Consider the following 61714-nt stretch of genomic DNA (forward strand, 5'->3'; position numbering starts at 1 on the left):
TTTCTCTCCATATCACTGTGAGTGACAGCACTTTGACCTCACGGGTTGTCAGGGGAGGCTGTTGCACAGACGGCCTGAATAGAAGAATCTTTCCCTGGATACAAGTGTGCTGAAGACTGGAAGAATAGGAGGTCCAGCAGCCACCCATTCTACCAGGCACATAAAGTAGAATATGAATGCCACTGGGTAGCTTCAGTTGCATAATTATCAACTCCAAAAGCAATAAACTGATTATTTGAGCTTGAACCTTTTTTTTTCTTTTAACTAACAGGCTAGCATGCAAAGAGTCAAGTGCACAGAGTAGACAGAATAGCAGTGGTAAAAGGAGAAATGAGCTGTCAGATGCTGAGAGGAAGTCAAATTAAAAGAGAAGGATTATAAATTTAAACCACTTTAGCAATAATCCCTGACTGTGCAGAAACAAAATGTAAGCACAAGTACAACAAAAAAATGCCCTTGTTTAACTGCTATTCAGGGAAAATATCTAATTAGCCAATCATATGGTTGCAACTAAATGCATTTAGGCATGTAGAGATGGTCAAGACAACCCCATGAAGTTCAAACTGAGCATGAAAGCATGGATCCATTCTGCCTTGTGTTAACGGTTGAGGTTGTGGATGTAATGATGGGGATTCTTGGCACACTTTGTGATAAATGCGCCATTTCTCAAAGCTCAGGTCATCTAAAACTTGATGACCTTGACAGTCTGTTAACTGCACCCAAATGGCATCCTCAACTCTGGGATGTGCGTCACAGATTTGCAGCCAATAAATCTGCAGCAACTATGTGATGATGTCATGTAAGAGTGGACCAAAATCTCTGAGGAATGTTTCCAGCACCTTGTATCTTCTGTTGTGAAAGCAGAAGGAAGTGGCAAGGTGTAACTAATCAAGTGGCTGATGAGTGCATGTCTAAGTTAAGCTCGAGAGCAGGTCTGACCATCCTGTTTTCCAGGATGGTTTTATTTATGGTTATAAAATCCATTTCTCTTACGATCATGGATTTTAAAATCATAAATGTTTAATATTTTTAAAACCTAGATGCTGCAATTTATCATTTCTTCAGTGTCACTGACTGTCTGATTATCCACGACTGGTTGAGTTAGCTGGCTCACAGAGGGAACATGTGCAATGAGTTGAACAACAGAAGCTACTCAGACACCAAACAGCATTTACATTGGAATGACTGAGTATGGAAGGTACAGTTTTGTAATGTGATGGACAGTTTAGGAAATGTTTTGGTCATTTCCTCCATTTATCTAGCCTGCAGGTTTATTTAAAACCTTTCTGATTGTCTGACCGCTCAAGTGTCTCAGTCTTTTGGCTTTGGGGGAGTTTAGTTTCCAGATCTCAGCAATATTATTACCAGTAAGAGGGCATGTCAAAACCACTCATCCTAACACTTCTTTGACCATCTCTGTTCGCAGCCTGCGATGTTCATCATCACATTGTGGCTTTACTTTATTGGGAAACTCCTCAGTAATCATCTCAGCTTGGTGTGCAATATTCCGCAATGCACTGGGGAAAAGACTTAACCCTCCGACATAAACTGGGCCAGAGACGATCGGCGTTGCCAGTTTTGTTTCAGGAGAGAGCGTAAAAGCTATTTTATAGCGTGTCTGTGTGTGAGAGAGAGACAGAGGGACAGAAAGAGGATAGATTGGGAATAAATCGAATCCTTTCTAACTGAGAATCTATTGTCTGCTCATCACCTCTAAAACACACACAAACACAAACACACCTGCCTCACAGATGCTGCGAGGGAGAAACAGGTGTTAAGCACGACAGGGAAATTGATTCCACCCTTTTACTCAAAACACACCACGAACCTTCTCCTCCTCTACTCTGTCCTTCCTCCCTTATCTTTAAGCCACCACCCTCTTCTCGCTCCCCTTCTAGTCCCTTTCTTCATCCTCCAGATTCTCCTTTGCAGACTTTTCTTCTGATATTTCTTCCCTCTAGCGGTGTCACAGCTCTTAAAGGGCACTCGTTGTTACACTAAAGGCTTCAAAATGTGTGTTTGCCTCAGTACCTTACAACAAATATCAATGAATGTCAGACTCCTCTCTGTTGCTGCAGACTGGTTGCATTTACAGGACTCTCAGGCAGATGCATCATGTGAACTCTGCTCTGTTGCTTCTCACACCCACACAGATTTATTGTGTTTTTTGTTGTTTTTTCTGTGTGAGCAAAAAAAACAAAAAACAAAACAAAAAAAGACCATTTTATGGTTGATAATATTTTTTTCTGTAATCTCTCTCTTTCTCTAATGTGTCTTTTATTGCACCAGTACACAACAAAGCCCTCAGGCGCTGCACATACACACTCTCTGCCGCCTCTCTGTACCTCACACACACACACACACACACACACACACACACACACACACACACACACACACACACACACACAACAGGACACATAGTAATGTACGTTTGGCTTAATGGTAACAGATTACACAATATGTAGGACACACACACACACACATACAGTCTTAAACATACACCTACTTGTGTGCATAAGTAGTCTTTACACAGCTGATGCCATGATGTAAGTGTCAGTAAAGCAATAATTCTGTGTCGTTTGTCAGTTTGCTGACAGTCGCTCACACAGAACAATCACTGTTTGTGTCTTTTTAACTGGTTTTATGAGCGAGTAGCTGTATTTTACTGTAAGTCCTCGGCTACAGAGTGGGCAGACATACAAAAGAGAAACAGAGACAGAAAGTGGAGGAGACAGACAAACCAGACATTGCAAATAAGGGGAGAGAAAATGGCTCTGTGTATATGTGTGTGCGTGGATGTGTGTGTACCCTGTTGCCAGTGCTATTAAAGTTGTATTGCACAGAGCTTTTAGAGCATCAGCCATCAGCCGAGTAACTTTAGCTAATAATTTTTTCAAAACCTCTGTGCTTTGTGCATGTCAGGGCTTCCCAACGTGTGTGTGTATGTGTGTGTGTGTGTGTATCCATGTTAGTGTGTGTTTGGGTGGTTTGGATCGTCAGTATGTACTTGCGCGAGTCTTTCGTTACATCGTGTAAGGGCACGTGCATGCATACGAGCCTTTTTAGACAGTTATTGCAAACTGTAGATGCTAGACCACATGTGAATACTGTAAAAAAATTTGGCACTGTTCCCAGCAACTGTGTTCATACTGGGTGATTTTACGCTGCGCAATTTATATCCAGTGCCGGCATCCGGTGCTAATGGAGGAAGCGGCGAGAGCTTCATGGAGAGAGGTTAAAAGTAAAGCTAACACCATGGCCTCAAAGTAGCAGGCCCTCTCTGTGAAGCCTGAGGCACATGGGCAAGTTTAATGTTGAGAACCTAATTTACATAATCAGCTATTTCCCCCTGTTGTCACTACAGTGGTACATGATGAAGTAGTTAATTTCCCAAGCAATGTGTTTTATGAAATGTTGTTCTCATTAAGTCCAAGAAGCTCATTAAAGTTACTTCACTATATGTTACACTAATTGGGGAAGTTGCTGACCACTGTGTTGGCCCACATCAGTTTTAAGTACTATTACATGCAGTAGTTGAGTAAATCAATCCAGAGTGATGGAAATTATTGAAGAGTCAGTCTTCTTTAAGCACACACAACTTGGACCTTAACTTGTGTCCCAGACCTGAAAGAAGACAGCGAAGCAAATAAAAACATGAATAAAACAAAGTAAAATAGATTAAAATACAGCATTTTAGCACTCCTTCCTCTCTGTTCTGAGTCCCTGCTAACAGGAGAGCAGAAGCATACGCATTTACGTCACACAGGCTAAAGATAAATCAGCACAGTCAGACCTTGCTCTCCCAGATGAAAGTCCTCTGCTTGCACCATTCCTGTGCAAAAGTCTAGAGCCACCCTGATTTCTTTATACAATGCAGTTTTTCCAGTTTTTGTCTGCTTTTTCATTTTCAGTCAGTTGAGGCTGTTTGTTTTTTTGCTGTTTGTTTGTTAAGCCACTCAACATTGTGGCATGTAAAGGGATGAACCAGTTTTGTGACGATGAACAACAGATAGCTTAGCAAGGAGCCCATTTTGAACAGTTTCTTTAGAAATGTTGTTAATAACAGTCAGTTGCAAAGAATTTCTGCTGATGCCTCAGAAATCGTGTCAGTAGAAGGGCTGCAAAGAAGCCATTCTTAAGGAAGAGAAATGGAAACAACAGGGAGTGCCTACAGTCATCTGTAAAACACAGTTGAGGCTCTTTCATAGTTTGAAGCTGCATATCAGCCAGTGGCATTGGATCTTGAAGGAAAGATGCATTCATGTATTTTCTTGTGTTTATCCAATGCAGGGTTGCGCTTTGACTGGAGCTGATGCAAGCCCTCACAGGGCGAGAGGCAGGGTACACCCTGCACAGGTCACCAGTGTAGGTCACAGTATAGGTCACAGACTGGTAGTTTATCACCCACGATGGCGGTCCACGGCCTGCAATAGACTAACAAATATTGACCTTCAATCTAATTAGAATTGTAAAGCCTCTGTTTTTCCATGTATGTTTGCAGAGATAAAATTGTATGTTTGCTGCTCCTATTTCTCATTTTATAAGCAGAATATAAATAAATGAGATGTGGCTGAAAGAACTTTTGCACACTATTGCACTTCCTGCATTTTTGCCCTCCATACTGATCTGAAAAAACAGGCAAGCTCCTCTTCGCAGGTTTCTAACACCTCACAACATGGACTGGAACATACTTAGGAGTTTAGCTTTAATGTTTGCCTGTTATTAACCAAAGTCTATACTAGTAGCTTTACTCCTAACATACCCTAATCTTCACTTATTCCCAATATGACCACAGCACTAACATAGAAAATGACAGCACATAATATAACCCAACTCTTAAGGTATTCTTCCAGTATCTGTGGTTGGGATTTGCCTGTGAAGCCCATCAGTGTGGATACTCCTAAGTCATGGTCAGACCACAAAGACATCTCCACTGCATCCCCTTGCTGTGGCCTTAAGTGTTGAGATGTTTTCAGTGATAAATGCAGCATGGAGCAGATGTAGGGCTCAGTGTACAGTACAAGTGCTTCGCTCATGAATAAACTCACAGAGTGTGAAAATCAGTCACTAAACAACAGCAACCAAAAAGTAAAACTTTAACAAATAATGTTCTGCACTGAAACAACTCACTACACCTTCATTTCAGTCATTTCATGGTCTAAGTGTATGAAAAGGAACAACGATACACCCCTCTCCCAGCCTAAAATGTATCACTCTATGTATCAGTATTTATGAATAATTGGACGTGACCTTTATGTACACACAGTGTATATATATAAATTCCTATGCAGATGCACTCGAATGCACACAAAGCTCTGTTTGCCTCAAGGTGACTCTGACCAAAAACGAGCAACCAGTGCTTTGTCTGTGAGATAAAGAAGAAGACAAAAAGAGAGAAAGTGCAGAGGAGGGAAAGAGAAGAAGAGAGAGATTAAGAGAGAGAGAAAGGGAGAGGCAGAGAGAGGGGAGTGCATGCGGCAAAACAGAGGACGGACTGAAGTCATTCAAGCTTTTCTTCCCCCTGAATAATCCCAGTTTTGTCCAAATTTAGTTGGAGGAGATTGTGGAACATCCAGTCCTTGACATCAGCCAGAAAGTCATGTAAAAGCATCGACTTCTACTGAGACTGAATCGCTGCCTGACTTTTTTTTTTCTTGAGCATGTTTGCATTTTTCTCTGTTTCTCAGTCTCTCTAGTTTCAATTATCTCAAGATTTATTTAATCACAAAAAGTCTCACTGCCAAAGGAAATGGACAGATGGATGGATGGAAATGTCAGAGGGAATAAAGCACCCTTTTCCACGGCTCTGTCGGGGCTTTAAGTGCAGAAGGAGAACCATAGTGGCAAAAATAGTAAGTTCTTGTGATTGAAGTGTGTAGATCTGGAGGAAGATGAGCAATTCAATTCAATTTTATTTATATAGCGCCAAATCACAACAACAGTCACCTCAAGGCGCTTTATATTGTAAGGTAGACCCTACAATAATAGATACAGAGAAAAACCCAGCAATCATATGACCCCCTATGAGCAAGCACTTTGGCAACAGTGGGAAGGAAAAACTACCTTTTAACAGGAAGAAAACCTCTGGCAGAACCAGGCTCAGGGAGGGGCGGGGCCATCTGCTACGACCGGTTGGGGTGAGAGAAGGAAGACAGGATAAAAGACATGCTGTGGAAGAGAGACAGAGGTTAATAACAGATATGATTCAATGCAGAGAAGTCTATTAACACATACTGTGTGAAAAAGGTGACTGAAAAGGAAAAACTCAATGCATCATGGGAGTCCCCCAGCAGCCTATGCCTATTGCAGCATAACTAAGGGAGGATTCAGGGTCACCTGATCCAGCCCTAACTATGTGCTTTACCAAAAAGGAAAGTTTTAACTCTAATCTTAAAAGTAGAGATAGTGTCGGTCTCCTGAATCCAAACTGGAAGCTGGTTCCAGATAAGAGGTGCCTGAAAACTGAAGGCTCTCCCTCCCATTCTACTTTTTCATAGCAATGGCTATGAAAACAGGAATTGCAATGAGCAATGTGTGAGCTAGCATCGCAGTTTTGGTATAAACTTTAATGCACTATTTATTAAAGTTTACAGTGCCTCTAAGCATCACAAGTATATGCATCAATACGTGTAATGTTATCATAGACCAACACAGAGGTCACAGGAAGTCCTAAAATAAATAATATACAGGACTAATAGCAGGTTGTATGTGACAAGCCTGGTTTGATGCAGATGTAGAGCATTTAATGAAAACATCATCCTAAAATTAAAATTATAATGGAATGAGTTTGATTTAGAGTGTTTATAAAATGGAGCAGCAGGAACAATCCTGGGACAGGTTTGTCTGCTTGCAATAAGAAAAATGTAAGAAATGTTTACAGTAAATTGACAAATCAATCAATTCAGCATCAGAATAAAGATTACACCACCATGGATGGAGGATGTTCCTATGAACAGCTTTGCACATCACTGTCTACATATTGGTTTACCTCCATAAGGTGTTGTGTTACTGGTGTTACTTCATACTTCATGTTGTGCAGGTTGGGGGATCAGATGTCCCTCTATAAGGGGGACTGCACAGCATTTTTATGCTTTCCCCCCTCTCCCACATCTTGAACCAATGTCCCACATTTTACAGGCTCTGCAGGACATCCACCTTTCTAAACACTGGATTTTCCTCAGTACATATAAAGTTGGTGCTTTTATCATGAACAAATATATCATTCTGTGCAATATAGTGGAAAATACCACAAAGCAGATGACAGATATACTGAGAAATAGAGTTATTTTTCAGTTTCACATAAGAGAAAAAATGGTGTGAAGCGACACAGTATATTTGTGTGATATTTGGCTAAAGATTCATAAATTGTCAGCTAGTGCTCCAAAAAGACCTATGGATACATCCTTACTCAAACCTATAGACTGTTACCAGACAGAAGCGCAGCTGAAATAACAAGGGGGAGTGAAAACTTCCCTTTATTCTTATTGTGTTTACCTAGCAAGAGTTGAAAAGTCCGACATGCGGCTTATTGTGATCTAGTCACCCTGTGTGCATGTCTGGTATGGCTACTCAGCAGCCATACATTACAGGGAATGAAAAAATCTTTTCAATTTGTTATTGTTGCAATTGCATTCTCTTAATAAAACCCAGTATCTACAGTGCAGGCTCTCCTACTGAAGGTTTTTGAGATACCTACAAAAAATGTCCAGTTCACCAGCGGTTTAATGCTCTAAAGATTTATTTCAGTCCTTCATGTTGGAGACTCAGATGTTAACACATGGCAGTACAGCACTTTAAAGATGTTATGTGGACTCTGCTGACTCCATTGCTTCTTCTGGCACATTGGCAAGTGGCAGGAAGTCACGAGGAAAGGTGTACTCAGTCATGTTGCAAAGTCCGGACACCACACAGCAGCTCAAGGCGCTGCGGAAAATCTCCATGTCGCACGCCTCATACCACTCATTGGTTAAAGTGTCGTAGTACTCAACGTTCGAAGTGGTGGTGAAGCCGTTGAAACCCCCGACGACAAAGAGGCGATCGTCAATTACCTCAATGCCAAAGTTGCTGCGGGGGGTCAGCATAGAGGACACGAGGTTCCACGTATTGGAATGTGGGTTGTAAGCCTCAGCGGTGCGCAGACGGTTGTTTCCATCGAAGCCACCAACCTAAAAGTAAATACGTGGGTCAAATGATTGAATGTAAGTGTAACCAGCTTCACCGTACCCCTGTAAGAAAATGTACCTGCTATATGTCTTTAGCTGTTTTTGCACAGATACTCCAGAAAATGACTGAAGAATTAAGTTGCAATACTGTCCAAAGTTTCCCTTAATATGTAGCAGATACAAGGAGATTGTTTACCTTAGGTGTGATCTGACTACTTGAAATACTCTGATTGGTTTAGGGTTTTACCTGGATAAAGCGAACAGCTACCTGACATATTCTCATGCTGTTATATGGAGTTTACACATAAAAATTGTTTAAAAAAGGCCCATTAACGTCCCAGTATTTGCATCCTCACAGGCCCACATTTGTTGGGAATGTCTAGAAAAGATCAGGGTGCAGTGGTGTGTGAAAATGACTTCTGAATTAAAAGGAGAAAGTAAAATAAAGTAGAAGCCAGCTGTTGAGGAAGTCTGTATGAGACCTTTTTTCAGTCAAGCCTCAACTACAGCTATTAAAGCACTGTTGTCTATCACACCACGCTATTATCAACAAAGATGAATAGCCCTCGACAAAAAGTATTTGTGTTTTCAGTATAAATGTCTTCACAGCTCTTTTGCCTTTAGTCCAAAAAGGAACATTGAGTTCCAGTCCTTTCTTCCTATAACAGATTAAAGTAGCCCTGACAGGCCTTGGGGCCTAAAAGCCTGATCAAAGACCCTGAGGTCAGCACCAGGGTAAGGTCACTGCATTCTGCTGATAATAACTTTTCCTTTATTTGAATAGAGACTTAGTCTGAATAGAAAATAAATACTAAACGGTAGCTAGCTAAATAAAGAAGGGTGCCTCAGAAGGTGAGACTAAAATCTTTGCTTTTTACCAAAGGGTGCAGCTGCAAAACAACTAAATAAGTGGTTTTAAGGCAAATAGCAAGATAAAATTTACAGCTAAAATGCCTACCGTCCCCAGAGGATGAGTTCTAATCACTTGGCTTATTCCCTCATTTTTCTAAAGGTGTTGCAGGATGAGTTTGAAATTGTCTCTAACATATGTCCTCTATGGAACGATGAGGATGACAATGTTGGTTTTGAATAAGTATTTCTGTTGTACTGAGTGAAATGTGAAATCATCAGTGAAATCATTAAAGACACAACATTCTGGGAATGAGGCACATGAAAAAAAAAATGAGGCAGAAACATTAATCGGTTAAATTAATACATAGAATGAGTAAGAATGCCTTCTCTGAACCTGTGGTCAGGATAGGAATCTGATCATTGATAAATACAAAACAAAGTTAACAAAATTCTGTGTCAGCCAAATCTGTGTTAAGCCTTGCTGATCGAAGCACATTACAGATTTGATTTGTATGTTACGTGAGTGTCAGCACTACTTTGTGGTCTTACTGCAAAGACATGATCCGCATATGCAATGACACCTATCCCGCTGCGGCGGCTGTTCATGGGACTGATCATCGTCCACTGGTTGCTCTCTGGGTTGTAATATTCAGCTGTCTGTAGACACTCGTTGCCATTGAATCCACCACAAATGTAAATCTGAAAACAAAAAAGGGACATTAAATATCTTTACATTTCTTAGATTTCAGTTGGAAACAATGTTACCTGTAAGTGAAATGTTTCCACATCATTTGTGAAGTAAGACCGATACTCAGTACCCAAGTGTCCAACTGAAAAATACAAATGTGTAATAACAAATGTGTGTGTTTTACAATTACCTGTCATAAAAACATGTTTATGCACCCAAATTTTACCTGAGTATGTGGGACTTCTTTCAGTCAGAAACCCAGAAATGAATCAAACATAACATTCAATCAATAAGTCTAATTTTTCTGTTCAGGAATGCAAATAAATAATTGTAATCTGGGATCTTAATATAATAAAATATTGATGTGTTTTACTATTTTTTTAATATCTGTTATATTTTAGTTGACAAGTCAACTCAACTAAAGTACTGTACATAAATGCAAAGATGCACTTGTGATCAGTTAGAAACAAAATAGATATATATTAGTATATTTTTCAACTTTTTAAACTATACTTTTAAATTTGAAAACATGAACATAGAAACCAGTTTGTGACCTATCTTGCACCTCGCTTCACTGTAAAAATGTGTATTCCCTGACTGGTTGGCAAGTGTTTGCTGGAGGTTGATGGCTGTCACTACTGTGAAATTGTAACCAGGAAGGTGTTGCACCACAAGCCTCCCTGTGTTTCCTTTGGTCGTAAGCAGACTGTTGAGGTTTGCATGGAGTACTCTGACTTGTCTGCAAATACTCACAAACTAGTTGCTGTAGAAATCTGTAGAGTCTTTCATACAATCACTGCCTAACCAGCTGAGGAGTACACATTTTCCCCTAGCTACTGGTTGTTACCAAAGGTTGCTGACAGGTCTCTAGGCCTGTGTGCCTGAGACCCTACTCTATTTCTCTGCTACTCTTTTACTTCACCCACCCGGTTGTTAAGTGTTGTGCAGCTGGCGTCGCTCCTCTGTTCGTGCATCGGTGCAATAAGACTCCACTGGTTGATTTCAGGTTGATAGCGCTCTGCACTGCTGAGTCGTACATGCCCGTCGTAGCCTCCCAGGGCATAGATGAACCCGTTCAACACAGTCACACTCACATAGCAGCGGCGGAAGTGCATGGGCCCCAATTCATTACAGGCGCGAGTGGTCAGGTCAAACCTACGGACGCTGCTGAAATACTCCACCCTGTCGAAGCCACCAATGAAGTAGACGTACCCGTTGAGGAAGGCGGCTCCATGATAAGCACGAGGACACTCGAGGTTGTTCGTTACGTTTACCCAGCGGTTAGCCCGGCAATCGTAGGCCTCGATGCCGTTAGTTGGATCACCACCACTCCACCCCCCAATGGCCAGCAGGATGGAATGAGGCAGGCGGGGACGAGCAAGAGGGTGACACAAGCCAGACATGAAGGGTCTGCTTCCTAGACCATGTATGTCTAAGATGACATTACTTATCATGGACACGCACTCAGAATTGGCCCCCACCAGCTCACTAGACAGCAAATTGTCCTTTAGGTAGTCAGACGTCATCAATCCCAGTCGGACCTATAGAGAGATGACAGAAGAGAATATGACTATGAATTTCAACTACATCAGTTTTAGTAAACTCAAGCTTCTTTAGGATAATGCTCCTAATGTTGTTTAATTTTCTTATTGCTAGCAAGAGAGCGACCAAAGTCAGACACCATTAGTCTTTTCGTCAGCAGGGACAGTTTTTAGTCATAGCCCTAGCAACTATACTTAATAAATATAATTTATTCTATAGCATGTGTGTAGAGATCTGATACGGTTTTAATGCTCTTGAAGAGAATTTCTTAAATGTGGTTTGGCTACAGCTGAAAAGAGCAACATCTTGAGATATTAAAGCATCCTTATACCCAGATGGATCGACTCAATCTATGACTTAAATGCTGAAGATTTAAGTCCAAACTAAATGTAGTAATGAAAGTTTATAGACCTTGGGCAACAGAGCGGTGAGGTGTTGTTTCCGTTCTGCAGGTACATGGCTAATCCACTTTGTAAGCACTTCATACACAGTGGTCTCCAACTGCACATTGAGGTCGTCTCTATCAAGGATGTCAGCAAGTTCCTCCACAGTTAGCTGCAGGAACTCCTCCTCAAGAACAACCTGCTTAAAGTTATTGATGATGTAGTGGTAGGCCTTGGCGCGTAGTTCGGGTGATAAGCATACTTTTGTGAACTGCCAAATGCCAACGCAGTTCTCTGGGCACAGTTGCTCCCCGAGGAAGTCAGAGCAGAGTTTCACAATGTCCATTGCATTGAATTGATCAGCTGCCATGAGAAGTTCCACTACATTTTCCCCCGTTATGAAAACTGAGCCAGTGTATGCAAAGTCAATGATGAGTCCCATCATCTCAGGAGACACGCCAGGTATGTTGAAGACCTGTTTGTCTGGGTTGCTCCAGCGGCTGAAAAGAGCCCTGAGGGTAGAGATGGAGACAGAGTAGAGAATATTAAAAGGTGTGGAGGCAACAAGATAATAAACTATGTCATGCACAAGCAAGATAAATATATAAAATCTGTTGACAGGAATGGAAATGATTTCCTAATTACATGTGTTGCTATGTGATTACTGTGATAGTCTTGTAATGTCTAGTCCATATTGCCATAGAGTATATAACTCCAAAACAGAGTTTGTACATGTTTAGTGCGCTTGATTGTTGGGTTTTCAATGTCTTTATTACATTGGCACCATGTTTATGAAGCTTTTGCCAAACACAATGCAGTCCCACACCACGACAGAGCCTCCACCGTGTTTTAAAGTTAACTCTAGACACTCACTGTTGTACCTCTATGACAAATGTTGAAATCAACTCCATAAGGCCAGTTTGCTCTGATCTTTAGTCTAGTTATTGCATAATTTGGCATACCTCAGTCTGTTTCCTTTCCTTATGGAAGTTCCAGTGCATGTTGCTTAATTACAGTCTCTGTTTTCCTTCCACAACCATTTCTGATGAGGTTTCATGATAAGTAGATGGATTAAATGGTTTTGTGTCAGGAATTTGCTGGACTTCTTAAGGACATGACTTTCAGATACTGTTCATCTGCTGTAGATCATTACTTTTTTATGTGTGCTACTCCTTGTTTTGTCTTTAACGCTGGTTCTTCACTAAGTTGTGTGTTATGTGTAGAAACAATAATGGTTCATCCTTCGAGTTATGGTAGGTGTCCTTTTTATGCTTGAATGATTCATAGATCAGCATTAAATGGCTTAACAAACAAATAAACAAATGAACAAAAACTCATCTATAAACTTTTGCTCAGCGTATGACTTTATAACAGAGTTCAATCTTTTTAGTATCAGTAAGCCTGGTGTGTTTTATTGGGTTGATAAGAGTGCATCAAAATGTTGTAACTTAATAAAACACATAAATTAGACTTCAGTTCAACACAGTCTGAATTTAGTTCATATAATCACCAAGTGATTCACAGTGCTTTTTAAATGGCACATTTACTGAAGTGGAATCTCTGTGAAGGTAAAGATGAAATCTGCAAATGTTTGCATTATGTTTTGGGTGTATCTGTCAGTTGACCGTGACAAAGTCTTTCTATCACAAAAGTTTTATGATTCAACCCGTTCCTTTTTGTTGGCACTGTTTCACAGACTAAGTACATGAATTACATTTTTCACAGGTATAAACCAGTCAACTGTCCTTCACATTATCAGGTAAGCAACTCACCTGAAGTACGGCGTACAGTTACACAGGATGACCCTGTGGACCGGAAATTCAACATCCTCCACTTTGATGATTGCATCACAAAATTGTCCCTCCGAACGGAGTTCATTATACACTGAGCTCGACTTGTATGGCGGCTGGCCTTCTTCACTCATCTTGAGTTTTGTGACTGTTTTTCTTAGTTTTTTTGTCTGAAGTTTGTCTTGAAGTGTTCAGATCACAAAATCAAATCTAACTGTGGAATTTGGGGAATGGAGCCTATGACATCATCATGACTTGGCAACAGTTGCCCCATAGAATTGTTTTGAAATGCATGTTTACATTGTTTTAATGAACCTTTCATTGCATAAAAGCTTTGTTTTGATTTGATTTGGATTTAAGAAATTGCATATGAGCCTCACAGATAGCATACAGCATTTTGTATGTTTGCCTCACAGAGGTCAACTAGTAAAATAAGCACTTCAAAACACTTACGAATGGACTACAATATCATATTTAGCTCACATTTAACCTTAATAGGCCATTTTTTTAATAAAATGACTTTGTAATATCCGAACACAGATATTACAAAGTGTGATTCATGGCTAAGCTGTTTTCTTGGGTTGTATTAGACTTTTATCTAGTTGGAAAAATGGGCTCCTGCACTTTACTGATGTACAATAGTAGTAAGAAACAAACAAACAAACAAAACACATATATACACTGTATGTATAGTACAAGACTGATATAATGACGGTGCTTGACAGTATTACCTCAAACAGGTGCAAGCAGTCACCTGTCTGAGCACAGACTGCAGATCTGTTGTTGAGCAATTTCTTTCCATTCATAGATATATGCAGCATCCAGCTGCAATGGGTTCTGGTTGCCTCTAATGAACATGCCAGCCCAAAATTACCCAGGCATATTCAGTGGGAGAGATATCAACACTAAATGCTGGCCAAGGAAGTGTCTGGATATGCTAGTGATCTCTGGCAATGTGGAGGCGACACTCAAACTGCCACAGGCCGGGTTGTCGTACAGGTTAGAGAACTTCATCTCGATAGCTCTGTCAAGTCACTTCCACCAAGAACAGTCAGATGGTCATGCAAGGGATCACGTGCTCAGCCTGGCATCAGGATGCTTCAGTCAGATGCAGCAGGGTGGCAGTGATGACAGTATAAGGCATACACCTGCTTCTAATATTGAGACTCGTGCCTTGAGAATGCGGCACCCGTCTATGCATCCAGACAGGTTGCCAGTCTGTCACAGAGAGACAGAAAGGACATTCACACTCACACCTATGACTAATTAAGAATTGCCAGTTTAGCCTCATATGCGTTTTTGTTCGCTAATCACTGCACCACTGTGCCACATGTGTGCACGATGGCAGTGGCTTACAAGATACATCTGGTGGTCAATAAATTAGCAGGTCAGTGGCTTGATCACTGGCTTCTGCATTCTGAGGAGTCTGAATATGAGTGTGCGCGAATGGGAATGCATTAACTTGAACCTATTCTGAGCTGTACAAGTGAGTTTATTTGGGCTTGGCAAAGAAACCCCAACCCCGCCACTGACTAAAATCATTCAACTTGAACCAAAGACTGCTCGCAGAATATGTTTGGGTTCTCTACAATATTAAAATGATGTACTAAGAAACGCATTTAAAAGAAAGACTGACAATTTATTGCATTTGCAACATAAGCCTTGTTTTGTTTTTGTTTGTTTTTCTGACTGGTATAGCACTAAAGCGGAACTTGTTATAATTTACAAAGTTAAGCAGAAAATTAAGCCATTGTAGCTCCGTCAAGCTTTCACTGTATGACAGAAAACAGATCAGCCTTAAATGGCTTAACAAACAAATAAACAAATGAACAAAAACAAAACCATTCCTCGGGTACAAGCACTGGACTAAAAAGGGTGAAAAATGTCCAAACGAAACCTTTACAAGCCTTCAAAAAAAACACGTTGAGAACTATTGCTCAAGTGGACTTTTAAAAAATCATTTGTTTCAAAGCAAAATATAAAAAAATGAGAGGCAACTCAAAACTTTTGCTCAGCGTATAACTGTATAACAAAATTCAACATTTTTAGTATCAGGAAGTCTGGTGTGTCTTACTGTATCAAACAGTGGGGAAGATATTAATATAACTTAATAAAACACTTCAATTAGACTTCACACAATCACCAAGTGATTCACAGTGCTTTTTAAATGGCACAGTTACTGAAGTGGAATCTCTGTGAAGGTAAAGATGAAATCTGCAAATGTTTGCAGTATGTTTTGGGTGTATCTGTCAGTTGACCGTGACAAAGTCTTTCTATCACAAAAGTTTTATGATTCAACCCGTTCCTTTTTGTTGGCACTGTTTCACAGACTAAGTACATGAATTACATTTTTCACAGGTATAAACCAGTCAACTGTCCTTCACATTATCAGGTAAGCAACTCACCTGAAGTACGGCGTACAGTTACACAGGATGACCCTGTGGACCGGAAATTCAACATCCTCCACTTTGATGATTGCATCACAAAATTGTCCCTCCGAACGGAGTTCATTATACACTGAGCTCGACTTGTATGGCGGCTGGCCTTCTTCACTCATCTTGAGTTTTGTGACTGTTTTTCTTAGTTTTTTTGTCTGAAGTTTGTCTTGAAGTGTTCAGATCACAAAATCAAATCTAACTGTGGAATTTGGGGAATGGAGCCTATGACATCATCATGACTTGGCAACAGTTGCCCCATAGAATTGTTTTGAAATGTATATTTACATTGTTTTAATGAACCTTTCATTGCATAAAAGCTTTGTTTTGATTTGATTTGGATTTAAAAAATTGCATATGAGCCTCACAGATAGCATACAGCATTTTGTATGTTTGCCTCACAGAGGTCAACTAGTAAAATAAGCACTTCAAAACACTCTTACGAATGGACTACAATATCATATTTAGCTCATATTCAACGTTAATAGGACGTTTTTTTCAGATTTTTCTGCATTTTATGGTTTCGTGTGTTGGCTCTGTTATTACTGAGGTTCCAGTTGTTGGGGACGTGCTGTACTAGACTCCGTTATGTTGAAATAACAGTTCCCAACAAAAATGCAATCCAGTTTATCTCCCCAGGAAACTACAAACACACAAATAAACATTTGTAACCATCAGTTTTTACCCACATTTTAATACACAATGCTGTAACATGAACAGAGTCAAAGTATTGTGTATTAGTGATGGTCCTGTTTTTATGCATGCTAGGTCATTGGAAAAAATTCTTTGTGGACACTTCATTATACCCCCTGTACTTTCCTTACTACACAAGCCAAAATATTTGTTATTAAACATATGAGTCTAAAAATACATGACAGTGCCAAACACAGATATTACAAAGTGTGATTCATGGTTAAGCTGTTTTCTTGGGTTGTATTAGACTTTTATCTAGTTGGAAAAATGGGCTCCTGCACTTTACTGATGTACAATAGTAGTAAGAAACAAAAAAACAAACAAACAAAACACAGGTTTATGATCTAAATAGATTTTTATAGAGCCACAATATGATATACGCACTGCATGTATAGTGCAAGACTGTTATAATGACGGTGCTTGACAGTGTTACCACAGACAGGTGCAAGCAGTCACCTGTCTGAGCACAAACTGCACGCACGTCCAACTCTGTTGCTGAGCAATTGCTCAAAGATATAATATATACGACTAAAAGCAGGTTGTATATGACAAGCCTGGTTTGATGCAGATGTAGAGCATTTAATGAAAACATCATCCTAAAATTAAAATTATAATGGAATGAGTTTGATTTAGAGTGTTTATAAAATGGAGCAGCAGGAACAATCCTGGGACAGGTTTGTCTGCTTGCAATAAGAAAAATGTAAGAAATGTTTACAGTAAATTCATAAATCAATCAATTCAGCATCAGAATAAAGATTACACCACCATGGATGGAGGATGTTCCTATGAACAGCTTTGCACATCACTGTCTACACATTTACCTCCATAAGGTGTTGTGTTACTGGTGTTGCTTCAACCTTCATGTTGTGCAGGTTGGGGGATCAGATGTCCCTCTATAAGGGGGACTGCACAGCATTTTTATGCTTTCCCCCTCTCCCACATCTTGAACCAATGTCCCACATTTTACAGGCTCTGCAGGACATCCACCTTTCTAAACACTGGATTTTCCTCAGTACATATAAAGTTGGTGCTTTTATCATGAACAAATATATCATTCTGTGCAATATAGTGGAAAATACCACAAAGCAGATGACAGATATACTGAGAAATAGAGTTATTTTTCAGTTTCACATAAGAGAAAAAATGGTGTGAAGCGACACAGTATATTTGTGTGATATTTGGCTAAAGATTCATAAATTGTCAGCTAGTGCTCCAAAAAGACCTATGGATACATCCTTACTCAAACCTATAGACTGTTACCAGACAGAAGCGCAGCTGAAATAACAAGGGGGAGTGAAAACTTCCCTTTATTCTTATTGTGTTTACCTAGCAAGAGTTGAAAAGTCCGACATGCGGCTTATTGTGATCTAGTCACCCTGTGTGCATGTCTGGTATGGCTACTCAGCAGCCATACATTACAGGGAATGAAAAAATCTTTTCAATTTGTTATTGTTGCAATTGCATTCTCTTAATAAAACCCAGTATCTACAGTGCAGGCTCTCCTACTGAAGGTTTTTGAGATACCTACAAAAAATGTCCAGTTCACCAGCGGTTTAATGCTCTAAAGATTTATTTCAGTCCTTCATGTTGGCGTCTCAGATGTTAACACATGGCAGTACAGCACTTTAAAGATGTTACGTGGACTCTGCTGACTCCATTGCTTCTTCTGGCACATTGGTAAGTGGCAGGAAGTCACGAGGAAAGGTGTACTCAGTCATGTTGCAAAGTCCGGACACCACACAGCAGCTCAAGGCGCTGCGGAAAATCTCCATGTCGCACGCCTCATACCACTCATTGGTTAAAGTGTCGTAGTACTCAACGTTCGAAGTGGTGGTGAAGCCGTTGAAACCCCCGACGACAAAGAGGCGATCGTCAATTACCTCAATGCCAAAGTTGCTGCGGGGGGTCAGCATAGAGGACACGAGGTTCCACGTATTGGAATGTGGGTTGTAAGCCTCAGCGGTGCGCAGACGGTTGTTTCCATCGAAGCCACCAACCTAAAAGTAAATACGTGGGTCAAATGATTGAATGTAAGTGTAACCAGCTTCACCGTACCCCTGTAAGAAAATGTACCTGCTATATGTCTTTAGCTGTTTTTGCACAGATACTCCAGAAAATGACTGAAGAATTAAGTTGCAATACTGTCCAAAGTTTCCCTTAATATGTAGCCGATACAAGGAGATTGTTTACCTTAGGTGTGATCTGACTACTGGAAATACTCTGATTGGTTTAGGGTTTTACCTGGATAAAGCGAACACCTGACATATTCTCATGCTGTTATATGGAGTTTACACATAAAAATTGTTTAAAAAAGGCCCATTAATGTCCCAGTATTTGCATCCTCACAGGCCCACATTTGTTGGGAATGTCTAGAAAAGATCAGGGTGCAATGGTGTGTGAAAATGACTTCTGAATTAAAAGGAGAAAGTAAAATAAAGTAGAAGCCAGCTGTTGTGGAAGTCTGTGAGACCTTTTTTCACTCAAGCCTCAACTACAGCTATTAAAGCACTGTTGTCTATCACACCACGCTATTATCAACAAAGATGAATAGCCCTCGACAAAAAGTATTTGTGTTTTCAGTATAAATGTCTTCACAGCTCTTTTGCCTTTAGTCCAAAAAGGAACATTGAGTTCCAGTCCTTTCTTCCTATAACAGATTAAAGTAGCCCTGACAGGCCTTGGGGCCTAAAAGCCTGATCAAAGACCCTGAGGTCAGCACCAGGGTAAGGTCACTGCATTCTGCTGATAATAACTTTTCCTTTATTTGAATAGAGACTTAGTCTGAATAGAAAATAAATACTAAACGGTAGCTAGCTAAATAAAGAAGGGTGTCTCAGAAGGTGAGACTAAAATCTTTGCTTTTTACCAAAGGGTGCAGCTGCAAAACAACTAAATAAGTGGTTTTAAGGCAAATAGCAAGATAAAATTTATAGCTAAAATGCCTACCGTCCCCAGAGGATGAGTTCTAATCACTTGGCTTATTCCCTCATTTTTCTAAAGGTGTTGCAGGATGAGTTTGAAATTGTCTCTAACATATGTCCTCTATGGAACGATGAGGATGACAATGTTGGTTTTGAATAAGTATTTCTGTTGTACTGAGTGAAATGTGAAATCATCAGTGAAATCATTAAAGACACAACATTCTGGGAATGAGGCACATGAAAAAAAAAATGAGGCAGAAACATTAATCGGTTAAATTAATACATAGAATGAGTAAGAATGCCTTCTCTGAACCTGTGGTCAGGATAGGAGTCTGATCATTGATAAATACAAAACAAAGTTAACAAAATTCTGTGTCAGCCAAATCTGTGTTAAGCCTTGCTGATCAAAGCACATTACAGATTTGATTTGTATGTTACGTGAGTGTCAGCACTACTTTGTGGTCTTACTGCAAAGACATGATCCGCATATGCAATGACACCTATCCCGCTGCGGCGGCTGTTCATGGGACTGATCATCGTCCACTGGTTGCTCTCTGGGTTGTAATATTCAGCTGTCTGCAGACACTCGTTGCCATTGAATCCACCACAAATGTAAATCTGAAAACAAAAAAGGGACATTAAATATCTTTACATTTCTTAGATTTCAGTTGGAAACAATGTTACCTGTAAGTGAAATGTTTCCACATCATTTGTGAAGTAAGACCGATACTCAGTACCCAAGTGTCCAACTGAAAATACAAATGTGTAATAACAAATGTGTGTGTTTTACAATTACCTGTCATAAAAACATGTTTATGCACCCAAATTTTACCTGAGTATGTGGGACTTCTTTCAGTCAGAAAGCCAGAAATGAATCAAACATAACATTCAATCAATAAGGCTAATTTTTCTGTTCAGGAATGCAGATATATAATTGTAATCTGGGATCTTAATATAATAAAATAATGATGTGTTTTACTATTTTTTTAATATCTGTTATATTTTAGTTGACAAGTCAACTCAACTAAAGTACTGTACATAAATGCAAAGATGCACTTGTGATCAGTTAGAAACAAAATAGATATATATTAGTATATTTTTCAACTTTTTAAACTATACTTTTAAATTTGAAAACATGAACATAGAAACCAGTTTGTGACCTATCTTGCACCTCGCTTCACTGTAAAAATGTGTATTCCCTGACTGGTTGGCAAGTGGTTGCTGGAGGTTGATGGCTGTCACTACTGTGAAATTGTAACCAGGAAGGTGTTGCACCACAAGCCTCCCTGTGTTTCCTTTGGTCGTAAGCAGACTGTTGAGGTTTGCATGGAGTACTCTGACTTGTCTGCAAATACTCACAAACTATTTGCTGTAGAAATCTGTAGAGTCTTTCATACAATCACTGCCTAACCAGCTGAGGAGTACACATTTTTCCCTAGCTACTGGTTGTTACCAAAGGTTGCTGACAGGTCTCTAGGCCTGTGTGCCTGAGACCCTACTCTATTTCTCTGCTACTCTTTTACTTCACCCACCCGGTTGTTAAGTGTTGTGCAGCTGGCGTCGCTCCTCTGTTCGTGCATCGGTGCAATAAGACTCCACTGGTTGATTTCAGGTTGATAGCGCTCTGCACTGCTGAGTCGTACATGCCCGTCGTAGCCTCCCAGGGCATAGATGAACCCGTTCAACACAGTCACACTCACATAGCAGCGGCGGAAGTGCATGGGCCCCACCTCATTACAGGCGCGAGTGGTCAGGTCAAACCTACGGACGCTGCTGAAATGCTCCACCCTGTCGAAGCCACCAATGAAGTAGACGTACCCGTTGAGGAAGGCGGCTCCATGATAAGCACGAGGACACTCGAGGTTGTTCGTTACGTTTACCCAGCGGTTAGCCCGGCAATCGTAGGCCTCGATGCCGTTAGTTGGATCACCACCACTCCACCCCCCAATGGCCAGCAGGATGGAATGAGGCAGGCGGGGACGAGCAAGAGGGTGACACAAGCCAGACATGAAGGGTCTGCTTCCTAGACCATGTATGTCTAAGATGACATTACTTATCATGGACACGCACTCAGAATTGGCCCCCACCAGCTCACTAGACAGCAAATTGTCCTTTAGGTAGTCTGACGTCATCAATCCCAGTCGGACCTACAGAGAGATGACAGAAGAGAATATGACTATGAATTTCAACTACATCAGTTTTAGTAAACTCAAGCTTCTTTAGGATAATGCTCCTAATGTTGTTTAATTTTCTTATTGCTAGCAAGAGAGCGACCAAAGTCAGACACCATTAGTCTTTTCGTCAGCAGGGACAGTTTTTAGTCATAGCCCTAGCAACTATACTTAATAAATATAATTTATTCTATAGCATGTGTGTAGAGATCTGATACGGTTTTAATGCTCTTGAAGAGAATTTCTTAAATGTGGTTTGGCTACAGCTGAAAAGAGCAACATCTTGAGATATTAAAGCATCCTTATACCCAGATGGATCGACTCAATCTATGACTTAAATGCTGAAGATTTAAGTCCAAACTAAATGTAGTAATGAAAGTTTATAGACCTTGGGCAACAGAGCGGTGAGGTGTTGTTTCCGTTCTGCAGGTACATGGCTAATCCACTTTGTAAGCACTTCATACACAGTGGTCTCCAACTGCACATTGAGGTCGTCTCTATCAAGGATGTCAGCAAGTTCCTCCACAGTTAGCTGCAGGAACTCCTCCTCAAGAACAACCTGCTTAAAGTTATTGATGATGTAGTGGTAGGCCTTGGCGCGTAGTTCGGGTGATAAGCATACTTTTGTGAACTGCCAAATGTCAACGCAGTTCTCTGGGCACAGTTGCTCCCCGAGGAAGTCAGAGCAGAGTTTCACAATGTCCATTGCATTGAATTGATCAGCTGCCATGAGAAGTTCCACTACATTTTCCCCCGTTATGGAAACTGAGCCAGTGTATGCAAAGTCAATGATGAGTCCCATCATCTCAGGAGACACGCCAGGTATGTTGAAGACCTGTTTGTCTGGGTTGCTCCAGCGGCTGAAAAGAGCCCTGAGGGTAGAGATGGAGACAGAGTAGAGAATATTAAAAGGTGTGGAGGCAACAAGATAATAAACTATGTCATGCACAAGCAAGATAAATATATAAAATCTGTTGACAGGAATGGAAATGATTTCCTAATTACATGTGTTGCTATGTGATTACTGTGATAGTCTTGTAATGTCTAGTCCATATTGCCATAGAGTATATAACTCCAAAACAGAGTTTGTACATGTTTAGTGCGCTTGATTGTTGGGTTTTCAATGTCTTTATTACATTGGCACCATGTTTATGAAGCTTTTGCCAAACACAATGCAGTCCCACACCACGACAGAGCCTCCACCGTGTTTTAAAGTTAACTCTAGACACTCACTGTTGTACCTCTATGACAAATGTTGAAATCAACTCCATAAGGCCAGTTTGCTCTGATCTTTAGTCTAGTTATTGCATAATTTGGCATACCTCAGTCTGTTTCCTTTCCTTATGGAAGTTCCAGTGCATGTTGCTTAATTACAGTCTCTGTTTTCCTTCCACAACCATTTCTGATGAGGTTTCATGATAAGTAGATGGATTAAATGGTTTTGTGTCAGGAATTTGCTGGACTTCTTAAGGACATGACTTTCAGATACTGTTCATCTGCTGTAGATCATTACTTTTTTATGTGTGCTACTCCTTGTTTTGTCTTTAACGCTGGTTCTTCACTAAGTTGTGTGTTATGTGTAGAAACAATAATGGTTCATCCTTCGAGTTATGGTAGGTGTCCTTTTTATGCTTGAATGATTCATAGATCAGCATTAAATGGCTTAACAAACAAATAAACAAATGAACAAAAACTCATCTATAAACTTTTGCTCAGCGTATGACTTTATAACAGAGTTCAATCTTTTTAGTATCAGTAAGCCTGGTGTGTTTTATTGGGTTGATAAGAGTGCATCAAAATGTTGTAACTTAATAAAACACATAAATTAGACTTCAGTTCAACACAGTCTGAATTTAGTTCATATAATCACCAAGTGATTCACAGTGCTTTTTAAATGGCACATTTACTGAAGTGGAATCTCTGTGAAGGTAAAGATGAAATCTGCAAATGTTTGCATTATGTTTTGGGTGTATCTGTCAGTTGACCGTGACAAAGTCTTTCTATCACAAAAGTTTTATGATTCAACCCGTTCCTTTTTGTTGGCACTGTTTCACAGACTAAGTACATGAATTACATTTTTCACAGGTATAAACCAGTCAACTGTCCTTCACATTATTAGGTAAGCAACTCACCTGAAGTACGGCGTACAGTTACAGAGGATGACCCTGTGGACCGGAAATTCAACATCCTCCACTTTGATGATTGCATCACAAAATTGTCCCTCCGAACGGAGTTCATTATACACTGAGCTCGACTTGTATGGCGGCTGGCCTTCTTCACTCATCTTGAGTTTTGTGACTGTTTTTCTTAGTTTTTTTGTCTGAAGTTTGTCTTGAAGTGTTCAGATCACAAAATCAAATCTAACTGTGGAATTTGGGGAATGGAGCCTATGACATCATCATGACTTGGCAACAGTTGCCCCATAGAATTGTTTTGAAATGTATATTTACATTGTTTTAATGAACCTTTCATTGCATAAAAGCTTTGTTTTGATTTGATTTGGATTTAAAAAATTGCATATGAGCCTCACAGATAGCATACAGCATTTTGTATGTTTGCCTCACAGAGGTCAACTAGTAAAATAAGCACTTCAAAACACTCTTACGAATGGACTACAATATCATATTTAGCTCACATTTAACCTTAATAGGCCATTTTTTTAATAAAATGACTTTGTAATATCCGAACACAGATATTACAAAGTGTGGCTAAGCTGTTTTCTTGGGTTGTATTAGACTTTTATCTAGTTGGAAAAATGGGCTCCTGCACTTTACTGATGTACAATAGTAGTAAGAAACAAACAAACAAACAAAACACATATATACACTGTATGTATAGTACAAGACTGTTATAATGACGGTGCTTGACAGTATTACCTCAAACAGGTGCAAGCAGTCACCTGTCTGAGCACAGACTGCAGATCTGTTGTTGAGCAATTTCTTTCCATTCATAGATATATGCAGCATCCAGCTGCAATGGGTTCTGGTTGCCTCTAATGAACATGCCAGCCCAAAATTACCCAGGCATATTCAGTGGGAGAGATATCAACACTAAATGCTGGCCAAGGAAGTGTCTGGATATGCTAGTGATCTCTGGCAATGTGGAGGCGACACTCAAACTGCCACAGGCCGGGTTGTCGTACAGGTTAGAGAACTTCATCTCGATAGCTCTGTCAAGTCACTTCCACCAAGAACAGTCAGATGGTCATGCAAGGGATCACGTGGGATCATGCGTCATGCATGCTCAGCCTGGCATCAGGATGCTTCAGTCAGATGCAGCAGGGTGGCAGTGATGACAGTATAAGGCATACACCTGCTTCTAATATTGAGACTCGTGCCTTGAGAATGTGGCACCCGTCTATGCATCCAGACAGGTTGCCAGTCTGTCACAGAGAGACAGAAAGGACATTCACACTCACACCTATGACTAATTAAGAATTGCCAGTTTAGCCTCATATGCGTTTTTGTTCGCTAATCACTGCACCACTGTGCCACATGTGTGCACGATGGCAGTGGCTTACAAGATACATCTGGTGGTCAATAAATTAGCAGGTCAGCGGCTTGATCACTGGCTTCTGCATTCTGAGGAGTCTGAATATGAGTGTGCGCGAATGGGAATGCATTAACTTGAACCTATTCTGAGCTGTACAAGTGAGTTTATTTGGGCTTGGCAAAGAAACCCCAACCCCGCCACTGACTAAAATCATTCAACTTGAACCAAAGACTGCTCGCAGAATATGTTTGGGTTCTCTACAATATTAAAATTATGTACTAAGAAACGCATTTAAAAGAAAGACTGACAATTTATTGCATTTGCAACATAAGCCTTGTTTTGTTTTTGTTTGTTTTTCTGACTGGTATAGCACTAAAGCGGAACTTGTTATAATTTACAAAGTTAAGCAGAAAATTAGGCCATTGTAGCTCCGTCAAGCTTTCACTGTATGACAGAAAACAGATCAGCCTTAAATGGCTTAACAAACAAATAAACAAATGAACAAAAACAAAACCATTCCTCGGGTACAAGCACTGGACTAAAAAGGGTGAAAAATGTCCAAACGAAACCTTTACAAGCCTTCAAAAAAAACACGTTGAGAACTATTGCTCAAGTGGACTTTTAAAAAATCATTTGTTTCAAAGCAAAATATAAAAAAATGAGAGGCAACTCAAAACTTTTGCTCAGCGTATAACTGTATAACAAAATTCAACATTTTTAGTATCAGGAAGTCTGGTGTGTCTTACTGTATCAAACAGTGGGGAAGATATTAATATAACTTAATAAAACACTTCAATTAGACTTCACACAATCACCAAGTGATTCACAGTGCTTTTTAAATGGCACATTTACTGAAGTGGAATCTCTGTGAAGGTAAAGATGAAATCTGCAAATGTTTGCATTATGTTTTGGGTGTATCTGTCAGTTGACCGTGACAAAGTCTTTCTATCACAAAAGTTTTATGATTCAACCCGTTCCTTTTTGTTGGCACTGTTTCACAGACTAAGTACATGAATTACATTTTTCACAGGTATAAACCAGTCAACTGTCCTTCACATTATCAGGTAAGCAACTCACCTGAAGTACGGCGTACAGTTACACAGGATGACCCTGTGGACCGGAAATTCAACATCCTCCACTTTGATGATTGCATCACAAAATTGTCCCTCCGAACGGAGTTCATTATACACTGAGCTCGACTTGTATGGCGGCTGGCCTTCTTCACTCATCTTGAGTTTTGTGACTGTTTTTCTTAGTTTTTTTGTCTGAAGTTTGTCTTGAAGTGTTCAGATCACAAAATCAAACCTAACTGTGGAATTTGGGGAATGGAGCCTATGACATCATCATGACTTGGCAACAGTTGCCCCATAGAATTGTTTTGAAATGTATATTTACATTGTTTTAATGAACCTTTCATTGCATAAAAGCTTTGTTTTGATTTGATTTGGATTTAAAAAATTGCATATGAGCCTCACAGATAGCATACAGCATTTTGTATGTTTGCCTCACAGAGGTCAACTAGTAAAATAAGCACTTCAAAACACTCTTACGAATGGACTACAATATCATATTTAGCTCATATTCAACGTTAATAGGACGTTTTTTCAGATTTTTCTGCATTTTATGGTTTCGTGTGTTGGCTCTGTTATTACTGAGGTTCCAGTTGTTGGGGACGTGCTGTACTAGACTCCGTTATGTTGAAATAACAGTTCCCAACAAAAATGCAATCCAGTTTATCTCCCCAGGAAACTACAAACACACAAATAAACATTTGTAACCATCAGTTTTTACCCACATTTTAATACACAATGCTGTAACATGAACAGAGTCAAAGTATTGTGTATTAGTGATGGTCCTGTTTTTATGCATGCTAGGTCATTGGAAAAAATTCTTTGTGGACACTTCAAGTCAAGTCAAGTCAAGTCAAGTCAACTTTATTTGTCAATACTGCCACATGTACAGGACATACACAGAATAGAAATTGCGTTACTCTCAAACCCTAGTGATTAGAAAAATGCAAATAAAATAATTAAAGAGTAAAAAGTATACCCCCCTGTACTTTCCTTACTACACAAGCCAAAATATTTGTTATTAAACATATGAGTCTAAAAATACATGACAGTGCCAAACACAGATATTACAAAGTGTGATTCATGGTTAAGCTGTTTTCTTGGGTTGTATTAGACTTTTATCTAGTTGGAAAAATGGCCTCCTGCACTTTACTGATGTACAATAGTAGTAAGAAACAAAAAAACAAACAAACAAAACACAGGTTTATGATCTAAATAGATTTTTATAGAGCCACAATATGATATACGCACTGCATGTATAGTGCAAGACTGTTATAATGACGGTGCTTGACAGTGTTACCACAGACAGGTGCAAGCAGTCACCTGTCTGAGCACAAACTGCACGCACGTCCAACTCTGTTGCTGAGCAATTGCTCAAAGATATAATATATACGACTAAAAGCAGGTTGTATATGACAAGCCTGGTTTGATGCAGATGTAGAGCATTTAATGAAAACATCATCCTAAAATTAAAATTATAATGGAATGAGTTTGATTTAGAGTGTTTATAAAATGGAGCAGCAGGAACAATCCTGGGACAGGTTTGTCTGCTTGCAATAAGAAAAATGTAAGAAATGTTTACAGTAAATTCATAAATCAATCAATTCAGCATCAGAATAAAGATGATACCACCATGGATGGAGGATGTTCCTATGAACAGCTTTGCACATCACTGTCTACACGTTTACCTCCATAAGGTGTTGTGTTACTGGTGTTGCTTCAACCTTCATGTTGTGCAGGTTGGGGGATCAGATGTCCCTCTATAAGGGGGACTGCACAGCATTTTTATGCTTTCCCCCTCTCCCACATCTTGAACCAATGTCCCACATTTTACAGGCTCTGCAGGACATCCACCTTTCTAAACACTGGATTTTCCTCAGTACATATAAAGTTGGTGCTTTTATCATGAACAAATATATCATTCTGTGCAATATAGTGGAAAATACCACAAAGCAGATGACAGATATACTGAGAAATAGAGTTATTTTTCAGTTTCACATAAGAGAAAAAATGGTGTGAAGCGACACAGTATATTTGTGTGATATTTGGCTAAAGATTCATAAATTGTCAGCTAGTGCTCCAAAAAGACCTATGGATACATCCTTACTCAAACCTATAGACTGTTACCAGACAGAAGCGCAGCTGAAATAACAAGGGGGAGTGAAAACTTCCCTTTATTCTTATTGTGTTTACCTAGCAAGAGTTGAAAAGTCTGACATGCGGCTTATTGTGATCTAGTCACCCTGTGTGCATGTCTGGTATGGCTACTCAGCAGCCATACATTACAGGGAATGAAAAAATCTTTTCAATTTGTTATTGTTGCAATTGCATTCTCTTAATAAAACCCAGTATCTACAGTGCAGGCTCTCCTACTGAAGGTTTTTGAGATACCTACAAAAAATGTCCAGTTCACCAGCAGTTTAATGCTCTAAAGATTTATTTCAGTCCTTCATGTTGGAGTCTCAGATGTTAACACATGGCAGTACAGCACTTTAAAGATGTTACGTGGACTCTGCTGACTCCATTGCTTCTTCTGGCACATTGGCAAGTGGCAGGAAGTCACGAGGAAAGGTGTACTCAGTCATGTTGCAAAGTCCGGACACCACACAGCAGCTCAAGGCGCTGCGGAAAATCTCCATGTCGCACGCCTCATACCACTCATTGGTTAAAGTGTCGTAGTACTCAACGTTCGAAGTGGTGGTGAAGCCGTTGAAACCCCCGACGACAAAGAGGCGATCGTCAATTACCTCAATGCCAAAGTTGCTGCGGGGGGTCAGCATAGAGGACACGAGGTTCCACGTATTGGAATGTGGGTTGTAAGCCTCAGCGGTGCGCAGACGGTTGTTTCCATCGAAGCCACCAACCTAAAAGTAAATACGTGGGTCAAATGATTGAATGTAAGTGTAACCAGCTTCACCGTACCCCTGTAAGAAAATGTACCTGCTATATGTCTTTAGCTGTTTTTGCACAGATACTCCAGAAAATGACTGAAGAATTAAGTTGCAATACTGTCCAAAGTTTCCCTTAATATGTAGCAGATACAAGGAGATTGTTTACCTTAGGTGTGATCTGACTACTGGAAATACTCTGATTGGTTTAGGGTTTTACCTGGATAAAGCGAACACCTGACATATTCTCATGCTGTTATATGGAGTTTACACATAAAAGTTGTTTAAAAAAGGCCCATTAACGTCCCAGTATTTGCATCCTCACAGGCCCACATTTGTTGGGAATGTCTAGAAAAGATCAGGGTGCAGTGGTGTGTGAAAATGACTTCTGAATTAAAAGGAGAAAGTAAAATAAAGTAGAAGCCAGCTGTTGTGGAAGTCTGTGAGACCTTTTTTCACTCAAGCCTCAACTACAGCTATTAAAGCACTGTTGTCTATCACACCACGCTATTATCAACAAAGATGAATAGCCCTCGACAAAAAGTATTTGTGTTTTCAGTATAAATGTCTTCACAGCTCTTTTGCCTTTAGTCCAAAAAGGAACATTGAGTTCCAGTCCTTTCTTCCTATAACAGATTAAAGTAGCCCTGACAGGCCTTGGGGCCTAAAAGCCTGATCAAAGACCCTGAGGTCAGCACCAGGGTAAGGTCACTGCATTCTGCTGATAATAACTTTTCCTTTATTTGAATAGAGACTTAGTCTGAATAGAAAATAAATACTAAACGGTAGCTAGCTAAATAAAGAAGGGTGTCTCAGAAGGTGAGACTAAAATCTTTGCTTTTTACCAAAGGGTGCAGCTGCAAAACAACTAAATAAGTGGTTTTAAGGCAAATAGCAAGATAAAATTTACAGCTAAAATGCCTACCGTCCCCAGAGGATGAGTTCTAATCACTTGGCTTATTCCCTCATTTTTCTAAAGGTGTTGCAGGATGAGTTTGAAATTGTCTCTAACATATGTCCTCTATGGAACGATGAGGATGACAATGTTGGTTTTGAATAAGTATTTCTGTTGTACTGAGTGAAATGTGAAATCATCAGTGAAATCATTAAAGACACAACATTCTGGGAATGAGGGACATGAAAAAAAAAAGAGGCAGAAACATTAATCGGTTAAATTAATACATAGAATGAGTAAGAATGCCTTCTCTGAACCTGTGGTCAGGATAGGAGTCTGATCATTGATAAATACAAAACAAAGTTAACAAAATTCTGTGTCAGCCAAATCTGTGTTAAGCCTTGCTGATCGAAGCACATTACAGATTTGATTTGTATGTTACGTGAGTGTCAGCACTACTTTGTGGTCTTACTGCAAAGACATGATCCGCATATGCAATGACACCTATCCCGCTGCGGCGGCTGTTCATGGGACTGATCATCGTCCACTGGTTGCTCTCTGGGTTGTAATATTCAGCTGTCTGTAGACACTCGTTGCCATTGAATCCACCACAAATGTAAATCTGAAAACAAAAAAGGGACATTAAATATCTTTACATTTCTTAGATTTCAGTTGGAAACAATGTTACCTGTAAGTGAAATGTTTCCACATCATTTGTGAAGTAAGACCGATACTCAGTACCCAAGTGTCCAACTGAAAATACAAATGTGTAATAACCAGTGTTGGGACTAACGCGTTATTAAGTAACGCGTTACAGTAACTACGTTATTATTGTGGTAACGAGCACGGTAACTAGTTATTATGCCAAAACCGGGAACGCGTTACTGGGATTTAGATGGGCTCGTTATTCGTTACTTTGTGTGGTGGCTATCGCGGAGCTTCCACAGATTCAATAACATTAGCAAGTGGTGGAAGCCAGCAGGTGGATGAAGGAAAAGGGAGGCAAGAGGAGAGACCCGAAGCAGCCGCTGGTCCGAGAGTGTCAGGTGAACTGAACTTCAGGTAAGAAGTTATAACCTGCAGTCCATCTGGGTCAGATATGAACCAAGTTTAGGTGGAGTTTATTTTCGTTGTGCTGACTTTTTCGTACTGCGTGCTAGCTAGCATGATGGAGTTTCTATACAGCTGGGTGGGTGCTATGATGTTACTGATGTTGAACTTTATTTTGTTCATAGGTTAATTATTAGAGTTTCCAACCGTCCCGTAAAAAACTGAATCGTCTCGTATTCAGAGAAAATATTACGCGTTTCGTATTGAGGTGAAAAGGAACAGTTTGTCCCGGACTTCAGCTACAATGAAAAAGACACAAAGCTGGAGTTATTCTGTGTTTGCTGCACAGCTGCCTCTTCTTCTCTCATCCTCTCACAGTCCCTCTCCTGTTTCTACTTCAATCATGAAACTGATCAATGATCAGCTGATCGGCTTTTCTCTCTTGTTTATTTATCGCCCACTTTGCGCCAGAAAGAGGAAACCAGCGGATGTCGCGGTAAACAACAGCAGCACTTTTAAGCTTGATCAGCTGTTGTTAGAATTTATTTAATATTAATTTCTAGTATCAGCTGATGTTGGCTGGAGCCACAGCTGTAAACCTGCTGGTCATGATATCGGTTTGGTTATGTGATGAGAGGGAAACACGAAGATGAAACCAGGAGATGTCCTTATTGAATCATCAGAGCTGTGATGGAGAAACAGGTTTACCTTTTAGTTAACATGAATGAGTTGATGTAGGGCATGTAGGGCATGTAGGGAAAGGGGGGCACAAGGAAATACTTTCTTATTCTCATTTAAAATGTCTCACTTTTAAAAAAATAATTATCTGAGTCTTGCAACAAACAATTGATAGATTGATACATATATACCATCAGAACAGTGTACATCACTGTCACAACAGCATTTATTTTCATTCAAAGGCTTTATGATTTTTCCTAATGGTCAAAATGCCCGGGACGATTTTTTATCCCAGTCCAGCTCTGCATGCAGCTCATCTGCAGTCTGGTGTTACCTACATCTAGGATAGAATCAGGCGTGGGATTTCTCTCGTGGAAATGTGCACATTATTTTTTCCTTTCTATTGGTAGGTGGCACAGTGCACTTGTGGTGAGTAAGCAAGCTAGAAGACTGGCAATCTTGCTGGGTATCCAGTTACGGAAGCAACACATTAACAAGAGAATTCTGAGTTAAACCAAAGTTACTTTCCCTAGTGACTAGTTACTCTGAAAGTAACGAGTAACTTGAAGTAACTGAGTTACTTTTGATAGAAGTAACTAGTAATGTAACTAAGTTACTAATTTAAAGTAACTTACCCAACACTGGTAATAACAAATGTGTGTGTTTTACAATTACCTGTCATAAAAACATGTTTATGCACCCAAATTTTACCTGAGTATGTGGGACTTCTTTCAGTCAGAAACCCAGAAATGAATCAAACATAACATTCAATCAATAAGGCTAATTTTTCTGTTCAGGAATGCAAATAAATAATTGTAATCTGGGATCTTAATATAATAAAATATTGATGTGTTTTACTATTTTTTTAATATCTGTTATATTTTAGTTGACAAGTCAACTCAACTAAAGTACTGTACATAAATGCAAAGATGCACTTGTGATCAGTTAGAAACAAAATAGATATATATTACTATATTTTTCAACTTTTTAAACTATACTTTTAAATTTGAAAACATGAACATAGAAACCAGTTTGTGACCTATCTTGCACCTCGCTTCACTGTAAAAATGTGTATTCCCTGACTGGTTGGCAAGTGTTTGCTGGAGGTTGATGGCTGTCACTACTGTGAAATTGTAACCAGGAAGGTGTTGCACCACAAGCCTCCCTGTGTTTCCTTTGGTCGTAAGCAGACTGTTGAGGTTTGCATGGAGTACTCTGACTTGTCTGCAAATACTCACAAACTAGTTGCTGTAGAAATCTGTAGAGTCTTTCATACAATCACTGCCTAACCAGCTGAGGAGTACACATTTTTCCCTAGCTACTGGTTGTTACCAAAGGTTGCTGACAGGTCTCTAGGCCTGTGTGCCTGAGACCCTACTCTATTTCTCTGCTACTCTTTTACTTCACCCACCCGGTTGTTAAGTGTTGTGCAGCTGGCGTCGCTCCTCTGTTCGTGCATCGGTGCAATAAGACTCCACTGGTTGATTTCAGGTTGATAGCGCTCTGCACTGCTGAGTCGTACATGCCCGTCGTAGCCTCCCAGGGCATAGATGAACCCGTTCAACACAGTCACACTCACATAGCAGCGGCAGGAGTGCATGGGCCCCACCTCATTCCAGGCGCGAGTGGTCAGGTCAAACCTACGGACGCTGCTGAAATGCTCCACCCCATTGAAGCCACCAATGAAGTAGACGTACCCGTTGAGGAAGGCGGCTCCATGATAAGCACGAGGACACTCGAGGTTGTTCGTTACGTTGACCCAGCGGTTAGCCCGGCAATCGTAGGCCTCGATGCCGTTAGTTGGATCACCACCACTCCACCCCCCAATGGCCAGCAGGATGGAATGAGGCAGGCGGGGACGAGCAAGAGGGTGACACAAGCCAGACATGAAGGGTCTGCTTCCTAGACCATGTATGTCTAAGATGACATTACTTATCATGGACACGCACTCAGAATTGGCCCCCACCAGCTCACTAGACAGCAAATTGTCCTTTAGGTAGTCTGACGTCATCAATCCCAGTCGGACCTACAGAGAGATGACAGAAGAGAATATGACTATGAATTTCAACTACATCAGTTTTAGTAAACTCAAGCTTCTTTAGGATAATGCTCCTAATGTTGTTTAATTTTCTTATTGCTAGCAAGAGAGCGACCAAAGTCAGACACCATTAGCCTTTTCGTCAGCAGGGACAGTTTTTAGTCATAGCCCTAGCAACTATACTTAATAAATATAATTTATTCTATAATAATAATGGACTGGATTTATATAGCGATTTACAATGCCACTATTCATTCACACACTGGTGGGGGCAGCTACGGTTGTAGCCACAGCTGCCCTGGGGCAGACTGACAGAAGCGAGGCTGCCATATCGTGCCATCGACCCCTCTGGCCAACACCAGTAGGCGGTAGTGTAAACGACCAGGACAGAGAGCCCGGGGATCGAACCGGCGACCTTCCGGTTACAGATACGCTTCCCAACCCCCTGAGCCACGGTCGCCCCGCTAGTTTGTGTGTAGAGATCTGATACGGTTTTAATGCTCTTGAAGAGAATTTCTTAAATGTGGTTTGGCTACAGCTGAAAAGAGCAACATCTTGAGATATTAAAGCATCCTTATACCCAGATGGATCGACTCAATCTATGACTTAAATGCTGAAGATTTAAGTCCAAACTAAATGTAGTAATGAAAGTTTATAGACCTTGGGCAACAGAGCGGTGAGGTGTTGTTTCCGTTCTGCAGGTACATGGCTAATCCACTTTGTAAGCACTTCATACACAGTGGTCTCCAACTGCACATTGAGGTCGTCTCTATCAAGGATGTCAGCAAGTTCCTCCACAGTTAGCTGCAGGAACTCCTCCTCAAGAACAACCTGCTTAAAGTTATTGATGATGTAGTGGTAGGCCTTGGCGCGTAGTTCGGGTGATAAGCATACTTTTGTGAACTGCCAAATGCCAACGCAGTTCTCTGGGCACAGTTGCTCCCCAAGGAAGTCAGAGCAGAGTTTCACAATGTCCATTGCATTGAGTTGATCAGCTGCCATGAGAAGTTCCATTACATTTTCCCCCGTTATGGAAACTGAGCCGGTGTATGCAAAGTTAATGATGAGTGCCATCATCTCAGGAGGCACGCGAGGTATGTTGAAGACCTGTTTGTCTGGGTCGCTGCAGTGGGTGAAAAGAGCCCTGAGGGTAGAGATGGAGACAGAGTAGAGAATATTAAAAGGTGTGGAGGCAACAAGATAATAAACTATGTCATGCACAAGTACTCCAAGTAACTCCAAAACAGAGTTTGTACATGTTTAGTGCGCTTGATTGTTGGGTTTTCAATGTGTTTATTACATTGGCACCATGTTTATGAAGCCATTGCCAAACACAATGCAGTCCCACACCATGACAGAGCCTCCACTGTGTTTTAAAGTTAACTCTAAACACTCACTGTTGTACCTCTATGACAAATATTGAAATCAACTCCATAAGGCCAGTTTGCCCTGATATTTAGTCTAGTTATTGCATAATTTGGCATACCTCAGTCTGTTTCATGAATGTGTCATGAATTTGCTGCATTCTTTCTTTTTTCTTAAGGACATGACTTTCAGATACTGTTCATTTGCTGTAGAACATTACTTTTTTTAATACGTGCTACTCCTTGTTTTGCCTCTGTCAGTGCGCCCCAGGGCAGCTGTGGCTACAACGTAGCTTGCCATTGCCAGTGTGTGAATGTGTGTGTGAATAGGTGAATGACTGAATGTAGTGTAAAGCGCTTTGGGGTCCTTAGGGACTGAGTAAAGCGCTATACAAATGCAGGCCATTTACCATTTGTCTTTAAAATTGGTTCTTCACTAAGTATGCGTTATGTGTAGAAACAATAATGGTTCATCCTTTGAGTTTTAGTGTCCTTTTTATGCTTGAATGATTCATATATCTGCGTTAAATGGCTTAACAAACAAATAAACAAATGAACAAAAACAAAACCATTCCTCGGGTACAAGCACTGGACTAAAAAGGGTGAAAAATGTCCAAACGAAACCTTTACAAGTCTTCAAAAAAACACGTTGAGAACTATTGCTCAAGTGGACTTTTAAAAAATCATCTGTTTCAAAGCAAAATATAAAAAAATGAGAGGCAACTCAAAACTTTTGCTCAGCGTATAACTGTATAACAAAATTCAACATTTTTAGTATCAGGAAGTCTGGTGTGTCTTACTGTATCAAACAGTGGGGAAGATATTAATATAACTTAATAAAACACTTCAATTAGACTTCACACAATCACCAAGTGATTCACAGTGCTTTTTAAATGGCACATTTACTGAAGTGGAATCTCTGTGAAGGTAAAGATGAAATCTGCAAATGTTTGCATTATGTTTTGGGTGTATCTGTCAGTTGACCGTGACAAAGTCTTTCTATCACAAAAGTTTTATGATTCAACCCGTTCCTTTTTGTTGGCACTGTTTCACAGACTAAGTACATGAATTACATTTTTCACAGGTATAAACCAGTCAACTGTCCTTCACATTATCAGGTAAGCAACTCACCTGAAGTACGGCGTACAGTTACACAGGATGACCCTGTGGACCGGAAATTCAACATCCTCCACTTTGATGATTGCATCACAAAATTGTCCCTCCGAACGGAGTTCATTATACACTGAGCTCGACTTGTATGGCGGCTGGCCTTCTTCACTCATCTTGAGTTTTGTGACTGTTTTTCTTAGTTTTTTTGTCTGAAGTTTGTCTTGAAGTGTTCAGATCACAAAATCAAATCTAACTGTGGAATTTGGGGAATGGAGCCTATGACATCATCATGACTTGGCAACAGTTGCCCCATAGAATTGTTTTGAAATGTATATTTACATTGTTTTAATGAACCTTTCATTGCATAAAAGCTTTGTTTTGATTTGATTTGGATTTTAAAAAATGCATATGAGCCTGACAGATAGCATACAGCATTTTGTATGTTTGCCTCACAGAGGTCAACTAGTAAAATAAGCACGTCAAAACACTCTTACGAATGGACTACAATATCATATTTAGCTCACATTTAACCTTAATAGGCCATTTTTTTAATAAAATGACTTTGTAATATCCGAACACAGATATTACAAAGTGTGGCTAAGCTGTTTTCTTGGGTTGTATTAGACTTTTATCTAGTTGGAAAAATGGGCTCCTGCACTTTACTGATGTACAATAGTAGTAAGAAACAAACAAACAAACAAAACACATATATACACTGTATGTATAGTACAAGACTGTTATAATGACGGTGCTTGACAGTATTACCTCAAACAGGTGCAAGCAGTCACCTGTCTGAGCACAGACTGCAGATCTGTTGTTGAGCAATTTCTTTCCATTCATAGATATATGCAGCATCCAGCTGCAATGGGTTCTGGTTGCCTCTAATGAACATGCCAGCCCAAAATTACCCAGGCATATTCAGTGGGAGAGATATCAACACTAAATGCTGGCCAAGGAAGTGTCTGGATATGCTAGTGATCTCTGGCAATGTGGAGGCGACACTCAAACTGCCACAGGCCGGGTTGTCGTACAGGTTAGAGAACTTCATCTCGATAGCTCTGTCAAGTCACTTCCACCAAGAACAGTCAGATGGTCATGCAAGGGATCACGTGGGATCATGCGTCATGCATGCTCAGCCTGGCATCAGGATGCTTCAGTCAGATGCAGCAGGGTGGCAGTGATGACAGTATAAGGCATACACCTGCTTCTAATATTGAGACTCGTGCCTTGAGAATGCGGCACCCGTCTATGCATCCAGACAGGTTGCCAGTCTGTCACAGAGAGACAGAAAGGACATTCACACTCACACCTATGACTAATTAAGAATTGCCAGTTTAGCCTCATATGCGTTTTTGTTCGCTAATCACTGCACCACTGTGCCACATGTGTGCACGATGGCAGTGGCTTACAAGATACATCTGGTGGTCAATAAATTAGCAGGTCAGCGGCTTGATCACTGGCTTCTGCATTCTGAGGAGTCTGAATATGAGTGTGCGCGAATGGGAATGCATTAACTTGAACCTATTCTGAGCTGTACAAGTGAGTTTATTTGGGCTTGGCAAAGAAACCCCAACCCCGCCACTGACTAAAATCATTCAACTTGAACCAAAGACTGCTCGCAGAATATGTTTGGGTTCTCTACAATATTAAAATGATGTACTAAGAAACGCATTTAAAAGAAAGACTGACAATTTATTGCATTTGCAACATAAGCCTTGTTTTGTTTTTGTTTGTTTTTCTGACTGGTATAGCACTAAAGCGGAACTTGTTATAATTTACAAAGTTAAGCAGAAAATTAGGCCATTGTAGCTCCGTCAAGCTTTCACTGTATGACAGAAAACAATGGGAACGGGTCTCTCTTCCCTTAAACCTATCAGCTGTGATTGAACACCTGAGTAGGTAATAAAGCATCTTATTGCAAACACATTCAACACAAACCACATTTTGTTTTTGGTTTTATTTCGCACACACAAACTCATTAAAAAAAAACATCCTTTTTTTTTTTAAGCTCACACACAGATTGTCTGATACATTTTCCCAACCTCACATGTACACGCATCATTACACGGAGGCATTCAGATATGCAGCTGCACACTTGCTCAAGCTTTATCACCCCCAAAATCTGTGCCCACTCCATGTTATTATACTACTGCCTTCCTCAAAGGCAAACACAGCAGGTAGCCTGAGATCTAATTAGCTAGTTAGTCTTTGGTTGACTGAGTAAAGACCCCATCCGAAATAAATCAGAGATCTCAGTTCGTGACATTTTGCTGTGATAAAGGGGAAACGTTCGCGGCTGTGAACAGTAGGAGAGGGCATTGTCCTGATGAATTTCTGCCAAACAAAGCTGTTTCTGATACGACAGTGTCTGAGGAGGTATTCATAAAAAAAACAAACAGGCAGCATAGAAGAATGACTGTAATCAAACAGATTTCATCAAAACTACTTGAACTTATTTACTGGGGTCGCTGTGCTTGTTTTCAATTCACTGGCCCACTAATCTGTCTCGAAGGCAAAACAACTCAGAGTGAGATGTCAAAACATTCAGACACACAGCGTGAGACGAATATTTAAAGGGGGAATACTTTTTTTTTTACAGGCCCAAAAGCAAAAACTGTGGCTATAAATAACTGCATGCGGCTGATATGGTGCCTCATCAATACGCATGACTGAAAGATTTCTGATGAATTTCCTCACTGCACCATTTGCACGCAAAAGGTTGGAGAAGACTGACCAAACGCATAACGTGCAAACATGACGGCTCTGTGCTTTCATAATGTTGACACCACGTTTTGACCAAGCCTTAGAAAGTGAAACAAAATGCCCAGTGTTATCTTGTTCATTATATTGTTCCTAATAGGCCATTTCAGGTCTCAAAAAAGCCTCAGAGGGACAGTTCTAAACAAAGGAAGCACCAGAAAATAAATCAATTATATTCCTCCGCTCCATCATTATTTAGGTGCCTAAATTCATGGCTCAATGAAACCCAACATTTCAATTTTATTTATATAGCACCAAATCACAACAAGAGCCACTTCAAAGCATTTTATATTATAAGGTAAAGACACTACAATAATAGAAAAACACCAACAATCAAATAACCCCCTTTAAGCAAGCACTCACAGGTGACAGTGGGTAGGGAAAACTCTCCCTTTTAACAGGAAGAAACCTCCGGCACAACCAGGCTCGGGGATGGATGGCCATCTGCTACGATCTGTTGGGGAAGTCCCGAAAAGCCTAAGCCTATGTCAGCACAACAAAGGGAGGATTCAGGCTCACCTGATCCAGCCCTAACCCTAATCTAAAAATTAGAGAGGGTGTCTGTCTCCTGAATCCAAACCAGGAGCTGGTTCCACAGAAACATGTGAGATGCTAAAGCACTGCTGCCCTTCAACAAACTTTTATTGATAGAAATACAGTTACTCAAATAACAGAACAAAGAGAACAAAAGAGACAGGAGCCCTAGCTAAAACAAAGAAGAGGAAGAAGCACACGAATCAGCTGCATAATGGGATTTCGGATTCAGGTTTTTCATCAAAACTAGTCCTGAAAAACTAAACCAATAGTAATCAAGACTCAGAAATGTACTACCAGGTTCGACTCAGCCTATGGTTAATGAACAAAGCTATAGCAGCAATGAAGAAATAAAGCAGCTGCCATGCTTCGGCTTCTCTGGGTTTAAATTTTTGCAGCAAACCTTCAGCAAATAATCAGCTTTGAGAATAAACCAGAGGAGAGAGGATGATGAGGATGATAACAAAAAGCATAAAAAGACAATGAGCACCCCAAATCACCATCATCATCACTTGTAGAAATGAGACTCCAAAGTCACATCGGTGCTTATTTACGCAAAATAGTTTTTATTTACTCTAAAAAAGGTGTGGTGTAGATGCGTTCACAAATATATTAAGAAAAATGACAAAACACATACTGAAAGTGTCATTTTTAACATTATTTTGTGGTGTAGGACAACAGCCTGTGTTACATCAGCATATTTGTTGTTTTGTTGTTTCTTTGAATCATTGTAGTAGAAAAATGAGAAAGAGGTTATTTCTACATACAAGGCATCGTCTACCTGAATCTAAACTCTTTCATTGTGCTTCTATCTTTGAAAGAAAAGGTTTTAGGTTATAATTCATAAGAGGAAGTGCTTTTATATAAGAATAGGTAAACTAGCTTGTGGCTATAGTAGGCTACAGTAGTTCATAGTAGAATCTAAGTGTTCGGCGATGCACTCTGGTGCTGAAATATTGACCAAATGTCTCCTCTTCGTTCTCAACAAAAGTCTGAATCACATCGAGAACTGCCACATTAAATTCACAACAGCCAGAGATGATGAAAAGAAAAACAACCTGAAATCAGGAAGAGCCTTTGAGTCTTCAAATGGAGTTTGGTGTTTTCATGTAAAGCCCTCGAGCAAAACTGATCTTCTGATTGGATTTTAAAAAAAATACTGAGAAGAGAGCACAATAATTGTGACCAACTTATAGGAAGAAACTCTGGCTGTGTTCAAGGACTAGTGAGGATCAAAGAGAAGCCGGTTCAGCAGCACAGCTGTTGTTTCACATCTTAAACAATTCCAATATGCTGCCAAGGCAGAAGAGTGGCCACAGTTTTAACTGTTCAGGGTTTGCGTTTCGTCCATGTTTCAGCACCAGAGGTCTACAGCAGTACCTACCTCTACGATATTTTAGAATAAACCATGCATGAACCATGTACAAAAAGACCCATCCCGACCCAACCCAGAGCCCTCTGTCTAAAGGAGTAGAACCACCTGTGTGAACCCCTGGAAGCCTCTAATTTGGTCTTTCTGACCGGTTGTCACCGCAACATCACAGATTTAGCACTCAGCACACATAAAACCGAATAAAAATAATAATACACACACACATAAGCACTAATATCAACATAAAGTCAGCAAATAAACAGTCAATAAATTCCTTCTGTCTGCATTTTAGGGTTAGGGCATGTCTAATATAACGTATAATATATGTATAATAACATAGATTTATATTTATCTCAGGCTGGATTTCTATATCATGATACAGTAATATATTTTCATGATAGTATTATATTGGGAGTGTTTTTATGACTACCACATCTAACAAGAAAACAAAAAAAAGAAAAAGTGATTATGGCACAGCATATTTTCTAAATGCTGCAAACTCAGATATGAAGCAATTGTTTTTCTTTTTACTATCAGTACATTTATCAGTCAAGTAACACTGTATACAGTGTTAAGCCAGAGCTATTCGTGGCATGGACTTCCAGATTGACTTTAATATGAACACAGAGTCCACTGTAAAACAAGAAAAAAAATCCACTATACTGGTCATTTACGTATTAGTTTGGGTTTTTTTTATCTGCCAGTTTCCTGCCATATTTTCTGGTCTGATTTTGTGCTGTGTGAGCACTGATGTGTGTCTATTTGAAGTCTTATTCTAATGTCTGACATGATAATTGGCAGTTTCTGTGGAAAGCTATTTGGTTGTGAAAGCTGCAGAAATCTTCACTTTTTAATGAAACACGGAGCGGGACAATGTTAGTCTGTCAAGAGGCTTATCCGTTACCTCCTGTCCCTCGTGAAACCGCTCAAAGCTCTTTCTTTCAAAGGCAAAAAAAGAGAAAGCTTTTTGTCCTCTTAGCAAATCATTTGAAAGATCATATCTATAGACGTAATCTGCTGTTTTGTGCCTGAGCTATCTGCCTTCAAACGCAACATCGGTCAAAAAAGAATTGTTGCCATAAATTTTACTTATTGCAATAAAATGGAAATAGAGCCATATTCATCATTTGTGTCTCTCTCTTTTCGCTCTCTCAAGAATGTTTTCCTGCGTGAGTTTAAGCGAGCGTATCCACGATTAACTGGAATTTTGACTAAACAATCCTCCGAGGTTCTCTCAGTCATTACGCTTAAATGTGACAGAGTGTTAATGCTCAGAGATTTTAACATTCATGAGGAAAAAACAAAAGAAACTGGAGCCACAGAGTGTGAGAGGAACAGAGATATGACACTAATGAAGATGTATGCTGCCAATACAGATCACTGGGTGTGTGTGTGTGTGTGTGTGTGTGTGTGTGTGTGTGTGTGTGTGTGTGTGTGTGTGTGTGTGTGTGTGTGTGTGTACTCCGGGAGAACGGACTTCATTGGGCTCTAAAGTGCCTACGAAATAGCTTGATAAATGCGAGTAGGAAAAAAATTACATTTGTCAGTCACAATTTATTCAGCTGGTAAAGCCTCCATTGCTCTATCACCCGTGTCATGTCTGTGCATCTATGTGTCATTACAACATCCTGCTGATTCATAAATTATTGCCGGATTACTGTTTTCTTTATCACCTTGCTGAGCTACTGTTGCTTCCAAATGCAGTTAAAAGAGACATACCAGTTATTGCAATCTATTCCACACAGTTCTTTTCCTTACTTTTTTGGTCCAAACCTTGCTGCTTGTCACTAAAATCTGGGAACAAGAAAGCTCTTGCGACTCCTGACCTTTGTGTGAAGAACAGCCTGCAGGCAGCCTTGACTCTTTGTGTCTCTGCAGCAAAGTCAAAATGAAACAGAATTATTGTCAAACACGCAGACCCACATTTGAAAGAAAATAAAGTCACTTAAAGTCAGGCGTTAATAAAAGTTTAAGGCATGACAAGTGACACTTCGATTCATATTTTTAAAAAGGAAGACTTCCTGTAAGTTGAGCCTTAAACCAAGTCGGCTTGTCCAGAAAATCAGGAAGTGCTGAAAACCAAGTTTACAGTGAAGTGACCTCAATCAGAATTGATGTGACGTTACATAGCCAGAAAATGTGCAGACAGGAGGAGGTTCGGATGGATTGATGGGTCACAAAACATCCGACTTAGTTGAGACAGGACACCACTGATGGTTTCTTCCAGGGATGGCTTCTGCAGCTTTTTCATGACTGATACACACCAAACCCTGAAGCCAAGTGAGAAAAAGCTTAATCTAGAAAATAAATGTCATTTTAAAACCATTTTCTCTGCTTTATGAACATCATAACACAGCAGTGGGGTTTTTTCTTGCATTTCTTGTTGCATATTTTCTGGCTTTGCTTCTTTCTCTCTCTTTTTTTGCCTTTTTAATTAAAATGACAGCGTATTTATTAGAGTAGTGCGCATAGAAGAGAAATGATCAGCAGCACAAATATCCGTTTTCCAATAATCTGTTTTTTCTCTGCTCAGAGCAATTTTACATGGGTTTAAAAGACAGAGTGGTGCACTATGCAGCAGTGTAAAGAGGAAATGTAGGTCTGTAGTGCTGCAATGTTTCTTAAAAAAGAGAAAAGCTGATGGGGCAGAACAGGCAGTATACTTCGATCCATATTCATATTTCAATTTGTTTTTAGAGACCTCTCTACAACTGCTGATGCACTTTGAAGGATCAGTCATTTTCTCATTTTTAGGAGGGAGCACCCACCAGTCTTTTTTGCATAAATATGTAGTTAAAGGGTTTTCCCGTGGCTGTGTGAGTCTGTGAGTGAGGAATATGTTTCTACTGTGCATCACATGCCTGCTCCATATCAGAAACTACATGTTGCACCTCTCTGCAGCCCTTACTTGCATTGCAGTGGCACTGCAAAAGTCTTTCTCTGTTTCTCTCCACACGTGATGAGGTATGGATTAAGTAATGACTTCTTGCCTTTGTGCTCTATGGGCAGTCATTTTTAGCAGAGATTATTCACATGCATTACCAGTAAAAAAAACAACCCAGACATGCAACAGTTTATTTCTCCTCCAGAAAGTCTCTATGAATGAAGATCAGTACATCTGGACTGCGTGTGTGAGCTGTTTGGAAGATAGCATAGGAAATTTTCTGCTCTATGCAATCAAAGCCAATAAATACAGATTTGCATCCAGCGGCTGATTGTTACACGAGTGGGCAGCAGTGGAAGAGCCAGTGGATGCACAGCTGTATTTATTGTCTCTGATTGCGTAGGGCAGCAAATTTGCTATACAGTTTCCCACTGTTTAACAGGCTCTTACCGCATGTGAGGGTGGAATGGGTTGTTAATTTGTTGTATTGTCTTTGAAATATCTCATCGTTGAAAGGGCTGACCCATGCAGTCACCTGTGGACCTTAGAACCATGATTATCCCAATAACTGTCTGTTTGTGAGCATGCGCTTAATTGCAAGAGGAGACGGCTGTGCTGGAGTAATGCTGTGGTTATGCCTGATATATCGGTCATTGCTCACATTAACTGTAGCATCAACACAGCCCTGAAGTCCAAAACAGTAGGTGCTGGAGTAAATGGACTTCCACTCAGGAAAGGCTTTTCTTTACCAACTGTTTCACTCTGTCACTCTCTGTACCATCTCAGAATTTCTATACTCACATAAACCCTGTGAATTGATCCAAATAGTAGTATAGTATAGATAGTAGATAGTGTATACAGTGTGTAAAATAATAATCATTAATTTTCCAAGTAATTATATTTCTAAAAGTGCATTTGACATTAAATTCTTACCTGATATTGGTAACAACCCATCAAATCATCAAGTACAAAGAAATGGGGGTTTTGGGATGACATGCAGTTCCTTTTGACTTCCAAATGTAGAGTGTATTATGGCATCCAAAGAGTTCAGTTTTGGTTTCATCTGACCAGACCGTATGCTCCCAGTATTTCACAGGCTTGCCTAAATATTGTTTAGTAAACTGAGCACGAGCATGGTTTTTCATGAGCAATGGAGTCTTGGTGAGTGTGCATACATGCCATGGCGGCTGAGTGCATAATTGTTTTCTTTTAAACTTCACATTCCCACACAATCCAGTCTCACAGATCTCTCTATTTTACACAGTCTAAAGTAGATTATTTTCACAATAAAGGTTCCAAATATGTTGGATGCTCATGTTTGTTGTTGTTTCCATTGTCATGAATCAGCATCATGAGTCTGTCAAGCTCCTTTTATATGTTATCATTTTGTCATGATCTGGGGTGTCGGTGATGTGGCTGTGCTGTTGTTTCCCTGTCTGAAGCTTTGGTTCCTCGCCCGGTCCATGCCAACCTCTCTCCACCTGCAGCTCACCAGCAATCAGCACGGCAATCTTACCGGTGCAGACCTTCACTCTCTGCCAGATTATCAGCTAAACCATAACGGTAAATCAGCCTCTATGCATAGCTAGTTCAAGTATTTGCTTGTGTGCAATCTCATCCTCTCATTTCTCCAGTTACCTGCATCTCCGGTTCATTCTCCACTTGCCTCCGAACCAGCCTGAATTTCCTCTGTCACCGGTCCTTCACCCCACCTTATGAAATAGACTCTGTGTTCAGTCCCATGGCGCTCAGACTTAATCTGCCTCCCTCTCTGCACATTCACCCCACTTTCCTTGTCTCTAGTGCTGGAGACTGGAGTGCACAAACCAGTGCACTCCAGCCTGTTGTCCACACCTCTGGTTTATTCTCCACTTACCTCCCTACCTACCTGGATTCCCTCTGTCACCAGTCCTTCACTTTATCCACAACTACAGCCAATTAACCACCTCACACACATACAACTCACCTCATCTATGGTCCCTTTCATCTGGTCTTAAGGACCGGCGCTGAGGTGAACAGATTCATTTAGAAATGGTTGCTTCAGATTCTGGTGCACCCAGAAACGAAATTACTATTAATTGCGGAGGTGGACACATCCAATTCCTGCGTAGGGGCTGTTCTCTCTCAGTGTTGAGGGGCCCAACATAAGTTCCAGTCCTGTGCCTTTGTCTCCTGGCAGCTATAGCCCACATAACGTAACCTAACTGTACCACGTTAGGACCCAAAGTATGTCTAAGCTCTGTAGACTAACCTCAGATGGAGAGGCTGATCAGCTCAGCTGCCTGGGTTCAAATACACCCGCAACTCCTAAGCATCCTTTGCTACTCGTCTGTCACCATCCGAAATTAAACCGGAGCACTCCAGCCCATTGTCCGCACCTCTGGTTCATTCTCCACTTACTTCCAAACCTGGATTCCCTCTGTCACCAGTCCTTCGCTCCTGTTTCCTCCTAGGCTGCATCTTCTTTCTGCCCACCGCTGCACCACTTGTGGTAATCATAAAACTCACCTGTAGCCATCAGTACTGGAAATAATACCTCCCTCTTCCCGTTGCAGTGGATCCTGTCCCTGTGAAGTTTCCACAATGTCCTGCTCTGCCATCGAATAATTAAATTAATTAAATTATTTTAATTAAATCAGTTTAAGTTTGAGTTCCTAGTGTACTGAGTCTGCTTTTGGGTCCATCCTTCCACTGGCCTCTCGCTCACTTATGACACATTTACATGTTATAAACCTTCTTATAATTTTTCTGGTTACTTGCTGTTTAGTTTATGTTTTTTTTTTCACAGTTCTGACTCTCTGAATATAATTGTTTGGTTTAAAATTGTCCTCTCTTGCAGTAATAACCACATGTTGCAAAGCTAAATTTTTGGAAACACCTTACTTTTTACAGTTTATGTATACTTTTGTGTTCATTAGTTCTGAGGTTTCGTGTAAAGGAATTAGGTGTTTACAAAAGGACCACAGTAGTTATGCTCCTTAAAGAAATAAAACTTTAAACACCCAAGCAAAATCAGGAGCTCTAACCCTTCGTGTTATTAAGCCAATTATTCAGATCACCAGTGAGTCAGCTGATTTACAATATCTTTCTTTCCCCCCTTCTTTAAGAGTTTGTGTCTGCATGAAGAAACATGTTCAGGTTCACAGAGATGCAGCTTAAACACAGAAAGCCTTTAAATTTTCCCGAAAAATCCTGATGAGTCATCATAAATCAAAACGCTGCTCTAGCCTCCATAATGTAACAGCTGCGGCTGCAGTAACCTCAGAGCTTTTTCCTCAGAGCAGATCAATATCACTGTAATGAATTGTACTCAAACACACACGCAGGTATTTTTCATTATTTCGGCTCTGTGTTGCTCTTTGAAGTGTAACAGAGTCTAGTTGAGGGCTAATTTAGCCACACTGATGGTAGGAAAAACCCGACAAAGAACATTTTAGAGGGAGATCGCTACTGATTTGAGCCCGAGCTTCAGCAAGGTTAAAAGGAACGAGTTGAAGAGGCAGAGGTGTGTTTCTGTGTGCATGTGTGTGTGTGCATGGGAATGTGTGTAGGTGTGATGCGCAGAATCAGCAGCGTGTGTGCAGGTGTGTTCTCACAGGTGTGTGTGTGTGTGTGTCAGAAGAGGCTCGAGGGGCTGTAGCAGCAGTTTCCTGCTTCTCTCGGTCGCTCCCTGAGAAATCAATTCCAGATGCTGCAGAGCTTCTCTCTCCTCCTCTCTTCCATCCTCTTACAGTTTATTTCTCCCTCCCATCTTCTTTATCTCTCTTCATCTTTCTTCTTCATTTGAAAGAAGCAGCAATAAGAGTAAAACAATATACTACTTCACATAGAACATTTTATCCAATTCCTCAGGTGGTGTTTAGCCATTGATCTGGAAAGCAGCAACACATCAGGAAGCCGGTTTATTGTGATCATGTGTATTGAACAAGGCGCCAGTCACATCCAGGCCTCAGGAAAACTACATTTAGGCCCAGTGTTTCCAGTCCATAAGGAAGACACACAAAAGAAGGCTTTGAAATGTCTTCCAAGGCTTCTTGCTAACAGTGCAATGGATTCCAACAAGCTTCATAAGCGCATAAGAGTTCTCCAGACTTTCTGAAGGTCTTTAACAGTTTAAAGCCTGAAACATAAATAATTGCCAGAATTTTTTTAAAGCATTATTTTAAAGCTGTTTTTTTATTCTTTTCTTTTTTCTTTTTTCTTTTCTTTTTTTTTTTTTTACAATTTATTCCTTAAACATGTTTTTTTTATGTTTTTTGGTGATGCAGAAGTCTCAAAAAGTCACAAAAACTCAAATGCACTTGGCTTTAGGTTAAAAAGTGTTCCTTTGGACATTGGCTGCTTTTTCACTGCGTTTCAGTCCTTGTACCAGAAAAATTTTCAGAGTTTGTCTGATCTATTTGTTGTTGTTAACCCATTTTACACTGACCTATTAAAGTATACAAAAAGCACCGAACTCAAGTGATGAATAAGTGTTGTGGTCATACCTCGAGTTAGCCTGCCAAAGGTACTTTTAAATCCGGTCAGTTCAGGCTGTGTTGAAAGACAAAGGCGGCCACACCAAGTATCTGTTTTTGTTTCACACAAAGCATTTCCATGTGTGTTCGCAGAGCACTGCATATTTCGTTCAGATTTCTTCATTAACTAGCAAACACAGCAGGAAAAACTGGATAAGTGTTACATATTGCACCAGTTCAGACTGCCCAGGGCACAGCTTTAATGATTGGGTGAAGGTCTTGGCCACACTGACCAACACAATAAAAATGTTTCTTACAGCTGGGCACTTTATGAATTCACTGATTCAATTGATTTCAGTTTAAAAGTCAAATATGTGACCTTTCACTTGCAGAAACATTTGAACAAAACCACTGTGGCAAAATAGATTTTTTTTCAAACTGCTACATTATTAAGCTAAGGTTTGGGGGATCCAGAAATTGTTTAGGCATAGCATACATTCTCACTGCTATGCCGATGACACCCAACTTTGTCTATCCATGAAGCCAGCTAACACACACTAATTAGTTAAACTGCAGGAATGTCTTAAAGATATAAAGACCTAGATGACCTCTAATCTTCTGCTTCTGAGGTTATTATACTCGGCTATAAAAACCTTTTAGAAATATGTTATCTAACCAGATACTTATTCTGGATGGCATTACTTTGGCCTCCAGTAACACTGTGAGAAATCTTGGAGTCATTTTTCACCAGGGTATGTCCTTCTATGCACATATTAAAGAAATATGTGGGACCGCTTTCTTCCACCCTGCAGTCTGAGCGCGCTCAGACTGTGATTTTACTTGTGGTTCCTAAAGTATTGAAAAAGTAGAATGGGAGTCAGAGCCTTCAACTTTCAGGCCCCTCCTCTGTGGAATCAGCTTCCAATTTTCAGGATGCAGACACTATCTCTACCTTTAAGATTAGTCTTAAAACTTTCCTTTTTGCTAAAGCATATAGTTAGAGCTGGATTAGGTAACCCTGAATTCTTCCTTCCTTACGTTGCAATAGGTGTAGGCTGCTGTGGGCTTCCCATGATGCATTGAGTGTTTCTTCTTCAGTCACGGTTCTCACTCACTATGTGTCTATGCACTTCTCTGCATTTAATCATTACTTATTATTAATCACTGGCTATTATTAATTCCACATGTCTCATGCCTGTCCTCCTTTCTTCACCCCCTGGACGCCCCTCCCTGAGCCTGGTCCTACTGGAGGTTTTTTCCTGTTAAAAGAGAGTTTTTCCTTCCCACTCTTGCCAAAGCACTTATTCATAGGGGTCATTGTTGGGATTTTCTCTGTTTTCTTTGTGTTATTGTAGGGTCTTTACCTTACAATGTAAAGTGACTTTATAACAACTGTTGAGCTGTATAAATAAAACTGTACTGAACTGAATTAGTGGTTACTGTCACAGAATACAGTCAAGGTGAGACAGAGCCTAAAGTGAGCCTGAGTCGTCCCTTTAACCAATTTTCTGTGTAATGATTTTTCAGCACATCTTCATCCCTAAGCTAACTAACAAACTGTTCCCAAGCCAACTAAAAAACTGTAACTCTGGCTTAACAGGCACAAAACAGCTGACACGTCAACACACACATACACAGAAACACACAAACACAGCAGCATATTACTGTTCCACCAGGGAACTAAACTGCTTACAGGACACACTGGAGTCCTTAATGACCCAAGGTGTGTATGTGTGTGTATGTGGATGTGTGAACTGTTTTTTATATCTGCATTTTACCTGCACACAGTTTTCCTGTGTTTCTGTTTCTTCCCCTGTAACTGCTTTACATCAACGTGTTACGTTTTTGACCTCAAGAGCATATGTAAGAGTACGGGTGCATGTCATGTGTGTATGAATGTGTGTCTGTCTGTGTGTGTGGATCAATAAAGCTATACCTGTAATAAGCTAGCGAGGCTGTTGTGACAATATTGCAGCTCTCTCAGGAGAACAGATATGAGAAAGTGTTGTGTAATTTACCTCAACAGCAAAATTCAGAAGTGCATCATTTCCTGAGCGCTTCTTTGTCTCACTACTGTTCCTGAGTGAGACAAAGAATGAGACAGCACGTTGTTATTCTAGGCTAATGGGATAATGAATAGAAAACTAATCAAAAAGTTGCAATTCAAAATCTTTTCATCATTAAGTTGTGATTACAAAAAAGTCCAGGTTATTGAGATAATGACAGTAAAAGTTTAGATTATGTTTAATCTGAAAACTACAAAGAGTGTATGAATGTGAGAGTGAATGAATAGTGGCATTGTAAAGCGCTTTGGGTGCCTTGAAAAGCGCTATATAAATCCAATCCATTATTATTATTATTACAAAAAAAAAAAAACCCAAAAAATACCATCATCTCAGCACTGAGTAAAATGCCTGTTTTAGGTTCATCTTCATCCTCTCTCTTTAGATTTTGTGTGGTGTGTTAGGATCCCCTCAATAAAACAAGAAAAGAAAAACCCAAAAAACCCAACAACAACTATGTCTTACCTTCTAATAAAGCACCTTTATAAAAACTTTAAGAGTTTGAACCTCTGGCTTAAGAATTGCAATAAATCCAGGTTTCTCAGTGTGGGTAACATTTTGTGTGGCCTGCAGGTGTGACAGGTGTGCGGATAAAGCATCCACAGATCATTCTGTCATATTGTTCTCACCATCATAGCAGACTGAACCATCCAGCACTGACATCCACAGCATCAGTGAAAAGTTTGGACACAATTATCTTAGCTTATCCTTCTGTCACAAATCTTCTCTGATTCTTGTCTTCACCCGCTCCACCCTGCCTACACTCTCTTCTTCACCGACCATTGCTTTGGATGGTTGATCTAATCTATTTAAAATTCATCTAACTTCACTGTCTCTGCTTTTTGCGCCCCTCTCTCTCATTCACACAAATGTATTCTGTCTTCCTTCTACTCTTTTTGATTCCTCTTCTCTCCAGTGCATACCTCCACCTCTAACTACAGAGATAATTAGAGATGTACAATAATGCTAATGAGTGCAAAAACTACCATAAAAAAATGACAGGACAATTTTATTCAACCTTGCAGACAAGTCTTCTGAAAATAAAAAAATATTGAAAATATGATTCACAACAACAGTTAAAAATCTTTTAGGTAATTTTTACAACAGGTCATCAAAGGTCAGGTATCTTGTTGTGCTTGTGATCTTACTGCAGACTGAGCTGAGTTACACACTTGTTTATTTAGGTTCAAGAGCTTCTTTATAAAGTTAAGTTCTCAAACAACTTTACCAGCATGACAACAGAAGTCAGGGAGAGACTGCACATGGATGTTCCAAATACTGAATCCAGATAATTGTTTCCCATTTAATTTAATGTTTCTGGACAGCTGTTTTGCCTACAGCCTCTAATCAAATGCACCCTTTCTTTTATCATGCACAGTTATAACTCCTCTTCATTGATAATTATTAACCTAGTAAGTGTTAGCCTGTAGACATCATGGCTCTGGAAGTTAAGACAAGGAATGAATGGGAGAGAAAAACATACAGTCATTGTGAGTCTGTTAATCTTTTGTGTAATGGAAAAGGATAAAAGTGTAGGTTTATCTATTAAATTGACTACCAGCCCGTGTCACAGCTAACACACCAGACAAAAACAAATACACCTATGGCCAATTTGGAATCAGTAATTTACCCAACAAGCACAGGAAGAAGGCCTGAAATACCCCACCCAATAGTCCTAAGTGTTTTCGCCTCCTCTGATAGGATCCTTTGGTCTGAACTTAAAGAACAGTAACGCTCTGTTTCTTTATTCCTTTGATAGCTCCTGATATCTGTGATTCTAGAAGTGAAACCACCGAAAACACGTGTTTGTTTCTCCACTTCTCCGCTATTTGCAAATGGTTAAATAAAGATAAAGATGGGAGTGGAACTCTCACATTGATTGAGATGGATAAAAAAAGAGTTTTGTGTGTAAATCTAACAGAAAGAATGCTGATGCACACGTTTGCCTTTGTGCGTAGAAAGTTTTAGCAAGAAATCTGCACAATTTTCTCCTGATTCAAGAACTTTGTTCTGCATATGATGAAAGTATTTACAAGAGCCTATCTGAGGCTTCTCGTGGAGACATACCACGTGTGCAACACCTGCAGCTCATATTGTAGTCTCTGCTCACAACAGAAAACACAAACCTCTGTTTTACATTTTTTAGGAGGAGTGATGCTTGGCGGGATGAGATAGAAACCAAGTAGAAAATAATGATGGGGTTTGAGAGAGAATGATCGAGATGGTGGCCTGGATTCAGGAGAAACAGGTGTGCACACACTGTCAGCCATAAAGGATATAACACACACTCACACATGTATGCATGGAGAGTCACGCATTTAAATACTCTTACATGTGAGTAACTCATAAAGAAATCCACACACAGGCCGTTCCCTGGACAGGACACATGAATGATGCAAGGATTTGAAATTAAAGATCCTGGTATCTGATGGTTTTCCTTTCCTTTCCTTTCTATTCCTTTCCTTTCATTCTTCTTCTTCTCATCTCCTGGCCTCTGTTTATTGTTGTGTTAAATAGGCTAATCTTAGTCATGGCTGCCTGTGTGCGTGTGAAGGCGAGTCATCCGAGAGTGGTATGGTGGTTTATTAAAGGAAAACCATTAGCCGTCTGCTTGACTCCATGCATTCACTCCCTCTATATTCTCTCTTTCACACACACACACACACACACACACACACACACACACACACGATGCAGTTCCAACTGGCCTATTGTTACTCCCCTCTGCTTTTATAATTCATCGAATATACATGATGGTACCATTTAGAGAAGAGAAGAGAAGAGAAGAGAAGAGAAGAGAAGAGAAGAGAAGAGAAGAGAAGAGAAGAGAAGAGAAGAGAAGAGAAGAGAAGAGAAGAGTCCTCATTTGATGACTCAGTGTGTGATTAGCTCATTTCCAAGAGAGTGTATATCTGTGTGTTTGAGAAAGAGGGACAGCTACCGAGTTTAAAACACCATGTAAGCATCTCTATGCATGTCTATTTACAGAGCATAACGATGCACACATCCATTCACTTACATATGCATACCTGCATGTGCTCTATTCTTTTTCCCATTGAACTGAAATCATGGCTGCTACATCCTCTGAGCTAAAGAGGAAAGGGACCAACCAGCTTATTTAAAGCATTCACGATGGTGTAGTGTATGTGTGCATTAGGGCGTACAACATAGCTAACTGCAGATTTATGAAGGCTCCTTAACAGCGAAGTGTACATACAGGCTTTGAAGTAATATGTGCCGCTGTGTAAGGAAGGACCTTATTTTGCACGTATTTCAACAGTGTAGCTTCGTAATGAGGGAATCTGGGTGCTGAACTGGCCTGTCTGCAGTCCACACCTGTCCTCCATTTGCACAAAAGAGACTCCAAATTGTTGAGTGGCTAAGTTCAAAGTCTACTAAGAGCAAGCATTACACAATTAAAAACTGCAGTAACTATTCTTCTCAGTTCCTAAATGGTGGTAAAACCTGCTTTGCAGACTAAAGACTGTGAGTTGTCCATGTAGGTCCTCTCTGGGTCCCTGTGATTTTGACAATGATGTGATCTTTAAGTTATGCGATTTAAATGATTTACAAATGATTACACAGTATTACACAGTATCTAGTTACATTTAACAGAGAAGCAAAATTTTTTGGGGAATAAGTTTGCATCCCATAATTTTCTCTCAAATGTAATTATTCCACAGTCCACGATGTTAATTGTTAAGCACCATCACACTTGCCATGCCAATAAAACACCCAGTGAACTGAGAAAACTGGGCCCAACTGGAGGCTAGAGAGATGTGTGATCACATCTCTACAAGATGGCACTCTGAGTGTTAAAGCACTTATTTTCACACTGTAACAGTGATTTTTTTTAAAAAGAAAAAAAAGAAAAGTCATCCAGTTTTTCAATTACTGTTTTTCAAAACACTGATGTGTCACACCTTTTGCCTGCCACAAAAGCCAACCTCACCAGCTCTGTAACATGTTGATCTGCAACACGACATGAGAACAACACCGCACTGGAAACTTCTGCACTTAGTGAGCTTTTAGTTTAATGCACAGCATTTTTCCAATACTTGCGGAAAGAATTAGTTCACAGACAGCAAAAACATATCCAAGTCTGCCCTCGCATTTTATCCTATTTCCTCTTGTAGCATAAAGACACTGTAAGCTTTATACCGTAAACACTTTTAGGCAAATCTGCTCATCTCACCTCTGTCACAACAGGCGCTGACATCAGAAAAACTGGTTGTCTGGTCAAAAATGATGGATGAAGAATTAAATTAAAAACAGATTTATTACAAGAATCTAATTTAGCTACCATTTTAGCTCTGTCCAAAACAAGTAAACAAAGCACAAGGTGGTTTTATTCATCCAAGCCATCCAAGAGGCATGGCACTTTGCCACACTTATTTCTCCCCTCAAAAACACTTTTTTTTCCCAGCGCCACGAAAGTCTTGAAAAACAGCAATGGGGTTAACACCTGCCACTTCAACCTGTTATTCTTTTGTTTACCTCTCACCTCCCTGATGAGGAAAACAAACATACCTTTTTTGTGACTGCTGTTTACAAGCTGACGCTGTGCCTTCAGCATTAATGAGCGATCATGCTTTTCTCATCGTCAATTTGCAAAAAGTGTGCCGCATCCAACAACCAGTTGCTTAATTTCAGCTTTCAGTCCATGAGTTTTATTATATCCACATTCTCTGTTAGAGGCTGTTTGTCAGCAGCACAAAGGAGCTGAAAATCTGAAAGCAGTTTCATCTCATTTCAACGTGAAGTTATTATCATCAGTGATTTAATGCATGAATATGTTGGTTTTACTGAGTCTTCTGTCCTACGTGAAACCAAAGGGCTCACAGGAATATCAGAGCATGATTAACCGTATCAGGTTCTACATTTTTTCATACAAGTTTATAATCAATCTGAGTCACGCTGCACCAATGAGTTCAATGACACCTCACTTTGCATTATAGGAAATTAAACTCAGCTGGTTGCATTCTGGTATATATTCCTATATAAGACTAAAGTTGCGGAGCACCAAGTTCTTTTGCAGTTAAGTTGGTGCCCTGCAGCAACTTCATCACTATTTATTTGTTTTATCACAAACTTTGGATGCACCAAAGTTGCTTTGACGGCAGCTGATTGCAAGTGGGTGGAGTCCCAGTCTCCATGTTTAAAGCAACCATTTCAAAGGTAACATAATCATAAGTTCAATGCCTGTTGTTTTCTCTGATGTTACTGATCAAGAGGACAAAATCAAATGCATCGCTCCCACAATAAAGTCGGCTCGAGTTCTTACCTGTGCAATATCAGAAATTTGTGCATGTAAATAAAATGTCAATGATGTTTTATGGATAAACAGTAAAATGTAAATGAATGAATGTCTGGACATTAGATGAATTACTGTGTTGTACATTTTGTGGCTTCATTTTCTTTCTGGGTGCCTGTGCTTCCTGCTTGCACGAGTGGAAAAAACTGACTTATTTATCAGCTTGTCAGTATTAAGGATCCAGTTGTTACTTCAATAATTTATCTTTACAATATACTCAGTGTAATTCTTGTTTATAGCGCTCTGCTGTTTCCTGATTTGTAATCTCTGTAATTGAATTTGCTGCCCGATACTGTTCTCAGACTTTCGCAGTTCCCTTTAATAAAGCTTTAAAGGCCAGCTGCTGCCTTCAACCTTTATTGAAAGTGTTTAACTCGCTGCATACTGTAGCTGCTCGCTTATATTTATGATGAGGGCAGAAAAAGCGAACTCGAAACATGTCTGTGATATCCTTGACAAACACGATGAGGGATAAACATTCCTTTATTGAAAAATGCAGGTTTATTTCTCTCAGCATTTTAGGTTTTCTCTGAGCGGAGCTGTGTGCTGCTGTAGTGTTGGAGGTCTTGATCATCCACACACACGCATACACACACATACACACACTTACTCTCTGTGGTGTGTGTTCGGTGCAGAGCACAGGAGACTGTTGCTGTTAAAAAATGCACATCCTGCTCTGTTGCACAAGCTGCTGCCACTGCTGCATGGCAGACAAAGTGGGTCAGCACACACACACACGCGCGCGCGCGCGCACACACACACACACACACAGACGATTACATACACCAGCAGGTGCACGCACAAACACCAACACACACGCACACACAAACTAATGCAAACACACAGAGGGATCTGGGGACATTCACACTCTTGCACTCATATGTTATCTCTTAATAAGTCCCCCTCTCTTTCTTTCACTCGCTTATGAACACACATGTATGTGTGAACACTGAGCAATGCCCCAATGAGAGCGTTTCTTCTGCATCTGGCAATATTTGCTATTCTCCAGCTGTTCCAGCACTTAGGGCCTGATGATGAAAAGTATGCAAGCAGCAGACCTCTACATAAGAAGAAACGAAACAGCAGCACTAAAGAGGAAAGGAAAGGAAAGGAAAGGAAAGGAAAGGAAAGGAAAGGAAAGGAAAGGAAAGGAAAGGAAAGGAAAGGAAAGGAAAGGAAAGGAAAGGAAAGGAAAGGAAAGGAAAGAAGCAAAAATGAGGCAGTAAGGGAGAAAGATGCAAAGAGGGAAGTAAAAATTAAGGTGTAAGAGTGAAAAGAAAGGAAAGGAAAGGAAAAGAAAGGAAAAGAAAGGAAAGGAAAGGAAAGGAAAGGAAAGGAAAGGAAAGGAAAGGAAAGGAAAGGAAAGGAAAGGAAAGGAAAGGAAATGAAGGGAAAGGAAAGGAAAGGAAAGGATTAAATACACTCGTTTAGAACTTTTGTCCTGCATGTTGAAAAATGAGCACATATATAAGACAAGGGAGTGAAACCAGATTCTATAGGGGGATGTTAGAGAAAACAAAGTAGGGCAGGAAAGGAGAGACGGGAAAAGCAAGAGAACAAGAGAAGAGAAACTACACACTAAAGTTGATAAGAATGCAAAAGTGCATTCAAAGGCAAACACAGATTTTTTTTTCTTTTTGCCAAATGAGGGTCTTGATTAACTTACCATTGTGTAACAAAAAAGGCTGATGGCAGTTTCAGTGCTGTGTGTCCAGCTCTTAATTAGATCACTAAGATGCTTACTAAAGCTTTAGCACCCTAAGAGTGTTTATTGGACCATAAAAACTAGTGTTGCGTCATCTCAGAAGAACTAAAAACACACACACAATTGTATGGCAATCAAAAAGTGTGTGTTCCTGAAAAAGTCACTGTAGGTCCCTGAGGTCCAGGAGGAGACAGCATAATACCCCAGAACCCATTGTGAAAGACATAATTAGGCGACGTGGAGGCAGCTGTGATGACACCACACGCACACCGTGCACACATGGTGTCATGCACCCGCAAAAAGCCACTTGTAAATACACACGAGACACAAGAGATCTGCCAGAGATGAACACACTTTATCCTACACACACAGACACAAAGCAGCATGAAAGTCAAGTCCCTTGTCCCTCCTGAGCCACCTGTCAACAGACACAAAAACAATCTGGTTTCATATCAGTCACCAAGTGAACCCACACTGGTGTTTCCTTCCTGCAGCAGACCTACACACAATTTTACCCAATAACCATTTCGTGGAATCATTTAGGTCATAAAATCCTACTAAAACCTTCAGCAATGAAAAGCTGTGATTCCCCATTTAGATGGAGAGAAAGTTTCAATTGAAAACAGCACTGATGAAACTCCTTGAAACTCGCCCATGTTTTATAATGCATGTATTTAGTGAGTGTCATAAAACATCTACGCATTGATTCCAATAATGAAAAAATCCTCAGGCAGGAGGGAAGCTGAACAGCCGCACACAGTAAGCCACAGACACTACAGCCTAATACATTTACTTATTATGGTGTCATTGTCAGAATTTTTTTAATGCAGGTTATGCATGTCCATCTAAATGATGTAGCCAATGCTTTTTGGTCTTGCAGGAAAAGTTCCATCAAATACAAAAATGCTTTTCCATGTAAACCTTTGTGTCTCTGAATGTAAAAAGAATTAATTTTTTTGTCACCACCCACATTTTTAAAAAGATATTTTAAAGTCATCTTGTGAAATTTTGCCATAAACATCATTGAGTGGAGCAAACACAAAAACTGCACTGCTGAAGAACAATCATAGATCAATGTGAAGTTCTGGGTTCCTTTCAATGGCCAGCAGTGGTGAGTCCTCTGGTTGCAATAAATAGAACTCTGATTTAATACTCCCATAAACACATTCTCAGAGAGGTTACAGACTCATTCGCTAATTTTAAGTTGCTTTAAATGCAGCATGATGTTGATTTGAAATTATGCTAGCATTCAAATTAATATAGACTTTATAGCACAGCATGCACCAGTCCATGCCTGTCTGACTGACTGACCACTGACTACCATACAATAACCACATTTTCTCAGATTCCTTCCTTTGGTTGAGATGGTATCTAAACAAGATAATGACGGCCAAAGTGCTCAGGTTGAGGTTCCTAATGCTACATTAATAATATGGAAACCAGTGGCTGGAAACCAAGTTTTGCAACTCTGTGCAATCTTGTTGCCTTGGAAATGTTTGTTTCAAAGATAAGGGAACAGGTCTGCAACCACTCACAGTCAGATGTCATCTTTAAAGGGACATCAACAGATTGCTAAAACACCAATAATTTGGTTATCAGTTTACTTTTTGTCTGGTATTAATTTGTGACTCAGTGGGGTCAAGTCGACGGCTACATGCAATCTGATTGGGATAAAATAGCCATTAACTGTGATTAACGGGCAAAAATTGCAATTCTATTGCTATTTTTCGTCAACCTGTTGCTGTCTACATATACAAACATTTGAAACACTTACATTCAGAGTCCAGCCATAACCTCACATGTTTGAGAGAGAAATTCCTCAACTCTTGGTTCTGACATAGGTGCTGCAGGATGGCAATTTAACTACAAAATGAAAAAGGTGCAAAGCAACCTTTTTTTTATATAAGAGAATATAACCTAATCGCAACAAGTTGGCAACCAGCTGAGTCGAGTCTCCTACTGCAAAGAGATGACATGCACAGAAGAGTTGCTCTCATCAGTGCAGAGTGACTTAAATTGATTGCAATGTGTGGAATCTGTCGGCATCTAAAGACCAGATTTAGACTGCAATTATTTAAAAATCTGTCTGAGAGTGATTGCAGTCTGCCCGAGTGAAATGGCCAATATTTGGAGACAGGCTCCTCCTGCCAGGTGACCTGTGCAACTCTCCTGTGCTTGAATGTGGTAGCCCAGAGCGTGTGTATGCAACCTTCTTAATTCCCGTTAACCACTTTAAATCAACCAACTGGTTGACTGACAACAGGTCTCCGACAACCAAAAGATTCAATGCAATCGCTGAGCAACTACCAGTTTATCCCCGGTCGCAGGGAAGTTGCCATCCTCTGTGTATTCTAATGTGACTGAGCTATAAACAGCAGTTGATGTGGTTGATGTCACAGTTTTTATACAGTATGTGGGGGGAAAAGAGCCTGCTGAGATGCCATTATGGTTCTTCCTTTTTAATACTACTACCCACATACTGCTTGCTTATGACCTGAGTCGTAAGATCTTCTACAAGTTCCTGTAATAAAGCTCGGAGTGCAACCTGCCAAGCAAAGATGTAATTCTTTGCTGAATGCTGATTTAAGAAGAAAATTCTTAGTCTGTATATATACACACACACATATATATATATATAACATCAAACCAACTGTGTGGGCATACAAGTGCAGAATAAACTTGTTTTAAATCTTTTTTGTCACCGAGGCCCCCTACATGTTTGGATTAGTTAAGAGTGATACGGCTAATCATAAGTAACCCTTAAAAGTAAGAAAATAACCAAACACTTTGGCTTGTAGTCTGTGGTAAATCCTACTGGTTATATAGCTATCACCGTGACAGTGTTCACTCCAAACATGGCAACAATTATTTTTGTATTTCTTTATTCCTTTAAAATCTAAGTTATTGGCCAATTGAGCTCCCAGCACAGACTTAAATTGGCTTTGTGAGAGGATTTCCTGTCTGAGAGAGAAGGTTGGTGACATTTCCACTGCTCCTGGTTCTGCTCTTCATTCTTTCTCCTTTCATGCCAAAGATGGCAACGTGACATCCTACCCTCAGTCTGGGTAGAGACTGACAGTCCCAATTAGAAGTCTCTAGTCCTCTGCTTCTTTGTGTTCCATTATTTCAATTTCATTCTTCCTTCTATCACAGATTCTGCAATCATCATTTCATTCTGTTTTTATTTCCCCTTCATTTTGTTTCGACCTGTGTCCCACCTCCTCTCTTTTTACATTTCCCTTTGTGAGACCCCGTCTGTCTCTTTCACCCCCATCACCACCCCTCTGTCATCTGATCAGTAGAATTAATGGCTTTATTTCCATCAAATCGCCATGGAGATGAATCATGTCGTTAATCATCATATCGCTGGGGTGATGGATCGTGTCATTAATCAGGATTTTTTTTTTCCTTTGGGCTAAAGCAAACCCACACGTTGATGATTAGCAATTAACACAATTTCACAATCACACACACACACATGCTGGAGGCACCCTGCAGAGCTGGAGCATAGCCAGGCGGCAGAGTGACTTCATCGCTGTCGGATTAATCGAACGGCGGGGATCTCAGCTGACACACACATCCACAGACATCAGTGCTAGACATATACACACCACAGAAAGACACACTAATGGCATAACTGAAAACGCAACCTCAGGAATAACTAAGAATAAACAGCAGTAATTAAAGGAAGAACCATTTTATTACAAAATCAGACTGTTTGACTGTCAGTCTTTCAGGTTTTTACTTTGAGTGCAGTGTTTGTTAAAAGATTTCATTGTAGCATTAATCTCCAACTTTGTGGCCAGGACCCTGGAAAGAGGTCCTCAGAGAAATTAAAGAGGCCACAAGATAATTACCGAGGTGAGATTTATTTGTGGACATTTGCTCTTGTTAAACAACATGCTTTAGTGTTTCAGTCTTCTAAAACCCATTCTAATCAAGCTGTCCAGAGGTTGATTTACAGGTCTGGATTAAGAAGTAGAAACAGTAACTGAGGTGCGCTGTAAGAAAAATGTATTTCCTGGACCACAGTGCAAATGAGTAAATCCTGAGGCAACATCTTGCTTTTGCTTTCCTTTACAGACATCTGATACTAGGAGAGGATGTTGATACACTTACTAAGTAAAATAAGTCAAGAGTTAGAAGTCTCTGGGGTCTTTATCCTAATAACTGATCAATTTAAGATTATCTTGACTTGTTTTCCCCCTTCCTAATTTCTTAATGTTTTTTAATGATTGTCATATCTTTCAGATCATTAAATAAAATAAAATATTAGACAAAGATAAGACAAGTAGACACAAAGCAGTTTTTTTCCAAAGGTGTTAACAAGTCACAAGTTACCAGACCTACAGACAGATTTAAAAGTATCTATATATAGCCATGCATGTGCGTGCGTGTGT

General features: G+C 40.0%; 3 protein-coding genes across 4 annotated transcripts; all 3 read right to left on the minus strand.

Annotated features, from left to right (window-relative positions):
* Positions 1-7723: 7723 nt before the first annotated feature.
* On the minus strand, positions 7724-13675 carry LOC113014683 (kelch-like protein 10). Its single transcript, XM_080296324.1, has 5 exons — positions 13403-13675; positions 11659-12142; positions 10632-11246; positions 9567-9716; positions 7724-8168 (listed from the first exon to the last, which is right to left on the minus strand). The coding sequence occupies exons 1-5, from the start codon at positions 13552-13554 to the stop codon at positions 7806-7808; spliced, it is 1764 nt and encodes a 587-aa protein (XP_080152450.1). The 5' UTR covers positions 13555-13675; the 3' UTR covers positions 7724-7805.
* A 4409-nt stretch (positions 13676-18084) lies between these two features.
* LOC113009334 (kelch-like protein 10) lies at positions 18085-26287 on the minus strand. Of its 2 annotated transcripts, none has more exons than XM_080296375.1 (5): positions 23773-24012; positions 22029-22512; positions 21002-21616; positions 19938-20087; positions 18085-18545 (listed from the first exon to the last, which is right to left on the minus strand). In XM_080296375.1, exons 1-5 carry the CDS (start codon positions 23922-23924, stop codon positions 18183-18185), a joined length of 1764 nt encoding a protein of 587 aa, XP_080152501.1. In that variant the 5' UTR covers positions 23925-24012; the 3' UTR covers positions 18085-18182. The 2 variants fall into 2 exon arrangements, with proteins under 2 accessions (XP_080152501.1, XP_080152502.1); XM_080296376.1 differs by lacking the exon at positions 23773-24012 and adding an exon at positions 26210-26287 and having other exon boundaries at positions 18086-18545.
* A 2334-nt stretch (positions 26288-28621) lies between these two features.
* LOC113014658 (kelch-like protein 10) lies at positions 28622-36506 on the minus strand. The gene is made up of 5 exons (XM_026156326.2): positions 36247-36506; positions 34412-34895; positions 33125-33739; positions 30458-30607; positions 28622-29066 (listed from the first exon to the last, which is right to left on the minus strand). The coding sequence occupies exons 1-5, from the start codon at positions 36396-36398 to the stop codon at positions 28704-28706; spliced, it is 1764 nt and encodes a 587-aa protein (XP_026012111.2). The 5' UTR covers positions 36399-36506; the 3' UTR covers positions 28622-28703.
* Between the last annotated feature and the right edge of the window lie 25208 nt (positions 36507-61714).

This window comes from Astatotilapia calliptera, chromosome 22 (genome assembly GCF_964374335.1).
Source record: "Astatotilapia calliptera chromosome 22, fAstCal68.1, whole genome shotgun sequence".
In the NCBI taxonomy this organism is placed as follows: domain Eukaryota; kingdom Metazoa; phylum Chordata; class Actinopteri; order Cichliformes; family Cichlidae; genus Astatotilapia; species Astatotilapia calliptera.

Coding starts and splice junctions, on each gene's coding strand:
- LOC113014683 (XM_080296324.1), bottom strand. CDS start 13,554: ATGAGTGAAGAAGGCCAGCCGCCATACAAGTCGAGCTCAGTGTATAAT. Junction 11,247..11,658: donor TCACCGCTCTGTTGCCCAAG/GTCTATAAACTT, acceptor ATCTCTCTATAG/GTCCGACTGGGATTGATGAC. Junction 9,717..10,631: donor GCACAACACTTAACAACCGG/GTGGGTGAAGTA, acceptor TTTTGTTTTCAG/ATTTACATTTGTGGTGGATT.
- LOC113014658 (XM_026156326.2), bottom strand. CDS start 36,398: ATGAGTGAAGAAGGCCAGCCGCCATACAAGTCGAGCTCAGTGTATAAT. Junction 30,608..33,124: donor GCACAACACTTAACAACCGG/GTGGGTGAAGTA, acceptor TTTTGTTTTCAG/ATTTACATTTGTGGTGGATT. Junction 29,067..30,457: donor ATGCGGATCATGTCTTTGCA/GTAAGACCACAA, acceptor ATTTACTTTTAG/GTTGGTGGCTTCGATGGAAA.
- LOC113009334 (XM_080296375.1), bottom strand. CDS start 23,924: ATGAGTGAAGAAGGCCAGCCGCCATACAAGTCGAGCTCAGTGTATAAT. Junction 21,617..22,028: donor TCACCGCTCTGTTGCCCAAG/GTCTATAAACTT, acceptor ATCTCTCTGTAG/GTCCGACTGGGATTGATGAC. Junction 18,546..19,937: donor ATGCGGATCATGTCTTTGCA/GTAAGACCACAA, acceptor ATTTACTTTTAG/GTTGGTGGCTTCGATGGAAA.